We start from the raw sequence: 72,089 nt of genomic DNA on the forward strand, positions 1-72,089 counted from the left end.
ATTAAATTTTACTGGGATCCATTTTCAAATAGCGTATCAATCTTAGTGTGTTTGTTAATAACTCTGATATGGAACAACTCAATTATGTTTTCTTCATTTGAAGCATTGTTGGAGTTATTTGTTGCACTGGTTCTTGCCACGACTTCCTCTTTGCTTTTTTTTTCCATGACTTTTCCTTTAGTGATTGTGGTTGCAATCTTTATTTCATCACCTGAGTCGGAACCCAAGTCTAGTTGTACAACAACATTTTTCTTCTGTTTCCCTTTATTGTTAAATTTATTCGGTCTTAATCTAGGATGAAGCTTCCAACAATGGACTTCATCATGGCCCTCTTTGGAACAATTCTTGCACACGGGTTTCTCCCCTTCTTTCTTAATAGAAGCATTTTTCTTCTGCTTTCCTTTTTCACCACTCTGGAATGACTTCTTCTTACCTTCTTCTTGTACATTTTTCCCTCTTGCTTCAAGGTGTGTAGCTTGAACATAGACCTCATCAAGATTCGTGGGATTAAACATAATAATGGTGTGTGGAAGATAGCTATGCAAACCTCCTATGTATTTCAGCAAAGTATCTTGTGACTGCAAGTCTACTCCTAGCATAAAAGCTCTTCTCCTAAACTCCTGAGTATACTCTTGCACATTTTGTGATCCAAGTGGATATTGGTGGCCACCCTCCTATTCCACTTCGACCCCCACCATTGTTTCTTTCAGTTTTTCAGTTTCCTTATTTGTAGCACAATTTATTATTTTTGGCAATTTTTTAGGTCTTGAACTTCTAGAATCGTTTTGAGGCCCTAAATGACGTTTTTTTTTTGGGAAAACTAGGAGCAACATGGGTCATCAACCGATTTTTCTCACTCAAAAGTTGTAGTCCTCAGGTAGATCTTTCTAATGAGGTATTGTGTGTGTCAAACGGAGATCGTATGCCAAAGTTACGACCCCGGGAAGTTGATGTACCAATTTACCCAAACAAGGCCCATAGTTTGGCGCTTCATCTCCTAGGGTTAGGTTTTTGGATGTTTAGTGTTTTCCATTGTTTCTCAACAATAAATAGGCCTTTGAGCCTCATTGTAACACAGTTCAGAGGCATGTAGCCGCCACATCTCTTCTTAGAGATAAGTTACCATCGCCCGAGCTAGTTTTATTTCCATTATGTTTGTAAGCATATTTCAGTATTTGATATTAATGAAATGAAGTGTTATTTCTATTGCACCTTTGTATTTATGGCTATATCTATTTGTTGCGTTCCTGTTTAAATCCGGATCATTTTGACCTTTTAACTGTTTGAAATTTTGCCAATTCATGACAACTTTTTGCATATGAGGTAAAGGGTAGAATTGTCTTTTTATAGCAGCAATGAAATTAGACCAAGTAATAGAGATCTTACCATGTTTTTTGATCTCATCTTGAGTCCTTTCTTCCCACCAAATGAATGTTGCACCTTCCATTCTCAATGAAGCCAACTGAATTTTGATATCATACTCTTGAAGGTTCTAAATTCTACAATACACCTCCAACTGACGAATTCAATTATCAAGCTTCTCTACATTCACTTCACTATTATACATGGGCAACTCGAATTCAACATAAAGTTTTAAAAAAGGTGATTTATCATCTCCTTTTGAAGAATGATGATGAGTATGAGTAAGGGTTGTATTAGTGGAAGAGTGTGAAGATACTTGTGAAGAAAATGATGAAGAAGATGGTGGAGAGGGTGGAGGTTTGTCTCCATTCCCATTACCTCCTTTTCCATTACCTCCTCCTAAAGACCCTTCTCCTTTGGTAGGTTTGGAACTTTCTCCTTGCAACTTGCTATTCCTCTCTTCATAGAGGACCTTCACCATCTCTGTCATATCAAAGAAATCCTTTTTGACGGCCTTTTAATCTTAAGTCATGTTTGTAGGTTCTCCTTCACAAGACATGATCTCTGGAGTCTCAAATGCAAATTGAGGTTGAACTGGTGTTTGAGATTGTGGAAACCTTGCTCTTCTTCCCCTTGACCCAACTTCAGGGCTTCGAACCAGATTTCCTTCACTTCTTTTGAGTTTTAACCTTGTTAGAATGACACAAAAAGAAAACAATACTCCTTCTTTGCACAAGAAAATCTAGTAAGAAAAAACGAGTCCTCTAATACCAACTTGATCTGAAATGTAGCAGATTAGTAACACTGTGCTAATTCCCCATTCAGAATAAAACCCAAGATTCTTAATTAACTGATTCCTATGAGAGTTTCTTATATAAATGGTATAAAAAATTTAACATAAAACATATGCTGAACAATAACAAAGAACATCAAAATACAACACACAACACAGAGATTTGATGAGGTGTTCTCCTTGGTCTAGCTTCCAATGCTTGGGCCTCTCTATTATGCTCAAAATTACAACAAAAATGTGTTTACAATGTTCAAATTCCTCTGAAACCTGTCTCAATGAGTTGATAATAGCCACAAATGCTAGAATTGACTCTTTTTTCACCTAATTTTGTTAAGAACTCAAGAAGTTATGACTTCTCCTACTTTTCCCACTATTTGTTCCACAATTTGCTCCACATCCGGCATGATCCTACAAATTAGCCCCAAAAATCGCTAATTTGGAAAAAAATTGTCGCACGATGGGCCATAATGTGTCAGCATCGACTGTCTTTATCGCATATCGCAATCGGCATAAAAACCCGGTGGTCTTATGGTCTTGTGAACAAAACAGGTGATTGTACGATTGCAATCTCGGTGGACCCAACGATATTTTTAACCAGAATGCATAACTTGTCGCATCTGGGATCCCATCGCACATCGCAACCGACGATAATAAAATGTGGGACTCTGCCTTCTGCAGTTGCGATTTTGATTGTGATATCGCATCGCAACCTAGTACTTGTCGGGGCCGATTCTATAGTGTTGTTCCCTTCGCCAATGTGCGATTGTGATCCGTCACAATTGCAACTCCGACTAATACATCGCATCCTTCCTTGCTCAGGGACCGTTTTCTAATCCCGACCTGCCTGTGATTGTGATTTGTGACATGCAGGGGCCAATGACGACTTGCAACTTGGTGCCTCCTCATTCACTAAAGGGCCTACTCTAACTTCTGCATACGAGCTCAGATTTGAGTGTCATTCACACCATTGGAATCAGAATGACGAGTTCTTCGATCTAAAGTTGTGTTTAACAAAATTCTGACACTTTGATTTTTGAGCATAAACTTGAGCACCTGATCAACTACTATTGATGTGTGTGCAATAAACACATGGTGGAACCTGATATATTCGTTGTTTGGGAAAACACAACTTGAAACATATCATCCTCTATTAATGACAATCTACATGAATTGAATTTCTAACAAGAGTTTATAATCTTTCTTCCCTCCATTTATGTTCATGGATGATTTTTGGGATATATCTTCTCTTGGGTTCCAATAAGAGTTTGTATTCCTTTTGCCTTCTATTTATGTTCATGGATGATTTTGATGGTATTATCTGGGTGGAAAGAATATACACACACCCAACAACTTGTCTCTATCTTGGGCCAATCTCACAAAGCAAAGTTTTCCCTCCATTTTCATACACTCGCAAAATGTCCAACTATGATTTAACTTCTTTTTATAGCATTTTGAGTGCAGGTTCCTAGACATTGTTTTGCTCTGATGCTTTTAACATGCATAACTCTTTTACAGAACCTTTGATCCTTTGTTAGTGCTATTCAACATTCATTTTGGGTAAAAGGGATTTGATGTGATGAGCTATAAATGGGCTTCCCCAAAGTCTTTAAAAATATTATAGAATACTAAATAAGATAGTTGATGAAAGAGTGATTATTTCATCATTAAAAATGAAGAAATATGAAACTAATATATTTTAAACCCTATTTATAATTTAAAGTATATTGGTGTACAATTTAAAATGTATTAATTTTCAATAATGTAAAAATTGTTATTTAGATTTGTTTAAAAATAAATTATATAAAATTTTGAAATATTTAATATTTTGAGTAGATATTTTATTTATTATTTATTATTAAAAATTAAAATTAAAAAACTATGATGATAAATATTTATAAAGTAAAAAGTTAACGTGAACTATTAAGTTTAAGAAATACTTCTTACATTTGATTAAATTTGTAATTCGCTTAATACTATGATTATCATCCCACAAGCCATTGTTACTCTAAGTGTATGAGGCTAGTACCATACTACCAAGCCATTGTTATTGTAAGTGTATGAGGCTAGTACCAAAATGGAGAAAGCATAAAGACTTCGAGTATATGCTAAGCTTCCATCTTTTATATGGGAGAGACATTTAGATCCACAATTTTCACCCAATTTATGAACAATGTTTTTACATTTCAAAACAAATATGAATTTTAATTTTTTTTTATAATTTATAATAATATATATTTTTGAATAGTTAACTCACTTAACCATATATCAAGACAAAAAGGTCCATATTAAACCATGATGTGTGGAAAGATTTGAATAAAGAATTCTTCCATGACCCACATTAATTATTTATAACTGAACCTTTTTATGTTAAAAAAAGTGATGAAAATAAATTAAACCAAAACGAAAATGTTAAGTGATTGAAAGCAAGAGGAGACACCATAAAAAAATATGAGGAAGAAAGAGCTCAAGACTCCCCATAGTGCTTGAAGTAACTATGGTGATAACATATTTCCGTTGGCCACTCTCTTCGTCCAATAGTGATTGTAATGTAAGCTTTTCCCATTCTTCAATATTCTTTAGGATGCGATGTTTTATGTGGGGCATGATGTGGGGTGTTGAGCAATAAATAATTTGCTTAGTGCATAATGACGTGGTATACAGTGAGGAAACTTTTTTTTATTGAGTGAAGGAGACTATAAAGTTACTTGTAAGGAGCTTTTACATTTTATTGAATAAAGAAATATGGTATATAGTCGAGGAATATTATATAGTAATTTGACTTCATAGAATAGATAGGCTACTTGGGAGTGATTATACATTTAAAATATTATGTTAATCAAATATGGTATATAGTCACATGCAAGGAATATTATATAGTAATTTGACTTCATAGAATAGATAGGGTAATTGGAGTGATTATACATTTAAAATATTATGTTAATATATATTTATTTAGATAAGGTATTTAGAATTTAAAATATATTAAATTTTAATAGTGTAAAACGAATTGTTTAAATTCATTTTTAAATAAGCGCCAAGATACAGTCACATTGGCATCTATCTTATCAAAAGTGGTTTTTGCAAAAGTAATTATGAGCCAACACTGTATACCAAAATTCTCAAAGATAAAATTCTCATTGTATGCCTTTACGCTGATGATCTTCTCTATACGGGAAATATGATGTTAGAAGACTTCAAGGAAGAAATACAAACAAAGTTTGATATGATTGATCTTGGGGTTATGAAATACTTCTTAGGCATTGAAATTCGACAATTCGCTAATGCTATTTTTGTTGGTCAACAAAAATATGCCACTGACAACCTCCAAAAGTTTAGAATGACCAATTGAAAATGAACTGATACACCAATTGCTCAAGGCACTAAGATGAGCATATAAGATGTAGCACCACCAATTGATTCCACATTGTATAAAATTCTAGTTGTAGTCTGTTATATCTCACTGCAGCTAGACTTGATATCATGTTTGCAACTAGTTTTGTCTCCGGGTTTATGCAGTCACCCAAGATTTCTCATTGGAACCTCGCAAAAGGGATCTTAAGATATATTGTAGGGACTCCAGACTATGGTTTTCTCTACACACATTCTGAAGATAGTTCGCTTTCAGGGAATATAGACAATGATTATGCAAGTAGTTTAGATGATCACAAAAACACATCAAAATATGTTTTTCATCTCGGAACCAATTTGATTTCATGGGCATCCAGGAAACAACCAATCATTTCAATATCTTCAGCAAAGGTAGAGTATGTAGTTGCCACTTCAACAAATTTTCAAACAGTGTGGGTGAGAAGACTATTGGCAGATATTCCAAATCTTCAGAAGAAGCCAACTCTAATTTAGAGTGATAACAATTCTAAAATTTATCTATCAAAAAATCATGTCTTTCATAAAAAGATTAAGCACATTGACACGTGTTTTCATTTCATCCGTGAGCTTGCCAATGATGGAGGCATATTACTTACTTTTTTTGGTTCAAAAGATCAACTTGCATATATGTTCACAAAGCCATTAGGCAAAAATGTATTTGAATTACAACGAGAGAAATTAGGCATTATAAGTGCTACTACTTGTAACAATTGAGATTAGGAGGGGGTGTTGAGATATTAATCTCATTGTCTGCTAGGTGTCATCATATTTAATTCCATTGTCTACTAGGTGTCATAGTCAATTCAAGTTTAGCTCAATTTAGTTAAGTTTCACTCTAGTCATTTATTGTTTATGCTTCCTATGTAATCTATTTATCTATTTTGGAATATTGAGAAAAATAATCTTTGCTCCATTTTTTTTCATTCTTGTCAATTAAGCACTCAACCGTTCAACGATTCTCATTATGCATATTTAGTCAGCTAAATTTGAAATATATATATATATGATGTTATAGTTAACTCAATTGATATAGTCCTATTGTTAAAGAATTTTTTCTACTTAATTGTTGTAGTTCCAGTTGTTAAAGTATTTGTGGGCCCCTCTTTGTCCGAAAATGATTGTGATGTAAGCCTTTTCCATTCAAGAAAATACATAAGGGAATCCTTGTAGTCTTTAATGTTCTTGAGGATGCGATGTTCTATGTGGAGCATGGTGTGAGGTGTTGAGCAATAAATAATTTGCTTAGTGCATAGTGATGTGGTGAATAATGAGGAGATTTTATATTTTATTAGTCCCTGCCATCTGGCAATGGCCAGGGACTATAGTAATCGAAATGCACTGCTATAGCATTAATTTAAAGTGCTATGTTATTAATTTACGCTGATTATTGGAGGGTGACCAAAGTTTTCAAATGCGACGGTGTTTGCCATTGCCGGGGTAACCAAAGTCTTCAAAAGTAACCTTGTTTGCCATCTTATTTGGCCTCTTCCCGAGGCGGAAGAGGCTGGACCATAGGTTTATTTTGCTTTACCCGGTTTATTATTAGTGGCGGTCAAACAGTTCATATTAATGTTAACATTAGTTTGAGCGTTTGTTCGCAGGTTATTTGAGCGTTTGTTTGCAGGTTGGCATTTTAGTTTGAGCATAGTTTGAGCATATTAGCAGGTTGGCAGGTGTTGTGCATGCAGGTGGTGTAGGTGTCCATGCATGGTGCAGGTGTTTTGTTGGCCTCCCTTCCTTGTTTCCTCTTTCTGCTGTCGTCCCTTAATTCGGCTCAGTTCCGATTCAGGTCAAGTCCAGGCTATTAACAAGCAAGCAGGTCCAGCGCAGGGAAGGGCTGACAGTCAGGGAGGTACCATACTTTGATTACTTTGATGTGCCAGTTCCAGCTTTCCTGCCATACTTCGACCAGCATTTCCGCTCGCAGCATATCCTATTCCAGATTCGTTAGTTGTGGATTCATAGCGAGTAGATTCACCAACATCTAAGGCGTATAAGGCAGCAGGAGGAAAGGCATAGGTCGTTAGAAGGGGCAACAAACAGGGGTAGGCACTAAAACAGATACTAAAATGGGCTCCTACTATATCCAAACGAGGATAAGGTGAACGACTGTCAGGGAGGTTAGACATCCTTGGCACCATGGGCGAATAAAGTCATCCCCCATTGGGTGCACCCTTTAGGGTATAAAATCAGAGGATCATCTGTAATCAATTGGGACAGTCAGTCCCCAGTCCAGGGTCTGGCAGACAGACTCTCAGCCTTTGGGGAGGGCATATAGGGTATCCAACCAGAGGCCCCCCCTGGTAACTCAAACTCTAGACAGGAAAGAAACCAATTTCTTGTCGGCTTCTTCCAGAGTCGTCGATGGGGGGGGGCTATTTAGAGCCGCCAGTTTCAGAGCCAATTCTAGGCACCAACACCAGTAGATCCAACAGCAGCAGATGCAGGAACTGGTGGGCAGTGACATACCACACTTTCATCCGGCCTCATGAGTAAGTGGTACCGCATCAGTGAGTGAGTAGTCCCGAGTCCAGGGTCTGGCAGACAGACTCTCAGCCTTTGGCGAGGGCATATAGGGTATCCAACTGGAGGCCCCCCTTGTAACTCAAACTCTGGACAGGAAAGAAACCAATTTCTTGTCGGCTTCTTCCAGATTCGTCGGTAGGGGGGGGCTATTTAGAGCCGCCAGTTTCAGAGCCAATTCTAGGCACCAGCACCAGTAGATCCAACAGCAGCAAATGCAGGAACTGGGTAGGCATGCTATGAAACCCCTACTGAGTTCATCAGCTTCAGCCCGAGCAGCTTTAGCTAGTCTGTCCCCCGGTAAGGGATAACCCCCGGGAGCCCTTTCTCGGCTGGAGAAGTTCACAATCCCTCCAAATGTCATGGAGGAACTCAATCAGGAACTTCTAAATCGAACTCTTCGACTTAAAGACCTTTTTGCCAGAGAACGCTTGGGAGATCCTTTTATCCACCCTGGTTCGGGAGAGGATTTAGGTCAAAGCTTGTTTTCCCGCTGGGAACTCCAGTTCCTGCTTCGAGCCAAAATACGGATGACAGATGATCCTATTGCACCAGTTCGACATAAGCGAGCAAACCGGATTGTACAGGTTTATGGATTTAATCCTCCTGCATCCTAGGGTTGACAGTCAGGGAGGTTAGACTGTTAAACAGCCAACAGGGCATGGAGCTTAGACGGTTAAACAGCAGGGCATGGAGCTTAGACAGTTAAACAGCTTAGAGGGTTAAACAGCCAAGAGTTTAAACATTTAAGCCAGCAGCTAAGGTAGCAAAAAGAGCAATGGTGCTGACATCTGTTTGGGGAGCTATGACATCTGTGCTGGTTAACGTGCCAGGCTGATTTGATGGAGGTTAACGTAAGTCAGGGCATTTGTACGTGTTGGTTAAACAGCCAAGAGTTTAAACATTTGAGCCAGCACCTAAGGTAGCAAGAAGAGCAATGGTGCTGCCATCTGTTTGGGAAGCTATGACATTTGTGCTGGTTAACCTGCGAGGCTGATTTGGTGGAGGTTAACGTAAGTCAGGTCATTTGTACGTGTTAGCTGCTAATTATTCATTGTGTACACATTTCATTCTATTCAGCATTATGCATGCAGCGTCCGCTACGTGTAAGTTACTTTTGTTGTTATATAATAAAGTTAGAAATGATTTCGTGGTTACCTCGCTTCGACTTTTATTTTTGCTTCAGCTCCACTACATTGGTCTATATCAGGTACTGTTTATGTTATTACATTGTATTGATATATTTTAGCCTCTGTAGGGTTTGAGTTTTTTACCTAGGCTGTGTATGATTTCAGTTTTTGATATATTTTAGCCTCTGTAGGGTTTGAGTTTTTTACCTAGGCTGTGTACGATTTCAGTTTTTATCTTGGCAATGGTTTTTTTTGTCTGTGAACAAACGGTTGGTTAGGAAGGGACCTCAAACTGTAGGACCCTGGCAAGTTACGGTTACCATTTGCTCTCGCAAGCACTACATACAATAGTGATGACTATAGAGCCTCTGTTGAGGGCTAAATCAGTATTGTTAGATTCTAACCAGCACTTAGGAGCCTGAAGGAGAATATGTATTTCAGGTGAATTTAGACACTTTTAAAGCTCCTTAGGATAGTGTCTTGCATTAACTTTCCCATTTCTACTATCCCTAAGAATTGTTTATCTTGCAAACCATGATTTGTTCTTTTCCTTAGTTATCATTATTGTAACATTTCTCTAGGATAGAAATTCCACCAACAAGGTAATCTTGGGAAAATATTTCAAAGCTAATTTTTGGAACTGAGTTTTCACTGCTAGGGCATCGTATTTTTCAAAATTCCTAACCTCATTTTCCAAGTTGGATCAACGCTTTTTCAGATCTGGTTTTTAGAATTCTTTCATGATTTACATGCCAAGTCTTTTATATGGTCTGTATGTTTATGCTTTCCTTTTTACTGAGTCTTTGCTGGGTTGACCCCTGGGTCTTTTTTCACTACTAGCACAAAACTTCTGAGCTCATTTTCACCAACAAGGTAATCTTGGGCAAATATTTCAGAGATGATTTTTGGAACCGAGTTTTCACTGCTAGGGCATCATATTTTGCAAAATTCCTAACCTCATTTTCTGAGTTGGATCAGCTCTTTTTCAGATCTGGTTTTAAGAATTCTTTCATGATTTACATGCCAAGTATTTTATATGGTCTGTATGTTTATGCTTTCCTTTTTACTGAGTCTTCACTGGGTTGACCCCTGGGTCTTTCTTGGGTCACAGATCAGCTTTGACCCTTAGCCATTTGGATTAAGTACCGAGTCAGGTCTGGCAACTGTGTTCAACAGAATCTCTGAAGACTTTTCTATTGCGACAGAGAGCTTGCTCCTACGCTTGTGACAGGATCATCTACGGGCCTTTGTGGCCTGACCAGATAAGAGCCTTCCTACAATAATTTAGAATAGTGACAAGATATTTGTCCTCCTCTCCTACCTCCTCATCCTTGTCAATGACTTGATTGTTGCATTGTTCAGATATCGTGGTGTAAGGGTCATGGAAAAATTCCCTTGTTACAGTTGCATTTCAGGTGTATTTAGACACTTCTAACCCTCCTTAGGATAGGGCCTTGGATTAACTTTTCCAATTTCTAACATTCCTCTTGGATCATGGTTTTGACCAATTGATCCACCAGATTCATGGTTTTGGGCTGACTTCTCATTTGGACACTTTTATGCCTAATACTCAAAATTTTGTACAAATAAAACAATGACACTCCTTGTGTCGAGAAGATCTCTTTTGAAAGAAACCATAATTTCTTTTAGAAAATGATCTTTGTTCCAGGAAAGTCTTATAACAATGAGAATCTTTATAACCTTTCTTGCTTACATGAGATCCAGAATACGGTGGGGCCAAGATCTAAGATATCTAATATACGGAGGATCTTGAATTTCATACAAAAAATTTTGCATTATGCATATGTGTCTTTGAATTGCAAGTTGCATAATGACCGAATAAGAAACATGTTCAGAGCATGTGATTTATTATCATTTTCTGTACTGTAGAATTCACTGCTAACTGCATGATGAAACCCCTAAGAGGATGTGAATTGGTTAGTATAAATAATCTACTCAAATCTCCTAACCAAGTCCACTGAGTCAACTCGTCCCCTTTGTCTACAAAAATCTAGAAACATACCCACTATGATCATTTTTACTTTTTTTGCACGAAAATTTCAGAACAGATTGGACCAATTTTTGTAGTGATTATGCAAAGTGACATTATGCTCAATACACAGTGCACACCGACAACAACATACCTGTCATTTTTCACCACTGTAAGGTAAAAAATTTCACTGCAACAACAAGAGAATAGATCTTGTGCTTATTTTCTGAGCAGATTTGAGGGGAGCTAGGGAACATATTTTCACTAGACTCACCCAGATTTTCAACGGCTAGGGCACATATTTTCCCTAGATTTAACCCAGATTTTCAATGGCTAGGGCACAAATTTCTGAATGTATTTTCAGACCTATTTTTTCACTACTAGCACAGAACTTCTGAGCTCATTTTCACCAGCAAGGTAATCTTGGGAAAATATTTCAGAGCTGATTTTTGGAACTGAGTTTTCACTGCTAGGGCATCATATTTTGCAAAATTCCTAACCTCATTTTCTGAGTTGGATCAGCTCTTTTTCAGATCTGGTTTTTAGAATTCTTTCATGATTTACATGCCAAGTCTTTTATATGGTCTGTATGTTTATGCTTTCCTTTTTACTGAGTCTTTGCTGGGTTGACCCCTGGGTCTTTTTTCACTACTAGCACAGAACTTCTGAGCTCATTTTCACCAACAAGGTAATCTTGGGCATATATTTCAGAGCTGATTTTTGGAACTGAGTTTTCACTCTAGGGCATCATATTTTGCAAAATTCCTAACCTCATTTTATGAGTTGGATCAGCTCTTTTTCAGATCTGGTTTTTAGAATTCTTTCATGATTTACATGCCAAGTCTTTTATATGGTTTGTATGTTTATTCTTTCCTTTTTACCGAGTCTTTGCTGGGTTGACCCCTGGGTCTTTCCCGGGTCACAGATCAACTTTGACCCTTAGCCATTTGGATTAAGTACCGAGTCATGTCTAGCAACTGTGTTCAATAGAATATCTGAAGACTTTTCTATTGCGACAGAGAGCTTGCTCCTACGCTTGTGACAAGATCATCTACGGGCCTTTGTGGCCTGACGAGATAAGACTTTCTTATTTGACTCAAACCAATCGTCCTTTGTTCTTCAACAACTAATAATAATCTTTTCTCAATTTGTGTTTACATCCACGGACGACCATTTTCTCATAGCTCCTTAATATCCAAAGAATCGACTTTCAAATCCAAGGGTTGTGTTGCAAAATCCTCGTTGTCTCGTTGCAAAGTTCTCTCATCTAATTAATCCATGGTTGATCCATCTATTCTAGTTTTATTGGGTTCCACTTCAATTACAATTTGAATGTGCCAAATCCTTCAGGTACTTCTCCAATCGCCAAATAATATAAGTGTCCCAAACCAACTTGTGTTACATAATAGAACAGTGTTTGTTTTTGGCATAATAATGCAATTACCCAATTAGCAGGTCTTTGTTATAAAAAGGTTCGTTTGTGAAGGGCATTTGTGCACAAAAGAACCTTCCAAGGTTCCTTGGACCTTTGGCCATTTTGGATCCTTATTAGGGGAATTTTTTTACTGGAATTTTTTCAATGCGACTTGAGTCAAAATGGTATTGACTTTTTTCAGTGTCAGCCTGCTGGATGCTCAGACATTCCCGTGCGCTTGTTCATGTATTGAAACAGAACTGCAAAATGCTTGGTTTCAATGCTCTTCCTTTGGATTCTCCTTGCACTAAAAGTACCTGATCCTTAAGAAGCTGGCAAACAAAGAGAGCTACGAGGAGGTGGATGCCAATAATTCCTTTAGATATCCTCTTGAACCTAGGGCTATTCACCCAGCCTCTTCCTTGTGGGAGGGGTTAGAATCAATCAAAATTCCTTTGATAAAAATGCAAGCATCATAAATTGATTTGATTTACACTGAAATTTGTGAATTGCCATGGCCTTCCTACAATAATTTAGAATAGTGACAAGATATTTGTCCTCCTCTCCTACCTCCTCATCCTTGTCAAAGACAAGCTAGGTGAATGGTAGCAATGACTTGATTGTTGCATTGTTGAGATATCATGGTGTGAGGGTTGTTTGTCACACTATGAACTCCTGCTAAAACTCAATTATGGAAATCCGACTTTTCTACACATTCTCAACCTTGATATTCAATCTCACTGACACTTGCTATGTTACTGGAGTTTGTCCCTGAATCTTTTGTTTGACTAGTTGGCTTAGTGGTTGGGACAGGGTGCTGCCATGTAAACATCCCGGATTATAAATCATATTATTGAAAGGCAGTAAATCAGTCATATATAAAATAATATTGGTTCTTTTTATAACAGAATTGTTTTAGTCAATTTCTTCAATTTGACATGAGTGTAGATGTGATGTGACAACACACAAAATTGTATGGCTGAGCAACCGTGCATTTGTCGCCATTTGCCCGATTTTCAAAGTGAACATCTTTGTGATTAATCTTGTATTAGTTAGCTACAGTGGACTGATTTTCTTGACAGTGGTATTTTTTTATTCTCTCTGAGGTCTGGTGCACTCCTCTCATTAGTTTGATTATGCAGTATTGGCCATTTGGATTGCAGAACCTACTATTTGTCCTCCTCTCCTACCTCCTCATCGTTGTCAAAGACAAGCTAGGTGAATGGTAGCAATGACTTGATTGTTGCATTGTTGAGATATCATGGTGTGAGGGTTGTTTGTCACACTATGAACTCCTACTAAAACTCAATTATGGAAATCCGGCTTTTCTACACATTCTCAACCTTGATATTCAATCTCACTGACACTTGCTATGTTACTGGAGTTTGTCCCTGAATCTTTTGTTTAGTAAATCAGTCATATATAAAATAATATTGGTTCTTTTTATAACAGAATTTTTTTAGTCAATTTCTTCAATTTGACATGAGTGTAGATGTGATGTGACAACACACAAAATTGTATGGCTGAGCAACCGTGCATTTGTCGCCAATTGCCCGATTTTCAAAGTGAACATCTTTGTGATTAATCTTGTATTAGTTAGCTACAGTGGACTGATTTTCTTGACAGTGGTATTTTTTTATTCTCTCTGAGGTCTGGTGCACTCCTCTCATTAGTTTGATTATGCAGTATTGGCCATTTGGATTGCAGAACCTAGTCACACTTAAAATCATAATAACAAGCCTGAGTGCACTAAATTTGTTACACATAATAACAAGAAAACTCATACAAGTATCTAATCTCTTGATTTCAGTGATTAATTTTAAGTTGTCTGTGATAGTGGACTGATTTTCTTGACAATGGTATTTTTTAATTTTCTCTAAGGTCTGGTGCATTCCTTTCATTAGTTTGATTATGCAGTATTGGGCATTTGGATTGCAGAACCTAGCCATACTTAATATCATAATAACAAGCCTAGGTGCACTAAATTTGTCACACATAATAACAAGAAAACTCATACAAGTATCTAATTTCTTGATTTCACTTATTAATTTTAAGTTGTCTTTGACTGGTCAGTGGATTGATATACATTTACAATGACTGATCCTAACGTACAACAGGTTCTTTTTTATCTTGGCAGTGGTATTTTGAACTCTGGTATCAAAACTGTGCATTGGATGTTAACTGACATAAGCAGTCTGAGCAACTCAGTAGATATTTGCAATCCCAAAGGTACACACAATCACTTCCTATTCTATATCCATTTTCATTGTTCAACTTGGTATTATGATTCTGTGATATTGCATCGAACACTTAGTCGTCATCATGTCTCCTATGTATGAGAAACACAATTTGCAATTAGTATTGCAAAAGCATCACTTATTTCGTGTGGACAATTTCTCATATCTAATTGGAGACTGTTTATTCAATAGTTTAGAACTTTTGCTAGATTTCCAATACACATCAGTAGAGCTAAGGAAAGGAACAATAGAGTATTTTAGAGACTGTCTCGAAAAACAAGATAGAGAGGCAATTTTGTCTTATGAACATGAAATGCATGAAGCGTCACTTAAAGAAATGCATAACATTAGCAACCGTGAAATCTATTTAGAAAAAATGGCTAGATTTGCCTCAAACAATATACCCCTAGGATCTAGAGGTCTATGGGGAGATATTTTCTGTATCCATTGGCTCTCAAATTGGCTGAAAATTCCAATTAGGGTTTGGTCCAAAACAAAGATGAGAATTTATTTGCACTTCAATTCAAGTGTTACAACAAATACTCGTGACATATTATTCCATGACAAGGATCCTCTGAATGGGCACTTCGAACCTTTGGTTCGTAGGCAGTCTACAATTGATTGTACCTTCCAACAACAAACCAACACCTCATATGAACAAATGAACTTATGCAGTAAACAAGATAACATAGAAACATGTCTTCTTCCAAGTAAAGAAGATACAAGTGAAATAAATATATCTCGTAACATAGACACATGTCTTCTTCGAACTAAAGAAGATACAAGTGAAATAAAGATATCTCGTGCTAACGTTAGGACATCTGATGTAGCAACTGCGACAAATACCGAGGAAGTTGTAATGTTTCATTCAGCACATTCCTCAAAGAACAATACTGAAGCACAACCTGAAACAAAATGTCAATCTATTGAAACTAAATTAAAACCATCTTGTCACTTAAACAAGCACAAGAGAAGTTTATCTTTGCATGTGCTTAAGGACATTGCTCAGAAAAATTTGAAAAGACAAAAAATAGGCATTGAGTATAACAAAATTACAATGAAACAACAAGTAGTTCTAGAAAACATAGAAGATGTTAGTGAGACACTGAGATTTCGGTCACTTAGAAACATGTCTACTATGTCTGAGAAACACAATTTGCAACTAGTCTTGCAAAAGCATCACTTATTTTGTGTGAACAATTTCTCATATCTAATTGGAGACTGTTTATTCGATAGTTTAGAACTTTTTCTATATTTTCAATACACATCAGTAGAGCTAAGGAAAGGAACAATAGAGTATTTTAGAGACTGTCTTGAAAAACAAGAGAGAGGCATTTTTGTCTTATGAACATGAACTGCATGAAGAGTCACTTAAAGAAATGCATAACATTAGCAACCGTGAAATCTATTTAAAAAAAGAGGCAGTGGGAAAATCTCCAGGAGAGCCGACAACAAGATAGTGGTCCCTAGTGTTGCCTAAGATACTTCATCCCTTCCATGATGGGTCTCTAAAAGTCCTTTCAAAATTCAGTAGTAATGGATTATGTACAATTGATCTACATATCGCATTACAAGATTTCATCTACAATCTTGTCATAAACCATGAAGATGTTTTGTTTATGTAATTTTTGTGTAATTGTTTTAGTCATGTATCCTAAATTTCTCATGACATTGAATCTATATTAATTTGCAAATTGTATAGTATACCACAAGGATCTTTTTAATGCAAAGATCCTGATAACATCAAATATTTATAACTTCTTGTATATCTCGTTGAAAGACTACAACTATGAAAACATCATTAGCAAGTCTTTGTTATAAAAAGGTTCGTTTGTGATCTTTTTAATGAAAAGATCTTGATAACATCAGATATTTATAACTTGTTGTATATCTCATTAAAAGACTACAACTATAAAAACATCATTAGTAGGTCTTTGTTGTAAAAAGGTTCGTTTGTATGGAGTGAATTGTGTGTACTAGCTAATTTCATTGATGTGTGGATAGTTCTCTCGCAATGAACTGTGTATATTCAATTCTCTAAGGTCTGGTGAAAGCAGCATGCAGGAGTGGCACTTTCTCAGCATCTAGTTCACATTTATTGCTATAATGAGACTCGTGAGTTGAGGCAACACCTTCTGATCTCATTGATATAACCTAGCATGCAGGAGCAGCACTTTCTCAACATCTAGTTCACATTTATTGTTATAATGAGACTCGTGAGTTGAGGCAACACCTTCTGATCTCATTGATATAACCTAGCATGCAGGAGCAACACTTTCTCAACATCTAGTTCACATTTATTGCTATAATGAGACTCGTGAGTTGAGGCAACACCTTGAGGTAATGAACTGTGTATATTCAATACTTTAATGTCATATCAACACTGCAATGTATATCAATGTTGGAGCATTTGTAGGTAGATTAAAGCTGGAACCATTCATTGATATAACCTAGCATGCAGGAGTGGCACTTTCTCAACAGTGAGTTGAGGCAACACCTTGAGGTCCGTATTCTAGCTCAAAAATATGTTACATATTGTTGTAGTTCTTTTTTGGAAACATCGTTATAAGTGACAATGGTAATGCAACATTGCATATTAATGCACATATTGAACTAATTTTACAAAGTCTATAAAGTCAAGCACATTCTTTGTTTCACAATTAGATTGTTCTGCAACTCTAAATCTTCAGATGATTACAAACAATAAGTCTCTGTTTCAAATGACATGCTCTGTTTCAATATATTCCAAGATCCTGATGTTAGCTTATTGGAAGCTGCCTAAGTGTATACACGCTCTCCTCAATCATTGGACAAAATGAAATCTAGTTCCTTGATCTATACATTAGAATCTACAGGGGAATCACTATCAATATTAATATCATTATGATCATTAGATTCTAGAATGAAATCCCAAAATGTAGGTTCTAACATTCCTCTTGGATCATGGTTTTGACCAATTGATCCACCAGATGCATGGTTTTGGGCTGACTTCTCATTTGGACACTTTTATGCCTGATACCCAAAATTTTGTACAAATAAAACAATGACTCTTCTTGTGTCGAGAAGATTCTTTTGAAAGAAACCATAATTTCTTTTAGAAAATGATCTTTGTTCCGGGAAAGTCTTATAACAATGACAATCTTTATAACCTTTCTTCTTTTAGGGCTTGGGATGTGAATGACAACCGTAGTTATAAGATTCTGACATAATATTATAGGGAGTAAGGGTAAACCATTTATTTTGCTTTTTCAAGACTTTCTGTAATCAATAATCTTTACGCATTGCTAGCAAAAATGTTTAAATTTTTAGATGTACCGTAACAAGAGACATACTACCAATGTTAAGGACTTTTTGTTACAACCTTGCTTACATGAGATCCAGAATATGGTAGGGCCAAGATCTAAGATATCTAATATACACTGAGTCAGAAGGATCTTGAATTTCATACAACAAATTTTGCATTATGCATATGTGTCTTTGAATTGCAAGTTGCATAATGACCGAATAAGAAACATGTTCAGAGCATGTGATTTATTATCATTTTCTGTACTGTAGAATTCACTGCTAACTGCATGATGAAACCCCTATATTCTTTCTTCTTACTGCTTTTAGCATCTTGCACAACTATAATTATATTTCTCTCCTTTTTAATGGCCTTCATATGTAGACAAACTTATTCTTATTCTATTTTATTTTGTTTATTATTCTTTTCAATTTGTTAGTTACTCCCTAGAGCATTATTCTGACCTTCTATTCTTTGGGAGAACTAAAGGAAATTGTCTCTAATGTATCCAAAATTCAAATACAGAGATTTATACTCTACTATCTTCCTTTTTCCTTTTCATCAGAAGAGGTGGGTTTCTTAGTCATTAAGGCTTTATTTGGATTATATTAAAAAAAAGGGCAGTGGGAAAATCTCCAGGAGGCTTATGTACAGTCAAAAGGTTACGTTACATCATATTAAACCAAAAAACCTAGTTTCATCAGTCCATGGCCGACAACAAGATAGTGGTCCCTAGTGTTGCCTAAGATACTTCATCCCTTCCATGATGGGTCTCTAAAAGTCTTTTCAAAATTCAGTAGTAATGGATTATGTACAATTGATCTACATATCGCATTACAAGATTTCATCTACAATCTTGTCATAAACCATGAAGATGTTTTGTTTATGCATTTTTTGTGTAACTGTTTTAGTCATGTATCCTAAATTTCTCATGACATTGAATCTATATTAATTTGCAAATTGTATAGTATACCACAAGGATCTTTTTAATGCAAAGATCCTGATAACATCAGATATTTATAACTTATTGTATATCTCATTGAAAGACTACAACTATAAAAACATCATTAGCAGGTCTTTGTTATAAAAAGGTTCGTTTGTGTGGAGTGAATTGTGTGTATTAGCTAATTTCATTGATGTGTGGATAGTTCTCTCGCAATGAACTGTGTATATTCAATTCTCTAAGGTCTGGTGAAAGCAGCATGCGGGAGTGGCACTTTATCAGCATCTAGTTCACATTTTCTAGTTCAAATTTATTGCTATAACGAGACTCGTGAGTTGAGGAAACACCTTCTGATCTCATTAATATAACCTAGCATGCAGGAGTGGCACTTTCTTAGCATCTAGTTCACATTTATTGCTATAATGAGACTCGTGAATTGAGGCAAAACCTTGAGGTAATGAACTGTGTATATTCAATACTTTAATGTCATATCAACGCTGCAATGTATATCAATGTTGGAGCATTTGTAGGTAGATTAAAGTTGGAACCGTTCATTGATATAACCTAGTATGCAGGAGTGGCCTTTTCTCAGTAGTAGGTTGAGGAAACACCTTGAGATCCGTATTCTAGCTCAAAAATATGTTACATATTGTTGTAGTTCTTTTTTGGAAACATCGTTATAAGTGACAATGGTAATGCAACATTGCAGATTAATGCACATATTGAACTAATTTTACAAAGTCTACAAAGTCAAGCACATTCTCTGTTTCACAATTAATTTGTTCTGCAACTCTAAATCTTCAGATGATTACAAACAATAAGTCTCTATTTCAAATGACATGCTCTGTTTCAATATCTGATTTATATATGATCATATTCTAACTATGACTTCATAATACGATTTATAGAAATCTCCTTGGATCCTCAAACGATAAGAACACCTGGAGACAATACTTCCTCGTTGAGGAAATACAAAGAAAATTTATATGCTTGAGAAAATTGTTTAAACATTATCCCGTTCAGTCAACCTTCAATCGATTGGGGATAACCATAAAGGCGTTCTCTGCTTGGCAGTGGTATTTTGAAGTCTGGTATCAAAACTGTGCATTGGCTTTTGCCTTTTGATGACTTTCTTGTTGATTGTGGCTCTACAAGCTTCGTTGCATATCACCCTCCTCTGTCCAATAGGTCCCAAAAAACATGCTCTGCCTCCTTAGTCATGGATTTCCTGAACTTTGTTGGGTGACACCAAAGTTGAATGAAGGTCCCTGTGCAACCACAGATGGGCCATGGAAGCGTTGGCCAATTAATTCTTGTGTTCTTGATACAAACAGCTCAACACAAGTTGCATCAGGGGACAACAGTACTGAACATAAAGGTATGTCGGTCACTTCTGTAGTGAGAGGTTTGGTTGCTATGGGCTTGCTTGCCTTCAAGGGTTTATACAATACTGGGAACAAAGTTTCACGTGATATAAGAAAGGTTTAGGAGCTTTTAGTTAAAAAAATAAAAAAGAAGATTCAAAATGGAAAAGATAAATGCCAAATTTTCCCTCTATTAGCACAAGCAACTTCTCTGGAGGACATGGTTAACATTTGGGCATATGCCACACAGAGCTTGGAAACATTGCTGCATTCCTGTAGTGGATCCTTCTTCATGTGCGAGGAAAGGTCAGAGTTAAACTCCCAAGGGCTTACTGATATTAACATTGTTGGTCGTGGGGAATTGAATGTTCAAGCAACCTCTGATCCTTTTCCAGTTTCTTATTTAAATAACGAAAAAGGTTATTTTCGGCAACACTTCAAGCCCAAATGTTTTTAAACCTGGTATTTATGGTCCTGCTACAAGCATAATTGGGACAGAGATATCAAGTCCAAGATCTCTGTTAGCAAACAATGTTGTTTTGTAGGAATGTTGTCGGCCGATCTTTCCCCCAGTTTGTGACCCCAACAAATTTTCTTTGCGCGGAGCCTCTGTAGCCCAGAATAATGTGGACTCAGGTGACACTATTAAAAAATCTGCTCAGGAAGCAACTGTGGCAAGGCCGGCTAGGTTTTGCAGGATGATCAATGGAACAGTATCTAAGGCTGATCCATTTGATGGTTATCCAAGATCTAAGATATCTAATATACACTGAGTCAGAAGGATCTTGAATTTCATACAACAAATTTTTCATTATGCATATGTGTCTTTGAATTGCAAGACATGTTCAGAGCATGTGATTTATTATCATTTTCGTACTGTAGAATTCACTGCTAACTGCATGATGAAACCCCTATATTCTTTCTTCTTACTGCTTTTAGCATCTTGCACAACTATAACTAGCAATTGTCCCAAAAGGTACAAAGAGAGGCCGATAGACTTATGAAGTTGGAATTGTTGAATTTTTATAAAAGGCCAGGTCACCTTCTAGGCTGCTATTAATATTGTACAGCTTATTAACTCTGAAATAGAGTAAAAGATATAGGAGACAGAACACACTGGGAATGTAAGTCCTTTATACTGGAAGCGAAAAAGAGAATAGAGAAGAGTGTAAACGCAGAAGAACATAAAGAAAACCACAAGACTTTCTGATTCAACATGTGTTTATTGGGGTCCAGATTCATTCACATGTATTTAAAAATGCTGACATGCTTGAACCCAAAAAAAAAGAGAATTTGAGAATTTCATGTAAATGTATTTTAATTTAAAAACCAACAATTAACCACTCTATAAATGTTATTGCAGAAGCCCATGTAAGGTATACATATTCCTATATAACATTTTTGAAAACAAAAACAAAGATAACTTAATGTGAGTAGCATAATAATTGGCATTCCATGAACAATAGAAACCACACTCAAAAGGTCAAATCTATGTAAACTGAGTCTTTATTAAAAATTGCAGGTAGAGGAACATCTATGACACTCCACAACTATGCATCATGTCTGGTGGAACATACTAGACTTATTACATACCAATTGGAGAGACGGCCAGTATTTAAGAGATTCTATTGATTCATGTGTGGCAAGTGCCACACTAACAGTTGGGGTTGCACTTACAGTTGTTCTAAGAGATTCTATTGATTCATGTGTGGCAAGTGCCACACTAACAGTTGGGGTTGCACTTGCAGTTGTTCTCCAGAACAGTTAGGGTTGCACTTGCAGTTATTCTCTAGAGATACATCCGCAACATGCATGTTTACACCAAAATCAAATAAATTCAATTATCATATCATTCTGGAACCATAGAAATGAAAGTTATAACAACTACATATAACATAGTGTCCCATGTTATAGCTGGTCTCCACAATACTGTCCATCTAGAAGTCCTTTTTACTGTGCACTAAAAGAACCCAAAAACGAACCTGATGCTTGCACTATTCAGTCGTTTAGCAGAAGTTCAAATGCAGTAGAGACTAACTTGTAAACAGGACTTGGTCTAGTTCAATTTTCATAAAAAAAACAGACATGCTACGTGCTCTGAGCATACGCCATGATGGCATGGTTTGAAAACACCGTTAATCTCTCCCCGTGAGAACTCTAGAAAATAAACAAAAGATTGAGTCTAAACTCGGAGCAAATAGTCCCGCCAACAAAGGAGCACCAGCTGCTTATCTCCAACATGAACCTGGACCAGGCTAGAGACTTCGCTCGTCCTAAAACCACAAGCAAATTCACTCCCTCGAGACACCCCGAATGTGACTCATTAATTTCATTTGGGATATGGTTGAATGGTAAACAAGAGACGTTCACTGTGAGGAGTCCGAGGTCAAAATTTCATTAAGAAAACCTTTCTCGCCATTCTCTATTGCGATGCCAAGAAAGTATAAAAACGTCATTTTTGACACTACAATAACAAGTCACAGGGTACAATAGTTGTGATTCTCTTAAAAATGACGGCGCCTATGGGGAATTTCAAGCTCCGGGGAGTTTTTTTCACTAATACAAAACCTAATGCCAGAGGCATGTTTAAGCAGCACGGGAAGGGGGTTTAGAGAGAATTTGCTTATTGGACTTAAAATGAATGAACGAATGGAGGGGAATCGCTAGTGTTGTGCTTTCAAATTCAATTACCCGTAAATGTGGCGTTGTTCCATGTCAATCGAAAGACAGAGCTTTTGGTGGCGCACGACAGCCAGGGGAATCGTGCCGAAGGCATTGCTGTTACTTCCAGTTGGAAATAATTAATTCCTACTTGTCTATGGTTGTAATTTTCTATTTGAGGAGTTTGTTCCTACATAATAGGAATAAGCTAGAATATAGTTTCTCCTAGTTTAGTGTGTGGTTACCACACTACTGTACGTCTAAGATAGCATTCCTATCTTAAGACTATTGATTGTATAAATATATGTGTAATTTCCTCATTCAACATTAATAGAATATATTATTGAGTCTCTGTAATTTTATCTTGGTATGGGTCGATGGAGATACTGTTGTGGAGTCGCTCTCGATTGTAATAGCGGTGGATATGCGCCTTCGTGGAGATCGTGGTATCGGAGCTGCTGCAGAGCTCCAACAACTCTTCACTTGAAGTCCAATCTGGGTTAGACCATCTGGAAGAGGATGTTACATGAAGAGAGCAAAAGCGTTACCGTGTCTGCAACCCGCAGCTTTCAGAGCGAACCGTGGTAGTAATGGGGGCAGACCCGCACGAATTCGGAGTCCATCTCATGCACACGCTGATGGCCTGCGCAGAAGCGGTGCAACACGGTAATTTGGCCATCTGATATCTGACTCTGAGCAGTGATCACTTACCCATAAAAGCCATGTGTTCAAAGTAAGAATGTTTGCTGATATATTCGTAGGCGCTGCGATTGCAACGACGATTAGAATTGTAAACATGCAATGATAATTGGCAAATTGGAGATCGCCACCTGTCACAGTGATGAGGGCTTGTTGAACAAGATAGAGGGCGTAGCGTGGAGAGGAGAAAGGTGGTCCTTTTCGCGGATCTGATACTCGAAACCCCACTGCTGCAGTTTAGTTGGACATTCAATTTTTTCAAAGCTGTGGAGTTGTTTCACAGTTAAGTTGTATATTGTGTAGATCAAAGCGGCACACAACGTTGTGTTCAGACTTTGCAGATCAGAGGACGCCGGACTTGCCCGGTGGCCGTTGAGATCGGTGTAGCCGCTGCCATGCTGTGGTGTGGAGGTCGAGCCGAAGGCCCACCTGTGTGAATTTCAATCCATGAGTTCGAAGCACCAGAGATCGAAGTAGAGGTGGCACCTTCAGTCCGTGATGGTGGCCTGCATATCAATAATGTTACATGGATCAAATCGAACGCAATGTGTTGTGATCTTGGATCTTCCCACAACAACAGTGTGGACAAGGTTTTGGGTGAGTTGCTCGGAAGCGGGGGATTCGGTCGGGTTTACAAGGCAGTTTTGCCCAGTGATGGCTCTATTGTGGCCGTGAAATGTCTTTCCGAGAACGGAGAGTGCAGCAGCCTGGAGAAGACCTTTGAGGTCGAGCTCGCGGCTATTGGGCAACTGCGGCACAAGAATCTGGTGTCGCTCAAGGGCTGGTGCTTTGAAGAACAAGAACTTCTTTGGGTTAACATGAAAGTTGTTTTTTTATTTATTTATTTCTTGGAATTATGGATAATATTATTGAGCCTTATTGAGCCTAGCTAACTCAATGTAGGTAAAGTTGTTTCGTTAGAATTCATGACTCTAACAAATAACAAGATAAGCATGAAGTTCCAAGAATTTATTTGACAAAGATGCCCAAGATGTGAACAATGAACAGATGAGGTAAAGCAGCAGCAACAATGTTTATGGTGGACAACAAAGTAGATGTTTGTTTGAGTTAGTGTGGTTTGTGGAATAGACTCCCTAGCATGTTATTGTAATAGTCATTGTACGTACCAAGAAACTCCAAAATGTGGAATCAGATGTAAGATTTTTAAAGGCATCTGAAAGTTCGTGGTGATCTTAAAACCACTTTGTAATGGTTTATGGTCAGCCTGAAACCATCTTTATCACTTGAAAGTGAGGGTTGGTGGTGAGCCAGAAACCATCTATATGGTCTTTGTGACTGAAGTGCCTTTGTGGCCAGCTTGCCTTTGTGAATGAATTGCCTATGTGGCTTGAGGTGCCTTTGTGGCTGGAATCATGGATGCCAATGCGTTGTTTGACAAGTTGAGTGAATCTTTTGCCTTTGTGGCTGTGTGTACACGAGAGCTTTGTGCTCAATTGAGCAGGTGGACTGCAGAACACCTGGCTCAGACTCAGATGATTTTTTCTGAGTAGAAGGGGATTGGCGCGTTTTTCGCGCTGACAGCAGCGCCAGGAAGGCCAACTGGCGCGTCTGTTAGGCCATTAATCGTGCCAATGGGCGCGGGTTTTTCGTTAAGGATCGCGCCAATTCACCTTCAAGGGGATCCGCGGGATCAGAGAAGTTGTGGATCTGTCCGAGGGCGGCAGATTGTGTTTTTGGAGGTTTTGTACATGCAATTCCCCTGATGGTGGTGGATTTGACTATCATGACAAGTAGTCATTAAGGGGGGGAGTTGGAAATAATTAATTCCTACTTGTCTATGGTTGTAATTTTCTATTTGAGGAGTTTGTTCCTACATAATAGGAATAAGATAGAATATAGTTTCTCCTAGTTTAGTGTGTATTGTACGTCTAAGATAGCATTCCTATCTTAAGACTATTGATTGTATAAATATATGTGTAATTTCCTCATTCAACATTAATAGAATATATTATTGAGTGTCTGTAATTTTATCTCTTCCCTTCTGGTTCTCATTGTTCTCCTGCTTCCGCGGCTTCGCCATGATGCTTTTCTTCGATTACATGCCCTGCCCTGATCTGCTCAAACCCTCGGAGAAATTGAAAGGAATATATAAATAAATATTGAAGAGGGGTCATACTTGGATTCTTCCAGAACCTCGCCTGAGTCACCTCCACTTCGCCCGGTAGTTGTCTCGTATAAATAAATAGTTATGCAGGCAGGCAAGCGAAGAAAGGTGAAGAAGACAGACAACAGAAGAAAGACAAGATGGAAAAAATCCTGGTGCACTTCCTCCTGTGTCTGTTTTATACGCGAATCCTTTTCATGCTGAAGGGCATGGGATGATGGTGGTGATTATATAGGGTTGTTCAAATGGGGAGGGCAGGGAACCCGAGCTTACCACTACGCTGACCCAACACTGTTGGCTTTTGGTTTTTGGAGCGTGGTTGAAATAAAAGAACCCAAAAACGAAGTAGCTGGATTTTAACGTGCTCAAGTTTAAGATGCAAAAACATTAAAGCACAAACACAAAATATGAGGAGATCCCGCAGCTTTATATTTCGGGATTCGTACTTTTAAACTATTTCCAATCTTGGCAGAAGTAAACTATTTCCAATCTTGGCGGAAGGATTCACGGCTTTATAGGTCCTTCCTTTAAAAGTCGATCAGAATGTTTTATATAAATTTGATTCCCGGACAGTTAAAATAGGAAAGATACAGACAGAGCTGTAAATAGCTATTATTTCCAATACGGCGGGACTCTGTAACTGAGAAAAGCATTCGAACAGGAGGTAATCTTCAGAAAAAATAGGTAACTTCCTGGCCAAGAATCAGTAGAATAATCCGACCTACGCGCATTGAGAATTTTTACCCTCCACGCCATCTGTATATTCAGTTCCATATCTTAATTACTCCGCGCTGAAGTAGGTGTATTTGAATCGTAGGTTCCGGAAACATGCGGCGCCACCTAATGAGGGTTACGTGGACCCACAGCTATTTAATTTTCGCAGACGGACAAAAATGGTAGGAAACCATGCCAGATGTCAACAGGAAATTGAAAGTGTTGACGATTGTGTTGATGCATAGGAAGGCCTATCAGCCTAATTATATTTCTCTCTTTTTTAATGGCCTTTGTATGTAGAGGGATTGATTCATATTCTCTCTTTTATTTCATTTATTATTCTTTTCAATTTGTTAGTTACTCCCTAGAGCATTATTCCGACCTTCTGTTCTTTGGGAGAACTGAAGGAAATTGTCTCTAATGTATCCAAAATTCAAATACAAAGATTTATACTCTACTATCTTCCTTTTTCCTTTTCATCAGAAGAGGTGGGTTTCTTAGTCATTAAGGCTTTATTTGGATTATATTAAAAAAAAGGCAGTGGGAAAATCTCCAGAATTGTGTAACACCTTCTGATCTCATTGATATAACCTAGCATGTAGGAGTGGCACTTTCTCAGCATCTAGTTCACATTTATTGCTATAATGAGACTCCTGAGTTGAGGCAACACCTTGAGGTTCATATTCTAGCTCAAAAATATGTTACATTTTGTTCAACGCTGCAATGTATATCACTACTCAATGCTCCTTGCAATCAACGCTGCAATGTATATCACTCTTGGAGCATTTGTAGGTAGATTAAAGCTGGAACCGTTCATTGATATAAGCTAGCATGCAGGAGTGGCACTTTCTCAGCATCTAGTTCGGTCAACCTTCAATTGATTCGGGATAACCATAAAGGCGTTCTCTGCAAAAGTGTTCCCAATTCAGTTTGACAGAATATATTTTTTTCGTGACTTGTATTATTTGCATTCTCAAGCTGAACCTACTCAATGCAGGTGCATTCTCAGGCTGAACCTACTCAATGCAAAGACTTTCTGCATCTTAGCCTCCCTTGTTGACTAAAGGAACTTATATATTTTATTTTTCTGAAAGAAATTATATAGTCACTCGTAAGGAGTCTTTACCTTTTATTGAATAAAGAAATATGGTATATATTCACATATAGGGAATATCATAGAGTATTTGATTTGAAAGAATATATTTAGGAGTAATTATTCATAGAAAATATTATGTTAATATATATATTTATTTAATATATATATTTATTTAGATAAAAATGTATTTAAAATTTTTAATATTTTATATTAAATTTTAATAATTTAAAAATAGTTATTTAAACTTATTTAAAAACAAATTGTTATGAAATTCTGAAATATTTAATATTTTGAGTGGATAAGTTATTTATTATTTATTATTAAAAATAAATCATTTAAAAAAAATGTTGATAGATATTTATAGAATAAAAAATTAAATTAAATTTTATATTTAAGAAATATAATTCGTTAAATATGTGATTTTGAAGAACCAGTGTTGCGGGGGAGCGCCCCCCCCCCCTCGCTCCCGCTCCCGATCCGCGCTCCGGGCGGGAGCGGGTCGGGAGCGCGCTCCCGAAATCGCTCCCGATTTCGGGAGCGCGCTCCCTAAAAAAAATTTCGCTCCCTGCCTTTTCGGGAGCGTTTTGCCTTTTTTGCATTTTTTTTTTTGTAGTAATGTTCGAAATGCAATTTTTTTTGAAAGAAACAAATAGTTTTTGAGTGGGGCAACTTAATGATCAAGTCTAGGCCCTAGTATTGATATGCTATTCATGGTAATGTTAAATTCTTAAAGTAAAAGTGACATTTTCTTTAATTTTCATTTTCATCCTTTTACTTAAATTTTTAACATTACCATGAAATGACTCAGGATGTTTGAGAGTGGTTTCGTCCTCATTGGATTTCATATGGAGAAAGTAGAATTTTAGATTTCATTCAAAATCCAGCAGACTTATCAGTTTTTCAGGATTTCAGGATTGGGGGATTGCAATGTTTCCATTGAATTTTGTCATGTATTAGGGTATGGAACTCATATTTAATCAAGAGTACCAATCCCTCTATGTACCTTGATGTTAGTGACATTGGTTGTCGAACTCCTCTATCATGACCCTTCTAAAAATGTACGCATCACTCAAACAAAATCTTGACTTGACAAGCTATGCTTTTTCTATCTTATGTTAATGCTTAGAGGGTGATATTAATGACAAAGATCCCTATACAGATACAAAGGTAATGACAAAGATACCTCTGGATATTAATGCTTGGAGGGTGATATTAATGACAAAGATCCTGATTTTGCAACAAGACTAAAAAATTAGACATTTCTCGTGGTGGCAAGAGGCCCAAGCATAAGAAATAGATAATAAATTTACTTCTCTTCTCTAGTTTCTAGTAGCTTTTATAACTATTGACTCTTTCATATTTATTATGATATTTTTTTAAACAATATATGACAATTTAAGTTTGAAGTTGGCAATTATAACTCATTAGTAATGAATTATGAATATGATGCTTCATGAAAGTTGAAAGTTGTTTCATTTCGTTTCATTTTATAACATTTCATTTCATGTTAGATATTATTTGTTGTAATGGTTACACTTAGCTTACAAGTACAACTTTGGTGATCAATGATGATAAATGTTATATATTGAATTTTGAAAGCTTGAAACTTTAAGATTGATGAATCATGAGACTCAATATGTTGTATGTTACTATGTTACTAACTTGCGGACGTGGTTGATGAAGATTATAACTTCTAGATGATTGTTGTTATATGGTTCAATCTATGCTTTTTTATGTTTTTTATATCTAATTCATCATTCTACATGTTTTTGTTGACATATATGTATCAAAAATTAAAAAATATAAAAAATATATATATTTTTTAAAAATCGCTCCGGGATTCGCTCCCAAACCGGGAGCTTCTGAAAATGGTCGCTCCCGCTCCCGCTTCCGCTCCCGCTCCCCGCTTCCACTCCCGCTCCCAAGTAACATTGTGAAGAACAAAAGAAAATATGATAAAAAAGTGGTGAAGAATAAAAAGGTAAGAATAATATTAAAGTAAGGGGTGGAAGATACCAAATTAAATAAAAATAATTAAAAAATAAAAATAAAAGGAAGAGAATAATAGCTATGAATATAGTGAAGGGTAGGTTTTCAAGATTTTTAAATTTTTATTTATCTTCTAAATTAAAAATATTAAAATAATTTTCAATTTTTTAATACTTCTTAAAAGGTTAATTTATATAAAAATGCAATTTTATACACCTTGTATATGCTAAAAACTCAAGTAATATTATAACTAAGTGTAATATATTCAAAATATGAAAATTGTTATTTTATATATATGAATAATTGATTTTGTGATTATATATATGAATGATTGATTTTGTGATTATATATATGGAATATAATATAATAAATAATGATTAAAAAAAAAAATTAAAAATGTTTATGTAAATTAGAATACAATTTTAATTTAATATAATAACTATTAAAAATATTAAAAATAAGAGCGAAAAGATATTTCTTTGTAAAAATTAAATTTTGTAATCTAAAGTTTAATTTAGATTTAAGTTATAATATCAAATACTTTTTTAGATAATTAATTTAATTTTAATTAAAAAAATCTATATAGTTATATATAATATAAATTTCATACACATTTAAATTAAATTTATTTTAGAAGATATAGTGATGATGATTTAGAGAGACAATACTACATAGAGTTATACTATTTTATCATTAATAGATGGTTAGATAAAAATTAAAACAATAATTTCACATATTATAAAGTTATTTAAATATACAATGATATCATTCTTCACATAATCTCTCACTTTATTTTTGAGTCTATTAAACCTATCGCCGTGTTCGCAAAATATATACTTTATTGCTGTGTTCGCAAAATATATACTTTAGATTTCAGAAACACCTTTGCCTTCTCTGTACACCTATTACAAAATTTTATGCTAGTGTAAAAGTTTCTTTGCCTAACAGGCCCACTTTCCTCTCAATGTCTTTTTCTTAGAATTACAACCCATTCATAATATAACAAAGAGCCAAGTATATAATTTTTTAATAAATTTAGTAATCAATAACATAGTGAAATTTTGACACGGTCACATATTCTCACATATCTTTGTCAAGCTACATAATCTGCGTAATTACCATTTATATTCTTCCCTAATATATAGTTGACACAAGCATATTTAATCAAATTAATCACATACTTTAGTATTGTAGTTGTGAACATTACGTAAGTACCATTTATATTCTTCCCTAATATATAGTTGACACAAGCATATTTAATCAAATTAGTCACATACTTTATTATTGTAGCTGCGAGCATTATGCACACAATCGTTCAACAATTCTCATTAGGCATATTTAGTCACTCAACCATTTAATGATTCTCATTATACATATTTCGTCAACTAAATTTGAAATGTATATATATAAAAATAAGTTTAGATGATATGGTTAATTTAATTGGTTTAGTCTTATTGTTAAAGCATTTTTGTTACTCAATTGGTCCAGTCTTATTGTTATGTATATATATAAAAATAAGTTTAGATGATATGGTTAATTTAATTGGTCTAGTCTTATTGCTAAAGCATTTTTGTTACTTAATTGGTCGAGTCTTATTGTTAAAACACTTCTGCTATTTAATTGGTCTAGTTCTCTCGGTTACTAAGAAGTTATGGGTTCACTTTTCTGAACATTCTTGAAGTTCTTGAAGTTAGGCTAATTAATTAAGCCTGCCAAAAATGTTTTATTTAAGTAAATCTACATAATAATCTCTAAAATCTATAAACCCATACATACATATATATATATAAACAAAATCTTTTCTTATAAAAATCCTTATCATAAATTACTTCCAATAAACTTCATCAATGATGTTTCTATCAATGTAGACATTATCCATTCAACAATCTCATTATGCATATGCTCTCAGTTAAATCTAAACTATTTTTTAAATAGTTTTTAACAAGCCATATAATTAAAGAAACACTATCACCCCTTAGATAGGGACCTCAAATATTTGGGGTACTGGCTAAAACCTACTTGTCAAAGAATTGCTGATTCGGTTTGGCTGGTTTCAAAGTTGGAGAAGAGACTCACTGTATGGAGCTTTAGATACTTATCTAGGGCAAGCAGGCTGGGGCTCATCAAATCTGTCTTGGAGGCCACTCCGGTATTCTGGATGGCCCTTGCATGGATCCCACGGAACATTCTAGCTCGATTAAAACAACTCTGTAACCGATACCTCTGGAATGGCAATCAGGACAAAATATTGTTCGCCTGGATCAGCTGGCAAAAGATAACCCTACCTAAGAAATGGGTGGATGGGGACTAAAGGACCTTCCCCTCTTCGCTCAAGCACTTTCTGCAAAAATGGGCTGGTCACTGATGACAAGTCAGAACCTTTGGGCACAAGTATCCTACCATAAATACATTTGGCCTCAGAGTTTATTGGATTGGATCAGACTACCTACTTGGCAAACAACGAGATGTTCGTCGATATGGAAGGCTCTGATACATTCCATCCCCCTCATTCGTGACAATTTGGTTTGGAGAATTAATGATGGATCGTTGGGTAGGATTGGTCAAGATCCGTGGATAGGAAGTGGGGGCAGACACATACTCAACAGAGAACTCATCAGGCTCCTCCAAGATCGAGGGATCAGGGTATTTTCTCACACCATTGACCAACAGCGCACAGATATTTATTCACAGGCATGGAAGTCGGCCCTACAACTCGATCTACCTCCACAATGGCATCAGGAGTGGCTCGATTATACTACATCTTTATCTGAATCACATATCCGAATCAAACAGGGGCCTGACGAATTAGTTTGGTGTATGGCAGATAATGGTATATACTCACCAAAGCCGGGCTACTGTTCCCTCATACTGCATAAAAAACCTGAGTTGACATTAAACTGGTGGCGAGATATTTGGAAGCTTAATGCTCCTCCACGTACCAGACTTTTCTTCTGGTGTGTCCTTAAAGATATTGTTCCCACGGGAGAGCACCTAACCCATAGAGAGATATACGGGCCAACTTGGTGTATCCTGTGCAAAGAGGCATCGGAATCAACTGTACATCTCTTCCTTCATTGCACAGCAACCCGCGCTCTTTGGCAAAACATTTCGTCATCTATAGGTTTCGTTGGGACTTGGACCGGGGATGATTTACAAAGTACATGGGAAGATTGGCACCGCAGACATACGGGATCAAAACTTCTGAACCTCCCCTTAGTGGTCATTTGGCATTTATGGAAGGTCCGCAACAGGTATATCATTGAAAACATGGCTGTGTGTTGGCCTCGCACGGAAGCCAGCATTATTTCCTCATACCTTGAACTGCCCGACCCTACCCCCCCTAGGGTGAGGCGTATTCAACCACCCCCCATTATAGACAAAAGAGTCCCTTGGGCCTTTTTCGATGGGGCAGCGAATCAAAATGGCTGTGGGGGGGGCTTCGTTCTACATATAAATGATCACCACAGATTCAAAGTAAAGCTGGGGCTCGGTGTGGGCTCGAACAATTTTGCGGAACTCATGACCCTCGACACTTATTACATTTCTCTCTGGGACATCAGTGTTTAAATCTTAATATATTTGGGGACTCAAAGATTGTTGTAAACTGGTTCAATCAATCTACAATATGTCACATTCACACACTCAGCAACATATTGTATGAAACACAAACTTTCAAGGCAGCATTTAACCATATTTCTTGTATTCACATATACAGGGAATATAACTGCAGCGCTGACCAATTATCCAAGGAGGCCGCGCTACTACCCAGAGGCGAATGGATAATATTGGAGCAGCGAGGGACTGAGGAATACCGCTATTACCAAAGGCCATACATAGATCAACGATATCAGAGGGACAACAGTCCCTGATCTTAGCAATGATATAAATGATCAAAAACTGATAAAATTTTTTTGTCAAACTTTTGATATATATACAAAGACATTTTGAAAATGGACCCTGCGTGGTCATGTACAGGCGAATAGTAGCAAAGACTGCTCAATAGACTATACAACAACATTTTTGTTATACAAAACAGATCACCCTGCGTGGTGGATCTTGATGGACAACATCGATCAGCATATGCAAACTGCATTTACAATATGTAATTTTCTCCATCATAATGAAAATTACGGATTTTTCCAGTGGAAAAAAAAATTAAAGAAACACTATTATTATGCAATCAACCATTCATCAACAATATTACTATATACTCAACTACATAAAAATAAATACAAAATTTTCTTTCATATATCATATTATTGATCAACAATATTACTCAATTATATAAAAATAAATACAAAATATTCATTCATATTACTATATACTCAACTATATAAAAATAAATACAAAATTTTCTTTCATATATTATATTATTGATCAACAATATTACTCAATTATATAAAAATAAATACAAAATATTCATTCATACATTATATAGAATCACACAACAATAAATACATATATCTTATACCAAATAATAAATATATAAAAATATACACAAATCCTAATACAAACTACACCAAACAAACAGATCCATAAGACTTCAAATCCTATATATGGGATATGTCCCAATTACATACATGCCCAGATAAATATAAGAAAAATTCCCTCCAGTATCACGTCTTTAAAAGAAAAACATGAACTGCACACATATATGGTCTAAGCCATTCCAACAAACAGAAAGAAACTATTTTGTGTAAATTAGAAAGAATTGAAATATGAACCTAGAGGAGGCCGTCTTCACAGATGTCGGGTTGTAATCGCCGAATCGCCGTCCATTTCTTTGTGAATAGTGAGCGCCCTCTTCAATGCTTCGGTCATTTGTTTGTTTCAAGTGCAACTAATTTCTTTGTGATTAGTCAGCGCCCTCTTCAATGATTCGGGCATTTGTTTCTGGGGCTGGTTGCACTTGTTTATTGGGAAGTACTTCAACTTTGACATGTCTAGGTAATCGCAGGGGCATTCGTTTCTCCAGGCTGCAGTTCTTCATGAGCAAGTGATTCAACATTGGCATTGCTCCCTTCTCCAGACTTGGAAAATTTTCCAAGGAATTAAAGTCTTCTATCATCAGCTTTTCCAGCTTGGGAAATGCCTGGGGTTCTTCAAACTCCTTGGGAAACTCTGTGCATTTTTTGTTGTGCGACAAGTGGAGCTTTTTCAAATTTGGAATGTTTTGTAGCCCCTTATACTGTGCACTAGTGTTGTCGCCTTCTATGACAAGCACCATGAGGCTCTGAAGTTGAAACATCCATGTTGGAACCACGCAGTTGCAGATATGGAGCTTCTCAAGGCGTTCCATGCGTTGTGTGTCGTCGGGAAGATGGAGGAGGCCGCGAGCGGAATTTAAACTATTTCGGAAATAGAGGGTCCGCATATCTGTCAAACCCCCAAAGGTGCCCTCGAGGCCAATACGACCTGCCGAACCCGGAGATTCTGATGCAGATGCTGATGAATATTGAGCGTCTATTAGTGTAACTGATAGGCTTTGCAGACGGATCAATCCTCTTAGATCCGTCCATTGCAAATCCGGTGCAGTTGGTGTGCTTGATTGATCGCCTATGGATACTATAGCGCCTTTCAACGTCCTTAAATAGACCAGCTTGGATATTCCAGCGGGCACCGTCTTCAGATTTTTGCAGCCCTTCACATTCAAATGTAGCAAATATTTGTGCCCGCCTATCCCCATATGCAGGCTGCTCAGATTTTCGCACCCACTAACGTCGAGATACTGGAGGTGCTTTAGACCGCTCAAGGACTCCGGCAGCTTCCTGATTTTTGTCTCCGACAAATTGAGTAACTTGAGATGCTTTGCATTTTCAATGGATGTGGGTAATGAGTCGATGCAAGTCTGACTTAAATCTAACACCACCAGATATTTCAAGTTATCGAAAAAATTATGAGGAATGGATTCAAGCTTGGAGTTGTTCCATAGCAATAGAGTGCGCAGCCCCGGACAAGGAAGGGGCTGATCGCTGATTGTGGAGATTTCGTTCTTAATTAAAGAAATTCTCCGTACGCCCTTGCACTTATCCATTGGCACTTGTTTCAATTCCTTTCCAGGCTCTAACAAACAGTACTTAGATTCCTTGCTAGATTCACGAAGAGCTAAATCATGCAAAAGATCATGAAGCCGACAATATTTGACTCGCCCATCAGAAACAAGCCTTGAAATTTCGATCATGCATAGATTAATAAGTTTGTTTATATAAGAGCGTCCTACCTCTATTGCGTCTCCTGCATCTCGAGTAGAAGTAGAAAGAAAACCTTCAGCAATCCACACATGCACTAGGTATTCTGACTTTATTTGAGAATGTGGAGGAAAGGCAGAACAGTAAAGGAAACAAGGCTTAAGGTGAGCTGGCAAAGCTTGGTAACTTAACCGGAGTGAGTGCATAACGTGGGCTGTCTCTCCCTCTCCTAATTCATCTGGACGATCCAAGCTGGCTTTGAGATGATGCAACGTGGATTCCCACTCATTAGGAACCGTCTTCAACCTTGTCATAGACGCTGCTATTGTTTTCACGGCCAACGGTAATCCTGAACATTTTTTCACAATACGGTAGGCAATGCTGGTCAGGTGGTCAGGCTCTTGGTCAGATGGTTGGTTTGATTTTATACCCTTCTCCGATAGTGGCTCTTGAGGTGAAGGCTCTTGGTCAGCTGGTTGGTTTGATTTTATACCCTTCTCCGATAGTGGCTCTTGAGGTGAAGGCTCTTGGTCAGATGGTTGGTTTGATTTTATACCCTTCTCCGATAGTGGCTCTTGAGGTGAAGGACTGGTAAGAATACGCGGAAAATTAGGGGGGAGAGTAGTGGTACAATTGGCATAAAAACGGAATAATTTCCAGCTGGCGTCATCAGACAAATACCTCATTTTGTAGATCTCACGAGTCCCCTTTTGACGATTTCCTATCTGCTCTGCAACATCTTTGTCCCGAGTGGTCACCACAATCTTATTTCGTCTGTCAGATGACAAACGCAGCCCAATCTTTTCCCAAGCTTCTTTGTCCCACACATCATCTAGAACAAATAAACACCGTTTTTCATGTAAATGTCTATTAATTCTGTGGGCAACCTCCGCCTCGCTTACCTTTGACATCTTATGACCCTTATCGTCTTCCTCCCCAAGCCTCAGATACTGCCTTCCCGTCACCAAAAGGAGCTCTTTAACCAAGAATTTCGGCGAAACTGTCAGCCAGACTAGATGGTCGAAACCCTTTCGGACCTCTGGGCTGTTGAACACGTTTTCGACCAGATGACTTTTGCCGAGTCCCCCCATACCCACAACGGCAATGACCCCATATCCCTCATCTTTCAGTATCCATTCAATAATTTTACCCATGTCATCAGTCATGCCCACTGTGAGAGACTGACACCTGTCGAGTATATCACTCCGTTTCCTCCTGCTGTATAGCTCTTCAAAATCATACGCATTATTGAATGCGTGAAGCCGAACGTCTGCATCGAGGACTGATGTCACATATTTGAGATATTTAGCACTGCTGTGTATCCTCTTGATCCTTTCCTTTAATGCCCTAATCCTACAGCCCATCTGATACTTGAAGATTATAATGTTGAAAAAATTAAGCTCACGATCCTCGCATTCCTCTACTAAGTATACAGCATCGTACAAAAAGTCCTGAACTTTGTCGACCCAGTTCAAAATTGATGAATTGGAAGCGCTCTTTCCTCTCGCGTCGTTCAAGAGGGAATTAATGGAATTCACCTCCTCACAAATGAATTCAAAATCATCTTTGAAGTCAATAACAAGCGATACCTCCTCAAATAGTTTTTCAGCTAGCATTGAAGCCATTTTTTCTGCCAGCGTGCTAATAACCGCCTGTTCCATCTTCGGTCTAATTCCAATTCGCAATTAACAACCTCTGCAACAAAACCCATGCACAGCATATCCGCACAAAATCAGAGCCACAGTAAAAGATGTTATTCAAAACAATAAGTTTGTTTTACCCCAGAGAAGCAATGTTGCATCTCATCAGACAGAAGAGAAGCAAAAACAAGTTGTCTTTACTGAAATGTAAAAACAAGTTGTCTTTACTGAAATGTTTTGAAAGTTTTTATAGTGGGTTTTTCGAGTTTAATTTCTGTGGTAAGAATTTATTGAAATCACAAATTTAATAGGTAATTTCTACACAATCCAAGTGTTTTATGAGTATTTCAAAGTGTTGAATTCATATTTACAATAAAAAATCAGTTTAAATAACCCAAATCAAAATTTCACCTAAAATTTTTCCAAGCCTAAATTATTCCATATAATATCACAACCCATTGTTATTCAAAACACTAAATTTGTTTTAGTAACATTGTAATCAATGTTTGATGCATCTCATGAGACAGAAGATCAGAAGGCACAAGGACTCTGGACTGGATTCAACAACAGCAAAATCACAATATTCTAGTCTGATAATGGTTTTAAGATAACTAGTCTGACCTCTTACACAGAAAACGTTACAGCCACCGATTTCTTTCTCCAATTGCAGTCTGCAGCCAATGATTTCTTCAGTTACTGGGAGAATGGCATTTAATTTACGCCCAACACTTTGCAGCCTCTACAGCACTGTTGCCCCACGCTCTCTCTTCTACACCCTCTAAACGATTTTCCAGCGGTAGCTTTTATACATTCAGGAAAGGAGACGACAAAATAGTCTCCTGCAACCCAGCTCTTTCACGCGCTTTTCTCTGCTCTTTCCTGGTTGCTGGGTTGTTGGGTTGTCATTATGACAAAAAAAAATTCCACAAACATTCCACAAACCTTTATTAATAATTCCACAAAGATACGCCAAAACAGTCCCAACCTTTATTAATAATTCCACGGAGATACGGCAAAACAGTCCCCACCTTTATTAATAATTCCAAAAAGATACCGCAAAACAGTCCCAACATACCAGCTATCCACAATCCTTTCTCAGTCATTACACGAACATCAATTTCTGGTTGACTGACAGTAAGGGAAGATTCCAAGGAATGAGACTTGGAATGGTCCACCTTCATGCACATATATCAAAAAGATGTTAACTGACAATAATGGAAGATTCAAGGAATGAGACTGGACTGTTCAACCTGCCTGCAGATATACCAAAGAAATGTTAGACGGACCATAATGGAAGGTTCAAGGAATGAGAACCTGTCTACATACAAATCAAATATATGTTGACTACAAATCAAATATATGTTGACCCACAATAATGGAAGATTCAAGGAAACAGACTTTGGAGTGTTCAACCTGTCTGCAGCTATATCAAAGAAATTGCACCTTTCAATACATGAATTGGTGTTTAGATTGTAATGAATTGGGATAAATTTGGGCATAGTTTAATAAATTTGGGATTAGCCTGCCTACATACAAATCAAATATATGTTGACTGACAATAACGGAAGATTCAAGGAAACAGATTTTGGAGTGTTCAACCTGCCTGCAGCTATATCAAAGAAATTGCACCTTTCAAGACATTAATTGGTGTTTAGTTTGTAATAAATTGGGTGACGTCTGCCCGCACCCCCACTAGGGGTACAACTCTCAAGGCAAGACGTCATCCATTGTATGACATTATACAAAGTTAATTAATATTTATTTGTATATGCAGAGGAATTTGGCAAGAGCTAACCAACCTGTCATAGGGCATTAAATGCCTATATGGAGCCCGGCTCTAGCATGGATGTCGAATGGATGTCGAGGGGGGTCATCCTCCATACATCATTAATCCGGGAAGGACTACATTCCGTTTCTGAGAATGTGGGACCCACCATCCGTGAGCTGGCACCGGGACCCATTTTCAAACTGCGACCTCCCCTCGCGCCAAAAGACCATTTTCATTTTCGAACATTCGCTCCCGTTCGAACCTACTTTGTGCATCCTCTGTAACCGTCTGCGCATCCGCTGCACCCACCTCGCAGGCAATCCCAGGCGCGAGGTAAAAATACAATCACTGAGAACCCTCCATGTTGGTTTGGCTCAAATCTCAGTTGGATCAAAAGTTGTTGCAACCATTTTCATTTTCGAACATTCGCTCCCGTTCGAACCTGCTCTGCGCATCCTCTGCAACCGTCTGCGCATCCTCTGCACCCACCTCGCAGGCAATCCCGAGCGCGAGGTAAAAATACAATTATGCAGTTTAGATAATCATGCTCTCACATTCCAATTATGCAGTTTAGATAATCTGCTATCCTTTGCTTGTTATCGCTGCATACAATAAGCACCAAATAAGCATGATGCGTATGAAAGCTCACATTAGTCGTGAAAATAGCAGAGTAGAATCAAAATGAGATCAGATGCGCTTACACGTTAATACTTTTCCTTTAGTTGCATATATAACTGTGATTATTATCAATGTTAGCAAGAATCACTGTTGAACATCAGTTTACATTGGAGGTAGCAATACTTCAAAGATTCAAGTTGCTTAACGCTCAACCACTTGCAACAACTTCTGATCCAACTGAGATTTGAGCCAAACCAACATGGAGGGTTCTCAGTGATAGGATCCAACAAACTATGTTCTTCACTGTTAGCTTTTTAGGAGTCTTGTTTTTGTCCTATTGGGGTGAGATCCAATTGATGTATTAAGCTTATGGTGAAACTTCGAACCTACAGTCTTGGTTTCAGTGACCTTGGTCATAAGTAGTTGTAAGCAGTAGTAGTCCATATTTCTCTCAGGTGTGTATTTTAATTTTTCTGCAAATTGTTATACTGAGATTTATATAAATAATAATAATAACTTAGTTTTAAAGTCATTACCAAGCGAGATAATAAATGGATTAGGGTATGAAACCCTTAAAATGAAATATATGCCAACAATGCTTTAGATATATTTTCTTAAGTGAGGCAATTTAATACTTTGAATAAAAAAAATTAGTAATTGTTTTGGACTTCATCTAAGCATAACAAAGTGGAACAAACTGATTAAAGTTGTATAACAAAGTGGGACAAACTGATTGAATTTCCTTTCATTCAACAAAGATGCTAAAGTACATGGCAAGCTCCTGTCCTTAAACTTTCCTTTCCTTTAATTCCAGCCTTATATTACATTAAAAATATTATATTGTTACAACCATTCGAAAAGTAGTTCAGACAGAAAGAGTGGAACTTCTGATTAAAAAAGAGGTGGGTCTTTTGCTAAAAATAGCATGGGACCTAAGATAGACTGAATATCTGTGGCATCCAATCCTGTTTTATGTCAAAGGTTGTCTCCAAAGAATCAAGTTGTACATGATTTTGAAGCTAAAACGAGAGATTCAGAACATGGTTTGAAAATAACTATAGTCGGATAAGCTGTACAGGCAGACTCTTATAAAAAAATATTTAATCAGGGACCGACAAGCCTTGCTCTAAGACCATGAACTCATTGGAATTGTATGTCATTTGAGTTGAAACTTGGTAGGTAGTCTGAAGTGGTTAAGCCAGTAAAGTAATCTTGATTAAAATCAAGAAAAGTTATTTGGTCTAACTAAGGGAAGGGATTTTGTAGACCTTCCATACTAAAATTATACGTTGATTGTGGCTGTTCTTGCAAGAAATTCTCCAGTCTGACCATGGTAATACAAAGAACCCAATCATACAACTACATTAAGAAGAATATTTTCATATTTATCATGCCTTCCTCATATTTTAAATGATCATGTAGGAAGAACTAGGGACCAAGAAAAAGGGATGGAACAGAGCTTGTGTGTGAGACAAAAAGTGGTTCTTAAATTAGATACTTAGAGAGACTGAAATATTTTTATTTCCTACAAATGATTCGATGACTGATGCAGGGGCAAATTTAGTGGTCAAAATAAACTGCAAGTGCACACTTTTCATGTTTGCATGAGCACGCTTAATAAACTGTAGATAATTGGTTGCATGATGAAACAGAGATGGCTATCATTATATTTGTAGTGAAACAGAGATCAGGATGAAAATGACCCTCAAGTAGGTTAGAATTGAATGTTGTAATAGATAACAATTAGAGTATAAACTTAGAAGATTCCAAGTTGGGGAAAGTCTTACCAGTAGTGACAAGTAGCTGATTTCTAGTAGGAATTAACTTGGGAGATTTGGATGTGCCAGAGCTGCTGGTTGTAAGGGAATAACTCCTCTACTTTTATTTGGTTTATTACAAAGTTGATTTTAATTAGAATAATTGTTAGACTTTATATTCTGACTGTTGCTGGTATGATAAATGCTATGAGAAATTGATGATTTTGGGCCTACGGCATAGCACCGTGTCAATTGTTATCAAAATGATGTTCATTTTATGGAAGCTTGTGGGCCGAAATTGCTAAGAGAACTGTCCAGGCATACAGCCTGAGGACAATTATGTTGATTGTTGTAAATAACCAAGTAGAGATTCTGTATATGTTGATATTTTGAAGTTGAAATGTTGTGCACCAGAGGGTTAAGAAAATCCCTGATAGTTCCCTCTAAGTTGTGGGACTGTTAAGAAGGATGTTTGACTGTGATTTGAGGATGCGATGCTTGTTCTAGCTACCTTTATATTGGTCTGAGATTGAATATGTTTAGAAGGAATGTGCATGAGAAAAGGAAGGATGTGATGCTCATATTTAGAGTTCCTTTCGTGAATATTTTGAAGTTATTGTGTAAGGGGTGAGATGTTCCATATTATCTCCCTCAAAATTGTGTGAGATGCTTGCATACAAGTCATTGAAATTTGTTAAGATTGTTGAGGTGATTGCACGTGCTTCCTCATATTTATCAGTGAATGGTGTTATTTCAGAGTATTGCATGGTATATTAGTTGCTGGTTGAAGACTGGTTGGCATATCAACTCATAAATTAGAAATGCAATATTATTTAGTTCTGGGTTATTTGCATTGGTGAAAGGTGCTTCTTGTCATTGTATGGTGTATATCAGAATTGTATCTTTGGCTGAAGTCTAATATTAAGGTTGTCCCGCTATTTGAAAAATGTTTGGGCATGAATACAACATTATGTTTTCTAATCTGAAATAAAAAAGAAGAAACAACCACCTACAGCCATAAGACATTAAATTGTTTGACGAAAACTCTCACCGAGAACTTCAATAAAAACTCAGAGATTTAAGGGAAAAATTAAGGTGTTTCCAAAGGGAATCTTACATAGGAAAGGCCATAATTACCTTAGAAATGAGAACATAAGAATCTATTTAGAAACAAATATGGGAAGGCGTGAGAAACATTACCTTCTGTCACATTATATCAGTTAATTGTTGTTCTGCATGTTGGTTTCATTTTCTTGTAGTTTCCATCAATGAGGTTTTTAACAAATACAAACAAAAAAGCACAAACACGATGTTGGTAGGATGGTCATCAGATAGCTGTCGATACAAACTTGTATTTAGAAGCTGTAGTTTCCATTAGATGAGGTCGATACAAACTTGTATTTAGAAGCACCTACAAGTATTCTACAAGATGCACACTCTGCAGGGCTGGAAATATTTGCTGCTAATTTTGCCAAATTATAACTATGACCCAGTAAGGGAATATCTTCAGTTTGTGGACAACAAGAATTTCACATTTAATGGCATCCTAACTGATTCCTCTGTAACAACATCAAAGGCTATAGGTATGAATTTCTTTCTACTTAACCTCCACCAATTTTTGAAATTCCTTATCCATGCCCACTTGGCCAAAGAGGTATTAGTTTATTTCTTTAGACTTGCAGAAAATGCAAACATCAATCATCATAATAGTTATATCAGTGAAATATTTAGCAGCCTGTGTCCAAGCCTTTTTTTTATGGTGCCAATCCATTTCTGCCATCAAAACAACACTTTTAAACACTCTCACGCATTTCCCCAAAATTTTCTCACAATATTTTGTCTAGAAATTCATGGTGTGGACAAAATTTTGGGGTCATGAGACAACACCCAAAAGTTTTGAATTGCAAATTCTGGGAACATCTAGGGTGGACAGCAGCAAAGTCAAACAATTTATGTTTTGTACTGCAGATTCTGCGAACATCCAAGATGGATAGCAACCAAGCTAAACAATTTATGTTTTGGATTGCAGATTCTGCTAGCACACATGATTTGACTTCATAGATTGGAAACATTTAGCACACATGATTTGACTTCCTGGATATTGCCTCTTGTTGATGGTGATCTGGATAAGCATAGGAGTGTTCTCTCTATTTGGAACCCTCCACCCAATGCAATCCCTCTTTCAAGATGTGAGCAATAGCTCTGGAAAACACTAACAGTGAACTGCAATTGGAATCGCTGGATATAGCAATGTTTTTGAAAATGTAACAGGAAAAACCATTTTCTAGGGTTTCTTTAGTCAATCTTACTAATACCTGATATTTTGAAGTCCTTAGAATCCTTGATAGCATGACAAGGTTTGTCTTAAATGATTCATTTCTTCTTGTCATGCTACATCCTCATTTTCATGAGCATGCATGCATTATTAACTCTTTATGCCCAAAGTCTTATCACTGATATTTGATTTTCTGTTATTTTTCAAAGATGTGCATTTAAACTTGAGGTAGCATAAAAATAATCAGTTTCAATCAGGATATTTTGTCATATTAAAGTATTCTAACATGAATCTATTTTGTTGTTGTCACTATGCAGTGCTTCTAAGCTCATGGAATGGTGGAAAAATGGACACTGTGCATTGAAGTATCATGCCGCCCAAATCCGGGTCGAGCATCTTTAAAATTTGTCCTTCACAATGGGGCAAAAAATCATGTGATTTATAGAATATGGGAAGTGCAGGGAAAGACAACCAATAACGAAGCATACTACATTACACTTGTTGTGGGGTTAAAAGAGGCAAAACACAATGGGGTGAAGAACATAATAGTGCTGACAAACTCAGATTTAATTTGTAATCACATGGAAGGCATCTACAATGTTCGCGCAGACAATTTGAAGCCCCTCTACAGAGAGGAAAAAATCTGGAGTGCTCGATTTAATTCTTTTACGATAAAGCACCTTGCAGAGATCCATAAAATGTCTACTGATCTAATGGTTGGAGCAATCTCAAGTGTAGATGCAGGTGCCAGAGATGATTCAGGATCATCGTTCATTCCACTGACAAACATTGATCAGCATCAGTATAGGTCTCGACTATGTGTATACACCATGGTTGTCATTTTTCTTGGGATTCTCATACCGTGGTTCTTTCAGTAAAGAACTCGTTAATGTAATTTTTTTTCATTTTGTAATATCATTCACCTTAGATGTCCAATCATGTTATAACTGAATTCATGTGTCCAATTATGTACATTATATTTGAGGTGAACTAATTATTCTTAACCTACTAATGGTTCAACGAATATTATTGTAGCTCCGTTTGAATTTAATTTTAATTTCAAGTTTCAGATGCTACCTCTTTAATACAGTGTTGATTTCCACCTGGATGGATGCCATGGGAATAAATGAAAGTAACAAAATAGGGTTATTTACATCTGGTTTGTTGGTTTTCACAACATTTAAGAAGTATAAGTCATTTCTGATGCAAACCCTAGCTATATCCATATCTATATGATGACAAGCCGAAAATAGTTGATGCGTGATCTAATGTGAGATGAAGAATTTCATACCATGAAACCCTCCTAGGAACATTGATGCATAATAATGACAAACTCTAACCTAGTATGAAGTGAATTTTCTTAGGTACATGGTTTGCCCTAGAATGATGCAATGTACGCATATATCAATGAAGCCCTACATGCCCATGATGCCTTTGAAGATGCCATAATCTTAATAAATAAAGAACACAAGTGAAGAAACGCCCATCTTTCAAAATTGCCTAAAAGATTAAAAATATGGAGTTCGTAAACTTTGTCAAAATCATAATGATAAATTCTGCTTCAAAAAGCTTAATCCCCCATTTTCTTGACATGTCCCTTGTTCGTCACACCCACACTAATCTTCCAACTAGGACACCTTTCTTACAAGCACAAGAAATGCTCTAGAGTCTAGTGTCCCATGTTTCCAGCACCGGAACCAAAAACTAAGGTTTTGGAATTTGCAAGAATGACACCAACAATAACAACTAGAAATTTAAAGCGTAATGCCCCATAATATTGGCCATCTCGTTACCACAGGTCTAACTCAGCTAATGGCCATAGCTCATCATCTAATCAAGAACACTCACTATTGACTTTACACCAGAATCAATGGTGATGTGCCACCATAAAAAGTATGCCATAAACCATGACAGGGAAGTACATCATCACCATCCATATTCATCAAAGTGTAACAAAGAAAGATGTAACAAAATACCATGCTTATTAACATATACACAACAACTACAAGAATCCTGATGGAACATAGTAGGTTATCAAACATTTAGAACAATGCTCCATTCAATATCCACACAATATGGCAAGAACCCTTCAATAGCATGCCAAAACTAAACAATGTTACCACTTGTAACAACCCAAAACTAGCAACAACCCTAAACTGTTCAGAGCTCAAGTACTTGTACACCACTACCTGCTCAATGGCAATTTAGGTAACCTTTACAGCATTCCGTTACCCTGATGTACATGCATCTTTTACATCCAAACTAGTAAGTAAAGCATAGTCATTTCCAAAGAAACGTTACAATGAGTTCGAAGCTCTCTTAAAACTTCCAAGTTTAAAATGAATATCACTTTACATTTGACCAAGTCAAATAATATATCTAAAATGGGGATTAATACCTCACCAACCAAGTCAAATAATATATCTAAAAGGAGGATTACTCATTGTACCATATAATTCATCTTTAGATCCTGTGTAATGCATAAAGAGGTGGAATACTATGTTATGGAGCCCATGTACTATTATCACAAGCATCACTTTCACTTATATCAAGGTGTCAAGGTTATTTCTATATTATATGTTAATTAGAGTCTAGCAGTGAGCAGCTTGATTAATTCATATATCCTGAAGCCTTATGAATAATTGTATAGCTATGCTTTTATAGAGATGTAAAATTGGTTGTGTGAATGGCCTAGAGATGGCCTGTGCTCATGGTTTTTTGGAGCCAAGGCTAGTTTACATATGACATCACTATGTTTTCACAATCATAACATATTATATCAGTTCATTTACTAAATGAACTAAATTATGGTGCATCCAGAAACCAGATTAGTGTGATATTAGAAATTTTATTCATTAGATTTTAAATCCAGAATGTTTCAGTGTAATGCCTTCTGGACCTATTTTCACAATCATAACAGATTAAATCAGTTCATTTACTAAATGAATTAAATTATGGTGCACCCAGAGACCAGATTAGTATGATATTAGAGCTTTTGTTCATTAGATTTAAATCCAGTGTAATGCCTTCTGGACCCTCTTTGGTATATGGGTTGTTATCTATGTAATGTCCATAATAATTGCAACTTTTACAATAATACTGTCTTTCCTCCTCCTCACTGATTGAAGAACAAGGATCCATTAAGCTGCCAATATCCTCCATAGACAAGATAACCGCTTAGCTGTATAGCTAGTTACACATATCAAACTAGTAAGTAAAGCAGAGTTGTTTTCAAAGAAACGTTACAATGAGTTCGAAGCTCTCTTAAAACTTCCAAGTTTAAAATGAATATCACTTTACATTTGACCAAGTCAAATAATATATCTAAAATGGGGATTAATAACTCACCGACCAAGTCAAATAATATATCTAAAAGGAGGATTACTCGCTGTACCATATAATTCATCTTTGGATCCTGTGTAATGCATAAAGAGGTGGAATGCTATGTTATGGAGCCCATGTACTATTATCACAAGCATCACTTTCATTTATATCAAGGTGTGAAGGTTATTTCTATATTATATGTTAACTAGAGTGTAGCAGTGAGAAGCTTGATTAATTCATATATCCTGAAGCCTTATGAATAATTGTATAGCTATGTTTCAAAAGAGATGTAAAATTGGTTGTGTGAATGGCCTAGAGATGGCCTGTGCTCATGGTTTTTTGGAGCCAAGGCTAGTTTACATATGACATCACTATGTTTTCACAATCATAGCAGATTATATCAGTTCATTTACTAAATGAACTAAATTATGGTGCATCCAGAAACTTGATTAGTGTGGTATTAGAAATTTTATTCATTAGATTTTAAATCCAGAATGTTTCAGTGTAATGCCTTATGGACCTATTTTCACAACCATAACAGATTAAATCAGTTCATTTGCTAAATGAATTAAATTATGGTGCACCTAGAGACCAGATTAGTATGATATTAGAGCTTTTGTTCATTAGATCTAAATCCAGTGTAATGCCTTTAGGACCCTCTTTGGTATATGGGTTGTTATCTATGTAATGTCCATAATAATTGCAACTTTTACAATAATACTGTCTTTCCTCCTCCTCACTGATTGAAGAACAAGGATCCATTAAGCTTCCAATATCCTCCATAGACAAGATAACCGCTTAGCCGTATGGCTAGTTACACATATCAAACTTTACAAAAAAAACTCGTTGAAAAACCATGGTGCTTTACAGGCCTTATCTTCCCAAGCATATACTAAAAGAATACAATTTTGTATAAATATAGTGAAATATGCTACAAATTACAATGACATTTGAAAAACTCCATCACTAACTCTGCTTTCCAAAGAAATGGGTGTCTCACTTGGAGGAGGCTCACAACACAATTAGCCATGGAACTGCTATTATAGCTCTGTTTCGAAGAATAGATAACTCTTGATACATAATATAGTCAAAAAGGTATAAAAATAACCAGATCGTTCTGCAAGAAAGTGATCTAAGGTTAGACTAAACATCTGAAAAGAAATCTAATATATTCTTAGTGTGAACAGGACTTTATTAGTTATGACTTCCACCTGTTGCACCTTGTCACCATCCTATACGAACCAGCTGACTCCCTGATCATAGAATCTGTGAGATGGCTTTCCAAACAAACTTGGAAAGGCTGATTTTATTCACTTTCATGGACATCAAAAGACAACTATAACTGCAAGGAGATGATGATTCTGCCATAAAAAATTAATAATCAGCTCAAGATTGCAGTCGATTTCCAGGCAAACTACTAGGTGATGCCTGGCGATTAAGTTCCTGGAAACATGAAGCACAAAACAATTTAGAGAACTGATATTGTAGCATGTACTCTTTGCTTGAGTTTAAGTGTTGTTTGAGAATTCTAGGGGGCAGCTACAAAACTTTCAAAATTTTGAGTGCATTCTTTAACTCAAAAATTCAAGAACAGAAAAAGCCCAAAGAAGAAAAATATCAAGGTCAAATGTCACAATTTGGAATGAGCTTGATTAGCATACCTCTAAAAAACGCAGGTGTCCAGGTTGTGTATAGGTTGACTTCACAATGGTTTCCCACAGTAAGCCAGTCTCTTCTGCTCTCACAAAATTCAATATCTTTCCAGCATAGCTCTTGAAATTAAATCCCTGCGGTCTCTAATACTATACAATGAGACCCTGTCTGTTTAATAGAGCAGCTGATCATTTCATGCCAACATCACTATGCAAGCAATCCTCAGAGGTGTTTTGTTGCAACTATAAAACCAACCAGACCTACTGAAGAATAGCCCAAAAGTCATATCATGAGGAAGCAAAGCAATAAAACCCCAAAATGAAACACTTTGAATACACTGACCAAAAGAAATGACAAAACCATAGCAAGAAACAGGTAATGGCAATTGTTTGATTCCTCCCCTGAAAGGAAGGCTACGAAGGATTTTAGTTGCAATAACAAACATGAAATCATAAATCATCTTTCAAAGCAGCACTATCCAATCCTAGCATGGCTCAAACAATTTGCAAGGCGAGATCAATTTCAACTGTCACTGAATTTTGGGCAGTTGGGTTATTGGCCATAACACCATTAGGATCATCTAGGTTCTTTTCATTCCAATAAATATTTTGGCACAGAAACCCAACTGATCAGAAAACTTACTTGGCATAACTGAACCACCAACCCCTCCCCATGATGATGGCAATGCTCTTCAACAGAATTAAATTGCAGTCAGAGAACATGGTGTTCTAAGCTAACTTAGAAGTTAGAACCACCATTCCCTATTTGATCTAATCCAAAATCTCCACATACACTAACAGTTTACAGTTCCAAGGCCATCAAAAATGCAGGGAAACCGAGCAAAAAGGGCAACTGCAAATGGGTAGAAATGGAAATGTAAATAGTAAGTCAGCAAGCATGGATCCTTGGGCCTGTTATCTGTAACTCCCAATGTTTAAGCAAGCAATATCATTATGGAGGCTTGGGAAGTGATGAATAATGGTCAAATTGAAGAAGAATTCAAAAGAAATATGGGGAAACTCACCTTGTGGTAACTGATAACGAGATGAACTGTGGTTTGAAGAGCATTTGGAAGGCTTGTGAGGCTGTTAGGATTTTTCTTTCCTAGAAGGATTAGTTTCTTAGATATGGCATGTCATTTCATGATCACCAGCTGTGGTGGTCCCCTCTTGTGAAGTTTGAGGGCAAGCTGTTGTTCGAGTCTCCCTAGGTCTTAACTTTAAGGTTTTTCAAGAAAGGCATTAACTCAACCAATGAATTCTTTACCAGATGATAAAATCCCAACGTGTAGATTGCTAGCTCTAACACCCTTTGTTTGAGCCAAAATTTTTGGCCTCCTAGCCATTGCCAACCAAAAAATGGATAGGCTAGGAATTGGACTAAACTCTGTCTCCAAACAAAGTATTAGATGGTATACTATTTTGCAAGAAGAGAGAGAATTTTTTGAGTATGGTCATTTTAAATTAGAGGATGCCAATAAGTTTAGAAGGGAAGTAATGGCTGAAGGGGTTTAGATTCCTTCTTCACCATATGTGGACTGTCTCCTAATGGCAGAATTGGATCTCTCTAAATAAGATGGAAGAGACAATACACCTACTATGTGGCCATGGACGACCAAGGAAAATGTTGGATGACGAAATTTGGTGAAGCAGGAATACCTCTATAACTAAGCTGCATGATATGGGGAAATGGAAACCTGAATTTGAAACAGAAATGTGATGGAAATGTGACCCCTCAAATTAGTAAACAGTGAAATTTTCAGTTTTAACATTATGGTTTAGAATATAGATTCATGATTTAAAAGATACCTTTTTATTTTAGATCCAAAATTCTGGCCACGCGGTTTTTACTCCAAAAGTAAGAAGCAATAAGATACTTTTTTCAGCCCCACTGAAATGTATTTTAGGCGTGTTTCAACCATGTTTTGGAGTTTTTGTACCGAAATGCGGCTGGTATGCAGGGGGTACATTTCCTGCAACATAGCTCTACAATAATTGTTTTTATCCTACTAGGTCCATCCTTCCTTCATGAGTTATGACACATTGGACTTGAAAGACATAGCATTGAGTATGCATAGATGGGTTCCAACTCCACAATTTTCAATCATTTCCAGACACCAAAGGACTGAATTTGAGCATGTAAATAATTTTCACCAATTTTCACTGAAATTCATTTTGTATTGAAGCAACATGCCAAAATAACATCTACAATAATGAGCCAACCTGATATATAAGAGTTCCAATTATGCCTTTATGTACAATACACTATACTGTTATCCAAAAAGGATGTATCAAGCTTATAGTAGCAAAACGGCAAATAACCTTTTCCTGGAGTTTGTTAGAGTTCAGCCAACATTTACACTAAGATTTTATATGCTTTGAGTTCAACAAAAAGATTTCAATAGCTCAATACGATAACCGTACAAAATTGAAATTAGATAATGTTGTACATATCCAGAAACATTTTCAACCCATCATGCACACAACATGTTCTTGGATTAGGAGAGCCCTTTATAGGGTTATGCCCATATTATATCCATGAATACTCATCAGCTCAAATATTTGTCATCTCGCCATTGATTGCTGGCACTTTGATTGTTCTCTTCACCTGCTATTTCCTATATAGAGTGCAAGTGGCGATACAATCCGATTGGTTGTACAATAGGGGGCATCACCGTAGGGTGTGGAACCAAAATGTTATGGGTTGAGGTAGGTTGCCCAATGAATGAATTTGGTGCAATTGGTGGAAACAACCAGGGGGTTCGATGATCAAACGGGAGAGGTGGACGTGGTGAATCAAATGGAAAATGAATCAATAAACCCCCATATTTGGATCCACATTATTCTCATGAAATAAACGAACTTGACAACTTGAAGTATTATGAGATGTGGAATCTTCAGCTGTAACAAAAAAAAACACATTGTTATGCAATTGCATTGAAGGCGATGAAGATAATGATATTTTGAATTTCACATAAAATGATACATCAATTGATATTTCCATACCAGTATTTTGCAAAATAAAACCTTGTACCCTTCTAGATGTGTGGTCCAGATTGATTTCTTTTGTAGAAGAAATCTCCAATTGTTCATTCATGCTTCTTTTCTTTCCACGACACCGTCCAACCTTTAGAAACTGTGGTCCATCTTTTCTTGATTTCAACGCAGGAACACTTTGCCCCCCTTTTTTTGTTGGGCTCAAGAAACTATGTCGCCTCTTGGTAGTGACCTTGGATGGAGTTACAACATCAAATTTCTTATTATTGTACTCTTGGCTTACATTTTTTACCAATTGATTTAGTGCATATGCCTGCTCCAAAGTTGTGGGTGTTATTTGTAATAAACCCCTCAATCTCTTATGAGTTGATGACATCACAAGTTTAATTTCCTCATCGATTGTTAGGGCGCTATCTGGCCTTACAATGGTTGAATCAGTGGAAGGAGAAGCTGGAAGGTTCATTTCAATTTCTGGGCTCATTACAAACGATTCATTTAAATCAAGTAAATATCCAGGTCTTTCTGTAATAGACCTAGAGACATTAGGAAATTCATTGCCCCCTGAAACATTGCTAGTCACTACCATCTCAACTTTTAAAATATGCTTACAAATATTGCCATTTAGGGCCCATTTGCAATTACAAAAGTTTAGGTTCAACCCTTTATAGATGACATGATACCATGTATCACGAGTTGCCATAGTTTGGCTACGAACCAAATACTCACTTTCCTTGTTTCCATCAACCATACAATCTTCATCTGGGTTATTCTTTGCTTTGCACTTACTTAAATTTATTTGTTGCTCAATTTTTTAAGCTCAGACAAAACCAGTTTTTTTTAGACGTTGCATGTGAATGTAATACAACTCAACCTTTTTTAATAATAGGTGCAACAACCAATCCACCCTTCTATGGGACGCATTATTCTTCTCACAAAGGTACCTTTGCTTTAGATACCGGTGATAAGATTCGATAGCATTATTAGTATCCTGGTTGGAATGTGGGAAGTCCCTATATGATTTTGGCCACATATCTGGAAAAAAAAACATATATTAGATGCGAAGAAACAATAGAAAATGGTCAATTACAAAATAAACTAATAAAATGCAACTTTAAGAAACTTACATAATTTTTTGTTGTTTAATTAGTTGGTCGCAAAATAATCCAAAAACACAGTTTCTTCTTTGAATTCATCAAAGAAACTTTGAATTTCATGTTGCACAGATGCATCATCTTCACACGAATGCATGATTAATCCTAGAGCACGGAAGATACAGACTTTATTTTCCTTTCCCCTGACTTTGGTTCCAACATTTTTCAACCACGCTCTACGGACATGCCATACACACAATAATAGTGTACAGTTTGTGCAAGTCCTGAAATAATATAACATTATAAGAGAATATCCTTGAACATTATTGCTTTTTATCTCTTCTAAAAAGAAAAAACTGGTTCACCTTAATGCCTCAATTTCCGCTGCTACATCATCTGTGATGACAGCTCGGACATGCCAATCTGGGTTTTCCTTTTTCCCATTTGCAAATAATTGTGACATCCATTTACAAATATCAGGAGTACCATTCCGTGATGATATTACCCATGCCACTGGAATCCCATTGTGATGATCATCAAAAGCTATTATGGTGTACAGTTGATACTGCATTACAATAAGAAAACAAGATTATAAGCATATAAGAGGACGACATTGAAATAAAGTTGAATAAATGAAGTTTTGGTAAATATGTTTACCCCATATTTGTTAGTGCTAAAAGTGGAGTCCATTGATAACATGTTGTTGTGTGAGTATTTCACCATCATTGAAAGCATCCACTTAGTTTGTATGCCTATAATGAAATGGATGTTTTTAACAACATCTTGTTGTTGGTAGAAGAAAAAGCTCTCTGGGCACTCACTAACCCAACAATCCACACTCATTGGATCACTTTCATGCTTCACATACTCTAGCCTCTTGATATTATTGTACATGTTTGACACATCCTTTCTTTTCATGAAAGAATCTCGAGGTGCCCCTGTGAACAACTCACCAGATCCATATCTTAAATCAAAGATAAATTTTTCCCAGATCATTGTAGCATTAAAACCATCACGAACCAAATCTTCAACAATAGTTCGTATATGCTCTGTTAAATGCGGCGCAAAATTGAATTTCTTGGGCATGTCATTTGCCTCATTTCCATGACAAACCACATTTTTGTCATCAATATGTCTGCATGCTGTATATATTAGAACAACATCATTTGGTCTAAGAGCAAGTCGTCGCATAATAAAGTGACACTGACAACCAACTTTGATGCTGTGACGTGGAAGACGTTTTTTAGTTGTAGATCCAGGTTCAGCTACATTGTTGGATTGTACATGATTTGGACCATAGGCACACCAATATCTGTGATCAAGAATTTACCAAAAATTAAATAAAATATTTATGCATGTTTGACATAGTGAACTTAAAATCAAAAATATATATATATATATATATATATATATATAGAGAGAGAGAGAGAGAGAGAGAGAGAGAGAGAGAGAGACTCACACAACATATTCTAGATATGTTGAAGAATTTGTCCTCTTGATATCCTTCACATCTTTAATTCGTCGAGTTTTAGCAACAAATTGAGTAGGTGCACTTTCCCTCATTTGCTCTCCACTTATAAAATCCTCAAGTCGACAATATGGAATAATCACGACTTGGTCTCCTGCTACTTCTATCCATGTCAAATCTTCCGCTGAAAACTCTATCATTCCTTCTGGGTCCTCAACCTCCAACTCATTTATCAAGTCCCACTTCTTCATTCTTCAAATCCCTATACAAATGAGGGAACACGAATATTGACTAAACATATGAGCAACAGTTCATACTATAAATATTGAACACCACTTGAAATGCAATTTTTTGTAGTGTGTATAATTTACACTCAAGACCCCACCAGATATAAACACATTTAGAGCATAATTCCCTATCTCCCCTTCAATATTTCCTACCCATGCACAAAACAGTATTATAGACTTTCAAATGCTTCATCTTGGTATAATAAATACATTGCTGAAAGAAACATAATAACATGCAAAATCTGTTGCAAAGAAAATCCAACAACTCCTTGATAAATATGGATCATGACATGGGTTTATATTCTGAAGACCCAACCCTATTACTGAAACCTCTGTCTATGTATCTCAATTTAAAACAGAACCCTCAATCTCCTGGCTCCAAGTCGTTTGCAAAGATTCCCCACCTCAATGTTCTTTATCCAAATCCCTGAAACAAGAACTTCTTGCACAGAAGCTACTTAGTAGATGTTGCACAAGCACTTTTCTGAGTTTTGAGTTTTACCAACATAACTGTTTGAACCCAAGGAGTAGCTGCCTACATTCGCTAAAGTCTTATGAAAATGGGAAATGTTTTTGTTCCCAAACCCATATCTGCTACCTTTTGAAGTGTATTGCTTATGAAGGTGTCAAAATTGTCCTAACTCCACAATATTAGTATGAAAAGTTAGTGCTGCTATAAGATGATGCTATAATGTCTGATTTCACAGTGGCTTTGACTGATTGCCATTTATCCCGCAGTTCCTACAGTTCCATACCAGAGGGAAAAACAATTGGCTCCTGCAACATCTCCAGTTGTGGATATATTGAAAGGTATCCCTAGCTTGTGTTCAGAAATTATTGTTCGAAAATGCCATTTTAAAATATACTTCTAGGCAGACATGACAAGGTTTTCTAGACTGAAATATTACTGTAACGATGCGTCTTTTATTATATGTTGTTTTATTAGAGATGATCAAAGCATCTCAGGAGTATTGAGAAGAAAACACTAGGATAAACATAGCCATGGGTATGAGTAGAAGAAATGTAGAGGCTGACTTACAGTTGCCTCCTGGATTCAGATTCTTCCCTACAGATGAAGAGCTGGTTGTGCATTACTTGTGCAAGAAGGCAGCCTCTCAGATGATCCTTGTTCCTATAATAGCAGAAGTGGATCTCTACAAATATGATCCATGGCAACTTCCAGGTATATTTTTCATTTCTCCCCTCTAATCCTTGTACCCATATTTCTAAACAGATTATAGAAGGTGTGATCAGATGGATTTCAGGACTTAACGAAGAGCCTGTTCTTTTCTTTTTTCTATTTACAGAGAAGGCCCTGTTTGGAGAGAAGGAATGGTATTTTTTCACTCCCAGGGATAGGAAGTACTAGAATGGATCAAGGCCCAATAGGGCTGCTGGTTCTAGATACTGGAAAGCTACAGGTGCTGATAAGCCCATTACTGCTAAAGGTGGAAAGAAGCGAGTGGGCATCAAGAAGGCTCTTGTCTTCTATGCTGGGAAAGCACCCAAAGGCACAAAGACGAATTGGATCATGCACGAATACCGTCTTGCTGATGTTAGCAGACCTGCAAGGAAGAAAGGAAGCTTAAGAGTAAGTTCTTTTGTCCTCTTTGTAAGGTCTTGAGTCGGTAGTTTTGGAAATACAGTTCACTGGGTCAATTTGGCTTCTGGTTGTTATGTTCCATGCTTTCCCCCTTCTGTTTCTTCCCCTGTTTGCTCATATGGGCATTAGCAATAAGGATATTGGTGCTGAATGCTTGATTCCTCAATTACAAATATTGGTTCTGTATTGGATTGGAATAGAAATAAAAGACACGGGACTTAAATGATTGATTACTCAATTGAAGCTATTGTCAGTGGAATGTTTGGATTTGCATTTTTTATGGGAAGAATTATTGTATTTTTTTCTATCAGTTCTCTGAGGCCCAAAGGCTGGGAATTGTTTTTCCTTGTCTTGGATTTGGCCATTTGAAAATAGTTAGAGAATGAAATATAAGTTAGGGACTGGATTCTATATTTTCTTGTCTGCTCTGTCATTTATTTTGTGTATACTAATTGAAAATATTCTTCTTAATGTAGTTGGATGATTGGGTTCTCTGTATTACCATGCTCAGACTGGAGAATTTCTTGCAGGAACAACCACAATCAACGTATAATTTCAGTATGGAAGGTCTACAAAATCCCTTCCCTCAGTTAGACCAAATAAATTTTCTTGATTTTAATCAAGATTACTTTACTGGCTTAACCACTTCAGACTACCTACCAAGGTTCAACTCAAATGACATACAATTCCAATGAGTTCATGGTCTTAGAGCAAGGCTTGAAGGACCCTGGTTAAATATTTTTTTATAAGAGTCTGCCTGTACAACTTATCCGGCTATAGTTATTTTCAAACCATGTTCTGAATCTCTCGTTTTAGCTTCAAAATCATGTACAGCTTGATTCTTTGGAGACAACCTTTGACATAAAATAGGATTAGATGCCACAGATATTCAGTCTATCTTAGGTCCCATGTTATTTTTAGCAAAAGGCCCACCTCTTTTTTAATCAGAAGTTCCACTCTTTCTGTCCGAACTACTTTTTGAATGGTTGTAACAATATAATATTTTTAATGTAATATAAGGCTGGAATTGAAGGAAATGAAAGTTTAAGGACAGGAGCTTGCCATGTACTTTAGCATCTTTGTTGAATGAAAGGAAATTCAATCAGTTTGACCCACTTTGTTATACAACTTTAATCAGATTGTTCCACTTTGTTATGCTCAGATGAAGTCCAAAACAATTACTAAATTTAGAATTTTTATTCAGAGTATTAAATTGCCTCACTTAAGAAAATATATCTAAAGCATTGTTGGCATATATTTCATTTTAAGGGTTTCATACCCTAATCCATTTATTATCTGGCTTGGTAATGACTTTAAAACTAAGTTATTATTATTATTTATATAAATCTCAGTATAACAATTTGCAGAAAAATTAAAATACACACCTGACAGAAATGTGGACTACTACTGCTTACAACTACTTATGACCAAGGTTACTGAAACCAAGACTGTAGGTTCGAAGTTTCACCATAAGCTTAATACATCAATTGGATCTCACCCCAATAGGACAAAAACAAGACTCCTAAAAAGCTAACAGTGAAGAACATAGTTTGTTGGATCCTATCACTGAGAACCCTCCATGTTGGTTTGGCTCAAATCTCAGTTGGATCAGAAGTTGTTGCAAGTGGTTGAGCGTTAAGCAACTTGAAGCTTTGAAGTATTTCTACCTCCAATGTAAACTGATGTTCAACAGTCATTCTTGCTAACATAGATAATAATCACAGTTATATATGCAACTAAAGGAAAAATATTAACGTGTAAGCGCATTTGATCTCATTTTGATTCTATTCTGCTATTTTCACGACTAATGTGAGCTTTCATATGCATCATGCTTATTTGGTGCCTATTGTATGCAGCGATAACAAGCAAAGGATAGCAGATTATCTAAAATGCATAATTGGAATGTGAGAGCATGATTATCTAAATTGCATAATTGTATTTTTACCTCGCGCCCAGGATTGCCTGCGAGGTGGGTGCAGAGGATGCGCAGACGGTTGCAGAGGATGCGCAGAGAAGGTTCCAACGGGAGCGAATGTTCGAAAATGAAAATGGTTGCAACAACTTCTGATCCAACTGAGGTTTGAGCCAAACCAACATGGAGGGTTCTCAGTGATTGTATTTTTACCTCGCGCCCGGGATTGCCTGCGAGGTGGGTGTAGAGGATGTGCAGAGCAGGTTCGAACGGGAGCGAATGTTCGAAAATGAAAATGGTCTTTTGGCGCGAGGGGAGGTCGCCGTTTGAAAATGGGTCCTGGTGCCAGCTCGCGGATGGCGGGTCCCGCGTTCCCAGAAACGGAATGTAGTTCTTGCCGGATTAACGATGTATGGAGGATGACCCCCCTCGACATCCATGCTAGAGCCGACCTCCATACAGGCATTCAATGCCCTATGGCAGGCTGGTTATCTCTTGCCGTAGAACTTCGTATTTGATTTATCGATCACATGCACACATGCCAATTCCGGAGGTATGTCGTTATATCTTACCGTGTTGATTCATCAAGTGAGGCCATAGATCATCGGAAGTATATCTTACTAGAATGATTCAATTCAGTCTAAGGATTTGAAGTTTTGTAAGTTTTACCAATGAATGATTCAATTGAGTCTAAGAATTTGGAGTTTTGTCAAAGTTTTACCAATGAAGGATATTCCACTGATGTGATTGAGCGAACATTTCACTTATCATGTGGTAAAATTTAAAATTTCGAAATCATTGACCACTGCACAAACTTGCATAATAGAATTTGCCGTGCATAATAGAATTTGAAGTTCGTTTTCTCTTGGGGACTGGTTTTGATAGCCACTACCATGGATGATTTCAGTCAGAAGTTCGTTTTCTCTTGGGGGTTGGCTTTGATAGCCACTATCATTTGATGATTTCAGTGCGCTGACATATTTGAGCATTATGTAAGCTTTAATCACTAGGCATCATTGAGTAAGTTATTCCCCTTTTAGGTTTCAATAGAATCCTACAATTCCCAGCTTAAGCAGTGAAGAAAGGAGTACAGGGTCTTATCTTGCATTTATATGTTGAAATGTCGAAAAATTGTTTAAGTGTGCTAAAAGTTGTAAATGTTCCACTTTAAAGGAGTACAGGGTCTTATCTTGCATGTATATGTTGAAATGCCGAAAAATTGTTTAAGTGTGCTAAAAGTTGTAAATGCTCCACTTTCTATTTTCTCCATGTGTGGTATGATGGGTCAGATTTCACTACCACCCATTTTGAAATGGGTGTCAACTTTCAATGTTAAGTTTAAGAATTAATATTATAAACTTATAAGTTAAATCCAGTTCTGAAAAGGAGGTTGATTGGCTGACATGACTAGATCTGAAGTGGTCATGATGAAGAGGGTTAGGTCTGAAGTGGTCATGATGAAGAGGGTTAGGTTTTTTTATAAGTGGATGACAAAGATGCTTTCCTTCTTTGTTTTTGGGCACCTAAACTAGCTTGTCGGACTGGTTTGCACCTGAACCAGTTGGTTCTAATAGCATTTCATACGTTCACTTCTTTGTTGCTTCTAGTGAGATTTAAAATTAAAAAAAAATGGTTAGTGCCCAATAAATACATAATCAAAATTACTCCCGTATCTGATATTTCTGCTTTCTATCTCATGAAGAGAATGTACCTAAAGTCTCCTTGCTGATGAAGGGAAACACAAGAGTAGTTTTCCTTTAGTAATTCCCCATACCTCAAGGCAAAGTATAGTCACCTTCCCAAATGTGCATTGATGATTCCTCCCACCTCAAACAACACATCACTCAGAGATTCTTTAACACATCACAAGTCAATGAAACAAGTCAAAATAAGCACGAATAGTTTCCAAGGTTTGTGTCCACAAGCAGTTTCCAAGGTTTGTGTCTTGTCTCTTAAACTAATCTCTCTCAGTTGTAATTTGCCTTTGCACCATAAATGCTACATCTTATCTTTACAATGGCTAGAAAACCCTAGCAATATCTGAATTCTATTAGCAAATTATAACTAATTTACGCCTTTTCAAGATGGTTATAATTGTGCGCTTCACTCTGGAATAAATCAGAAGTTATTCTTCTAATTTTTAATCATTTTTAACCCAGCATAATATATTACTCCCCTCCTAAATTTTGAGGGAAAGAACGGACCTTAGAGACATCCATTTTAACAAAAACGTGGATGAATTCACAACTTCTATTTCACACAAAGAAAAATGACAAAAGAAAATACTAAGAAAGATTCAAAGAAAAAAAGACAACCTAATGAGATTGAAACTAACTGAAGAAGGCATCTTACTTGTGCCTTGCTAACTTGTATGACTTTGAAATAAATGATGGGGCAATTCCTTAGTAGAAAGCTCCAATGTTTTTTTATAATATTGTAGTGATTACAATTTTTATTTACCTTAAATTTTTTATGTTTAATATTGGTTTTTGATTACATATATGAATTTAGCACTATAAAAAATCTATGAGACATTTAGATTACAGAAAGTTTACAATTCAAACTTGTGATTCTAAAAAAATTCAGTAAAATTCTACATAATTTAAACTTAAAAATTAATAAAAAAAATCGTGAGACACTTAGAACCAATGAACTACAACTTTAATAATTAATTGTTATATTTTTAAAAATAAATTTGATTTTTTTAATAATTAATTATTATATTATTAAAAACTATTTTTTTTTATATTTTAATATAAAATTAATAAAATGAAGTTTATAAATTATTATTAATTAAGATGAATCTTCATATGGAACTTAAAACTATAGTATTTCAAAAAAAAAAAACCAGAAATATTCCAAAATTCAAAATACTAATTAAAAAATCACAAAACCATTTTGAAAGATCACAAAAAGCTCCAACGCAGTTTGAGTTCCACCTGTTGCTTACCCTTTCTAAGTGCTATACGCACCAAAAAAAAACACGTGTATAGTTTAAATATTTTGCAATCAGGTACTAGCTTAGTGTTAAATCGTTGAATTCACTTTCTTGAATGTAGCAAACGACACCAACTAGTTGTTTGTAGTTTCCCTAGTTTGCCGTAAGGCTTTGTAAGGCTTTGTTATAAATTTGCTTTGATTGAATAGGATGGATTGCCCATTCAAAAGGTAAGGGGTAATATATTAAGTGTAAGCAGAAAAGAAAACAATAATGGCAACCTCAAGTTTTTAAATCTATTTCTTCATAGTGATTTATGGACTTTGGAACAGAATAATCATAGAAAGGAAAAGTCCCTTAAAAATGAAAGTTCAATAGAAAATATAAATATATTAGAAATACAAGTGAATTGGAATGAAATGATTATATATATATATATATATATATATATATATATATATATATATATATTTTCAATATCACACTTAAAAAATATGAATGTAATTTGGTAAAAATATAAATGTTGCCAAATGAAAACACTTCATATTCTAATATTTTTTATTTACGCTGGGTGGTTGGCACAACTCCAAAGTTATATGTTTATGTTTCATTTATTAATGTTTTTTTTAATCAACCCACCGTATGTCCTTGGGTTGATGAAGTTGGGTTAGCCTAACCCAGATATTACGAAGTCTCTCGAAGCCTTTTCATTCTTCTGCAACGCCTCCTCAAGATTCCCAACAGATCAATGAAGGGAAGGTATTTGGGAATTAGCAACAAATCAAAGAAGTTAGAACTTCGGGGGAAGATCAACGACAGAGATAATTTTGGAGGACTTAGAGGATAACTACTCTCTCCTCACTCGCGCCTTAGAGCCCTCATTCGACCTCCTACCAACTTTGCAGCTCCTCTCTGCAATTTCCTTAGGGTTTCGTCTTTCAACTAACTTTACCAGCTGGAAAATTGCATCTTCTACTTCAGGTGATGGAAAAACTATCAATGGTGGTAAGCCATGCTTACAAGGTTCTTTTCCTCGAATTTATTTGAGGTAAATCCCCATACACTTTTCTTTATGTGTCATAATACCATGTCCAGATTTCAATTTCACCAAGAGGTTTCGACATAAGCTAATTTACTTGTTGTATTTATGTAGGAAGGAGAATATTGTTTGGCTTACTTACCTACACCTTTAGTTTCTTCTACTCACAGGGTGGTTTCTGCGACCCAAGGCCCTTATGCCCAAAAATTTCAGATTCCACCTTCCAAAGGTCACTTAAGGCTTAAATGTGTGACAAGGGTTTCATTCTCCTAAGAAAAATGTACAACCAAAATAAACTTTATAAGAACCAATAGGATTCAAGATAATGATTTCAACCATAGGGATGATTCGCTATTTTTGGAGTTAAAAAGTAAAATTATTAAAAAATAATAAAACTACTTTTTCAACTCGTATTTTCAACTTATCTCCATTTTTACCAAATTTCGAGCGGTAGTACTTATTGGATGCAAAATTTAATTCCTCATCCAAGGAGTACCCATGTTGCATACTTTCGATGGACCCTGCCATACGAAAAATGAGAAATACATGGAAAAATGTGAATGCAATCAACGTCCTACCAGAGGGTTTAGTATTTTCCCATCTCCCTTCTTAGTTGCCTCAGGTTTTTCCTCTCATACCCTCCTTTGATTTTTTCCCCAAACTGAGGTTATTTATCTCTAGAAATGGGAGTAACTGTCTCTAATTGTCTGGTAAGTGAAACTTTCACTTAGTGTCTTTTCCTGTAAACTTCCTCCCTGACCATAACTAATTTTAAAATAAAATCAAAAGAAATTTTAAATATGAAATTTCCCACGGTTCACTGAATTACTATAGTAAAAGTAAATTAATTATTTACTTGTCACTCCGGTGTTACTAGTTATCAAATTTTAATTTTGGTTGTTTAATATTGGTTTTTGATTATATATATGGATTCAACACTCTGGAAAATTTATGAGATATTTAGATTGTAGAGAGTTTACGTGAACCAGAAAATATATCGAAAAACCCTCTAAAACTTGGAACATATAAACTACAATTTTAATAATTAATTATTATATTATTAAAAATAATTCTTATTTTTTTAATATAAAATTAATCGAATGAATTTTATAAAACATAAAATTATATATTTCAATCAAAATTAAAAAATTGCAAAACTCAAAATACTAGTTAAAACAAAAGCCACTTGGTGTTGCTTTTACTTGCTTGCACATTACCACCATATAACTTTTATTATGATAAATTTATTCATAATTTTGTAACATTCCCTCCCTACTAAACGATAAATTTATTCATAATTTTGTATCATTCCCTCCTACTAAACTAGAAAGCACTTTAAAAAAACACCTTAGTTGAATAAATTTGATATTTTTTTTACTTAATTTTATAATATTAAATAAAATAAAGTAAATTTAAACATATAAAAAAATAAACATCAAATAAATTTAAACATTTTATAACATGATATAAAAAATAAAACATATTTAATTTAATATATATATATATATATATAAAATAATAATATTTTTTTAATTTCTGTCATAATATGCACAATGAAATTTTTTAGAATCTCTTTTCAATTTCCCAAGTTGATGTTATGATTACACTACAACCTATGAAACACATATTTGGGTGAGAAAATAAAAAGAAGACAATTAATTTTTTTATTATTGGTAAATGGTTTAAGTATTGATTTCTCACTTATACATGTTTATACATGTTTAGGAGAGCAGCTTTTTTTTTCAAAAGAAAAAAGCAGGATGTAATTATATTAAGATGATATAATTGATCGAAATACAGTTGTCTCCGTGGAGACATGTTACTGATTGTGTGTTGTTCCCTCATAACAGAAAAACAAATTGTTGTTGCAACATCAGTCTAATGAGAGATATATATGCCGAATTGAAAACCATATTGGGAGAAACACATATGAGCCAAAAGTATGGCAAAAAGAGAAAGGTGCCAGCCTGATAAGAAGGAGGAGCTACGCCGAAGAGGGCATAAATCCCAAAATGGAAACCAAGATTGAATGCAGAGGCGTGTTGGAGTTCTGGAATATACGGTGATTTCGCCAAGTCCAGATGTGCCAGCATGTTAAAATGAAGAGTGCGCGCCAGGAGGGCCGCTGTGTGCTCCACCAAAGGAAGGCGTCCAGAACAGAAGGAAAGGACCGTTGCGTAAAACCATGAGAGAGTGAGAGCTCATACCAAATTGAAGAGGAGACTGCACAGTCAAAGAACATGTGGAAGTTTGATTCAAGATGTGCTGAGCAAAGAGAACACCTGCTCGGACCATGCCAACCTTTTCTTTGGAGAACCTCCCAGGTGAGGTTCCTGTTGGAGAAAAGGAGCCAAGAGAAGAGGATCGCCTTTAGGGGGCAGGGAGCTTTCCAAAGCTTGATAGGGAAGATGGGGAGAAGAGGCGGGAGGGTAGAAGAAATGAGAGAGTAGATATTTTTGACAGTGAGAGGAAGGGAAGGTTTCGGAAAGGACCAGACCAGCTCATCAATGTTACCCGAATGAGTGATTCCTATGCGAGAGAAGCTGTTTATAGCAGATTGCCAGAGGGGATGGAGGGGAGGGGGTAAGGCGAGTTGGTGATGATTTTTCCAGATAGGCTGGTTGGAGTGCCATGAATCTATAAGCTTGCTCCAGGTAAAAAGGCCAATGGAATGAAAGAAAGCAAGGAGAGCTGGGGGAATATAAGACTCAAGGCTGTGTTGAGTGGGGTCAAAACATATGAGGACATTCGCACCTGTGGCAATGGACCATCTAAGATTCTGCAGAAAAAAAGATTGAATCTTCCTGAAGTTCAACCAGATAGAGGAGCCATTTTTGATACCAATGGAGGAGCGCCTGTGCCAATATGAGATATTTCGCCCCTTGAGATATTTTTGTCTGATGAAGGAGCTCCAAGGATTGCTGCCATATATGCCTCGGTGAAGGGATTTGCAAAGAAGCGCCTGTCCAAAGGACCTTAAGTGCAGGAGGCCCCAACCGCCTGTTTTCCTTGGCCTGGTGATGGAGTCCATTTTAACCAGGTGGAGCTTGGAATGTAATGAGCGACCGCCCCACAAATAATTTGCAGCAAGAGACTTCATTTTGTTTGTGACTGTTGCAGGCAGAATGAAGAGATGACTCCAAAAGACAGCAAGTTGTGAGAGCACAGATTGTACCAATATGAATCTGCCAGCAAGAGAGAGGAAGCGATGTTCCCATCTTGAAATTTTGTTGTAGAAGCGGTCAATAATCCAGATCCAGTCACAGATACGGTACCCTTTGGGTTTTAACCGGAATCCTAGATAAGTAAAACCATCCTTAAGCAGCGCTAGGTTGATGCCGAAACAGTCAGCAATCCATTGAGCAATATGAAGGTTGGTGTCATTATGATATAGGACGGTCTTGGTTTTATTGATGGCCAGGCCCGTGGCCAAGTGAAACTTCTGAAGAATATCAAAGAGGCATGCCCACGTGGATTTGCAGAGAATGGCAAAGATCAGGATATCATCGACGAATAAATTATGCGAGAGAGTGATATCCTTGCACATCTTGACAGGCTTGCATCTTCCGTCGGAAACCGCTGAGTTTATGCGAATGCTAAGACAGTTCATAACCAGAATGAAAAGAAGGGGGGAGAGGGGGCATCCCTGGCGGAGCCCCCTCTCAGCTTTGAAGAATGGCGTGGGCTCTCCATTGATGATGACAGAGAAATTGACGCTCTCAACGCAAGCCATAATCCAGCTGATGCCCTGTGTATGTAAACCGATTCTTGCTAGAAGGACTCTGAGAAAGCCCCAGTCCACACAGTCGAAGGCCTTTTGTAAGTCAATCTTAAGCGCGGCAGCATCAGTATTTTTGGAGAAAATGGAATAGAGACATTCTTGTGCCATGGCCACAGCATCATGAATGAGCCTGCCTTTTAGAAAGGCATGTTGATCAGTGGTAATGTAAGAATTTAGTACTTTCTTCATGCGCTCTGCTACGATCTTGGAATTGATCTTGTAGAGGGAGTTACACAATGCAATGGGTCTGTAGTCCCCAAAAGAAGTCGATTTGGCCTTCTTCGGAATAAGAGCAATGAAGGTGGCGGAGAGAGAGCAGCTTGTGAAGTTAAGATTCAAATTTGAATAAACTAAAAATTTGATTTTTATTTAACTATTTGCATTGTATTTTTTATTATAATAAATGCAACAATAAAAAAAATATAATTACATCTTTTCAAATAACAACAATATTTATAAATTGTTCGCCATAAAACATCATTAAGGATAAATCTATTTTAGGTCAAGTATGTTTAAAAAAAATTAACAAGAAGTACTCAATCATGTTAAATCAATACAAAATACATAGTATAAACTTTGTTGTTCGTCAACTAGTTATATATTTGACTAAGACAACTTTCAAATAATAAACAAATGGATCAAGAATAAATCTTGTCCTACTTTAGGTTAGTGCACACAACTTTTGTCATTGTACTTGTTATTCACTTATTATATTATTTCCTTTATTTGCCTTCAACTCATAGAAAGGAAAATTCACCGATAGTTTCAATTAGTGTAAATTTTAATTGTGTTTCTTTTTTATAAAAGATTATTTATTTTCATTAACTTCTAATAAAATAATAAAATAATATATTTTTTTTTAATTAGCAATTTTTTAATTTTAAAATATATTATTTATTAATTATTAAATATAAAATTTAATATATATAGATATATATTTAATGTATTAGCGCTAAGAGATAATGTAATTGGCTGAGTTTTCATCGCTAAGTATCTTGTAATTGGGAGGTCATAAGGTCAAATCTCTTTGATGCCTGATCTAAAATTGGATTTAGGTGATTTCTTCCTCTTTTTCAAAGTCAAATAAAACAAAACTTAGGACTGTGGCAACGCTTTGCAAGGATAAAATGGGTCTTAAAATAACAGGTTTATTCAATGTCTCTTCAAATCATGAATTGGTCTCCATATGTAGCTTAACATAATGAACATAACACACATAATCCATGAAGGCATAAAGAAGAGCAAGACAAAGGTTTGTTGATGGAGTTCACCCCTCGTGGGCTACATTTTCAAGCTTGTCAATATGACTAGACCACTCATATATTCAGTATCAATGAAGTACATAAACAATTGTTGCAAGTAAATAAGTGGTTATTACCCCTACAAGGTAATGTTCTCCTACAAAGAACTCTCACAATAGCAGCAACTCAAAACATCTCCTTCAAAGATGACATACTTCAATTGAAATGAGTTAAAAACATCATGTGCATACTTCAATTCCACATCGAAACATATAATCAGAACTTCATGATAAGAGAAGTCGAACTTGAGCTGAACCCTATTGGTTACAGTTGTTGTAGTAGCCTTATGGAATTGAGAATACCCCTACAAGGTCTTCTCCATGCCCAAAAACTTCCCAAAACTACTTCCAATCCCTGACTGATCCATACACCTTTAGTCTGAAACCTGCAAATAGTCCTTATAGATGTGCTCAAATCAGAAAATAGAGATTACCAATGGATTTGGAACATCTAAAAACCCTGAGCAGCCTCTTTCTAAGCTCAATTTGGATAAATCCTCCAAAAGTTATCAGCCTATAATCTCTCTCATGAACTTTTTATGATAACCATCCTACAATTCGACCTAAACCTAGCTTGAGCGCCCCAAATCCAGAACCAACTCGCAAACCTGACCTACAATCCAACTCGATGGGTGAAATTGTTAGACAGATAACTTGTCCACTAACGCCCAGCTTCCGAAATTTGAGGTCATATAGGGGCCACGTACCCAAGGGCCAGGGCTAACCGCGTGTCTCCGCTAGTCGGCCCCCCAACTAACAGCCACAGGTCACATTGGAGCCCGCGGAACTAGGGTCTTGGTGCTAAATGCGTGTGCCATTTCTTTAGGTTTGGTTGTTGGTCACGTGAGGCCATGTGGTCTAGGGCTGGCCCTTGCTCTGAGTGCTAAGGGTTGGCTCCTTCGCTACACTCCCACCTGAGGTTACATGAGGGGTGTTGTGACCCGAGACTGCTCCCCTACGGGTTTTCCCCCATCCAACTCCTTCCTGGTGGTCATATATGCCCGACGTGGCCCTAGGCTGGCCCCCTCTAGTCTCCGCCCATAGTTCTGTGTTAAGGCTCTCGTGTGGTTTCATTGTCTGGGCGCTAGGATTGTGGGTCAGGGCGCTAGGATTGTGGGTCAGGGCTAGGCCCTAGCCCTATGCTCCCTCCACCACGGTATTGTGTTGTGGAGTGTGGCCATGGGCTAGGGCTTAGCCCTGGCCCCTTCCCCCATATGTGCGCCACATACAACTTCAATATATGTGTGCCCCCATAGTTAACAAGGAACATTAGTGGCATAGTGGTGGAGCACTGTGATGCCACCCCGAAGGTTACCCATTTGAATCCTACCAGGTCATTTTGACCCACAAACAAAATTTTGCAATACATTTGGGAGGCCATGTGGCAATCAGCCATTGGTCTATGTGGCTCTCCACCATTGGACCACCTCAACGAACACACAACCAATCAAAACTCAAGAAAATTAAACCAACCTGGAGAGGCCAAGTGGCAGTCTACCATTTGCCCAAAATGTACATTCACCCTATCTAATCATATGCCTAGTAAGCATATAGACTGCAGATTGGGCATACCTGCAACCCAATTTTAAAATTTTGTGTGTTTGGGAAAACAATCAGAGAATGATATCAGGAGCATACGATGTTGGTTTTGAGTGAAACGAGTTGCGTTGGATTCATATCATCGATATCTATGCAATGTTGTAGGTTTAGATCTTTGGCGCACATTTTGATTTTTTAGCATAAATTTGATCACCTAATCACACCTCCCCACTAGGAACTTTTGGACTCCAAACATTTATTTACCTAATCAATATAAAGAGGTTGGAACTCAAAAATACCCAAGATCTGAATCCAAACTGCAAATTTTCAATTGGTGCCCTTCAAGCCCCAATCAAGGTGCTTCACTTATCATCCTCATGAAGACCTGTTGTCTTGTTAAGAATTGAGCCAATATTCTTATCGTTGTTGGAGGAACAAAATATTGATGAGTGGAATCTGAACATTCTCTTTAAGCTCATATTTGCATGGCGCCAAAAACACTTCATCTTGAAATTTTGATAGTTAATGACAAACTTGACTCCATCTTGGAAATTAGAAACAAAATAAATTTGCTTTAACGTCTTCAAGTTGAGCTTGTACATGAAAAATACAATGCTGCAAAATGTTCCATGATATGATTAATCTTGCCTACAATACATAGTCATATTATACAATCTTAGAAACAAATATTTAATTCACACAAGTTTCAAATTGAATACTTGTATGAGTGAACATATGATAATTTGTAGACAACTTGAACGACAATCTTGTACATTCACAAAATGCACTAAACATGTGGACTTATAACAAGTCAATACATAAATCAATAAAAAACATCTACTTGTTCAACATAGTGACAATAATGTTCACTTTACAAAAGTACCTAAACAGGTAATGACAACAAGTATTTACAAAAAAAATTCAAAACAACTTTACAATAAGTGTACCCAAACTTTGCCTATCTTAGGCTTATGGGATCTCTTCTTGTATCTTCTTGTCTTGAAGGTCGATTAATATTGTGTAGATTCCTCTTTGCCACCTTGTGTTTTCCTTGCATTATGCAGCATAATCTCTTTACCTTTCTTTGAATGAAGTTCTGAATGCAACTTCCAACATCGTTCAATGTCATGTCCATGCACTTTGCAATGAGCACAAAAAAGACTTCTTCTTGTTCGCTGACATATAAGTTCACTTTTGCAAAAGAAATTCATTATGCTTGATGCCAAAATTTTGGTTCACTTGTTTAACCATTAACATACGTTGCTCACATACATCCATGCAATGGTTAGAAGGATCACAAAATTTACAAGGGTATTGATTCCACAAGTATTCAAAATTTCCATGCTTTGGAAAAAACTCTTGAGAGTTATACCTATCTCTAGAGTTGCAACTTCAACGTTTGTCACAAGTTGGTGACAACTCATGCTCAAACGTTTGATGTACCTCAAGTCTTTTGGAGAATTCTCCAAAATCCCTTCGGCTATATCCTAATCCCTGGTACTTTGGTCATTCCTCAACCATAATCGGATTGGTAATGCCTTGACCATTTTTGCCAATACATCCACCTTCATATCCCATATTGGAAAGCAAATTCATACCTATGCCCTTGGTATGTTGCTCAAATGCTGCAAAAGAGTTATTATGCATGAAAACAAAAGGAGTGGAATTTGAGATATTGATTACCTCTTTAAACTTGTCATGCATCCTTTCAACTTTTGATGATGATGATGATGACTAACTTGTAGATGACTCTAGCCACCCACTCTTGTCCACTGGCTTATGGTGTGCTTCTTGAAGATGTTTGCAAAAAGCACATGCAACATCTTCCACATATGGTCCAAAACCACTATTTGAACCATGACCACACATTGGCATCATCTTGGAGGTTTCCCTTGCTGGTGCAGGAGTAGAGCTTTCTACAACTTGCTCATCAAGAAATTGTTGCAAAATAAAATGCATGTCTCTTCTCCTCTTCAACTATCTCCAACATCCTTCTCAATTCTATGTTCTCCATCCGAAGAGCCAAATTCTGCTCCTCTAGATCTTGGAGACTCTTTTTCTTGCCCATCTTGTAACTTGGTCAACTAGAGCTCTGATACCAAACTGATCTAAAATTGGATTTAAGCAATTTATTCCTCTTTTCCAAAATCAAATCAAACAAAATTTAGGACTGTGTCAATGCTTTGCAAGGTTAAAAATGGGTCCCTTCAGGTTAGGCATGACCAGATAAGCTGACGGGTATATCTTTTTGGGTGGATCTGCCCAAATTATTACTCGTGGATATAACGGCCACTCAGGAACCGTGAACCATAATTGAAATAATTTTAAAGTATTTTTAAAATATTTAATAATTTTCAAATTATAAAGTCACATAATTTTTTGAATTCTTTTTTTTTATTTAAAAAATATAAATATATTTCTTTGTAGCATCTTTTCCTTCCATTATAATAAAAAAATAAAATAAATAATTTGGTAGTTGAGTTTGGCTTTATATCCCTTACCAATAAGACAATAATAATAATGTTGACCATTATATTTTATATTTTTGCAAAAAAAACCATTAACAATAAAATCCTTTCGTCATTCTTATAAATTATCCAAATTTGGAGACATCTTTTATATAAATAAAATATTTTGAAAAAAACCATTAACAATAAAAATCCTTTTGTCATTCTTATAAATTATCCAAATTTAGAGACATCTTTTATATAAATTAAAAGAATATTAAAACAACAAAATTCCGGTTATGTATAGGCGGCCCATTCAAATTGCACATTGTATGTGAACGTGTGAGATGCATCAAACCGAGGTTGTCGGTTATGGTGCATATTTCTTTTTAATCGCAGCGAATTCGTAATTTGTTATTGTTAGAGTAATTTGGACATTGCAAAATTAGACTATGCTACAAATTGTTAAATTCATTAAAATTTGTATAAGGTTATTTGCTTTGAAAGTGGGGATGTTATGTTTTTAATTATTACATGCTAAAAATGAATGAAGTTTGTTTACAGATCAAAATTAATTTTATTATTATTTATAATCGGAGTGTGGAGAAAAATAATTTTCGTTATTATTATCCTTATCGTGCAGCGTATAATGCATTCAATAATGTGATGAACGATGAATTATTTTATAGTTGACTAAAAATTAAACAAGGAATTCACAAAGTTCACATTACAAATAAAAAATAATTTACTTTTTA

The 72,089-nt window shown here is 36.5% G+C and overlaps 1 protein-coding gene and 1 pseudogene across 2 annotated transcripts; one reads left to right on the plus strand and one right to left on the minus strand.

Annotated features, from left to right (window-relative positions):
• Window positions 1-34,565: 34,565 nt before the first annotated feature.
• Window positions 34,566-37,559, minus strand: LOC149207462 (disease resistance RPP13-like protein 4). The gene has a single exon (XM_089398048.1). It carries the CDS (start codon window positions 37,557-37,559, stop codon window positions 34,566-34,568), a length of 2,994 nt encoding a protein of 997 aa, XP_089254174.1.
• Window positions 37,560-55,743: 18,184 nt separating this feature from the next.
• LOC149207463 (NAC domain-containing protein 68-like) lies at window positions 55,744-57,407 on the plus strand (annotated as a pseudogene). The gene is made up of 3 exons (XR_016253054.1): window positions 55,744-55,958; window positions 56,083-56,393; window positions 56,855-57,407. The product of XR_016253054.1 is annotated as an NAC domain-containing protein 68-like (transcript).
• Window positions 57,408-72,089: the final 14,682 nt, after the last annotated feature.

Source organism: Pinus tabuliformis, chromosome 1_2 (genome assembly GCF_031772625.1).
Source record: "Pinus tabuliformis cultivar Carrire ecotype Pingquan chromosome 1_2, CPIR1, whole genome shotgun sequence".
Taxonomy (NCBI): domain Eukaryota; kingdom Viridiplantae; phylum Streptophyta; class Pinopsida; order Pinales; family Pinaceae; genus Pinus; species Pinus tabuliformis.

What these genes read in the sequence shown, in the direction of transcription:
- LOC149207462 (XM_089398048.1), bottom strand. Translation starts at nt 37,559, where the DNA reads ATGGAACAGGCGGTTATTAGCACGCTGGCAGAAAAAATGGCTTCAATG.